Source organism: Lactuca sativa, chromosome 3 (assembly GCF_002870075.4).
Source record: "Lactuca sativa cultivar Salinas chromosome 3, Lsat_Salinas_v11, whole genome shotgun sequence".
NCBI classification, from domain to species: domain Eukaryota; kingdom Viridiplantae; phylum Streptophyta; class Magnoliopsida; order Asterales; family Asteraceae; genus Lactuca; species Lactuca sativa.
Window position 1 is genome coordinate 134,893,285 of NC_056625.2, and position 72,089 is coordinate 134,965,373.

At 35.6% G+C, this 72,089-nt stretch overlaps 1 protein-coding gene and 1 non-coding gene across 2 annotated transcripts in view; one reads left to right on the plus strand and one right to left on the minus strand.

The window, feature by feature from the left end:
• Window positions 1–87, plus strand: part of LOC111881046 (U6 spliceosomal RNA) — a 103-nt gene extending 16 nt beyond the window's left edge. Inside the window, exon 1 of the small nuclear RNA XR_002846665.1 lies at window positions 1–87. This exon is cut by the window's left edge and continues 16 nt beyond it. This is a non-coding gene — a small nuclear RNA (U6 spliceosomal RNA).
• A 20,652-nt stretch (window positions 88–20,739) lies between these two features.
• On the minus strand, window positions 20,740–45,998 carry LOC128132832 (uncharacterized). The gene is made up of 5 exons (XM_052769822.1): window positions 45,944–45,998; window positions 44,877–45,460; window positions 21,732–21,749; window positions 21,624–21,690; window positions 20,740–21,146 (listed from the first exon to the last, which is right to left on the minus strand). Exons 1-5 carry the CDS (start codon window positions 45,996–45,998, stop codon window positions 20,740–20,742), a joined length of 1,131 nt encoding a protein of 376 aa, XP_052625782.1.
• Window positions 45,999–72,089: the final 26,091 nt, after the last annotated feature.

Sequence of the window (72,089 nt, forward strand, 5' to 3'; positions counted from 1 at the left end):
CCAATAAAATTGGTACGATACATAAAAGATTAGCATGACCCATGCACAAGGATGACACGCACAAATCGAGAAATGGTCAAAAAAATTTGAAAACCCTTCGTCGTCTTCTCTGAAACCCTAATTCCCTTTTCAAATGCTAATAGAGTTCAATTGCAATTCTTACGATTTAGTAGACGAACTACTGAAGTCATGATCAGACAACATGTGGATTCCAAGGTCAGATTGATATTCTTGTTGATGTCTTCAACCATTTGTGACAAGTAAGGGTGATCTTTCTTTCTATAAAGTCTCCTTTAAGTTTTTTACTTTTCTTGTCATTAAGTTTCATGCTTTATTTCGTTTATGTGATGTATATAGTCTGTATGTGTCTGTTTAATGCTGATTTTTTATTCATTTTGCAACTTCAATTTCTTAGTTCATGTTGTGGTTTTGTTGTTTATAAAATAATTGATAATAGACATCATTTGCAAGTCTCTGTTGGTTTTACATTTCCATTCGTTATCAAATGTAGACATTGATGGGAGGTATCAAAGTGAGATTGTTTTTGTACATATGGATGTGTTCATGTAAACATTTAAATGACAAAAAAAGAAGTTATTGATAAAATGTTGCAGATTTATGTAATGAAGATCATCAATCATATGAGTTTTTGGACTTGGAAATTCTGAAAGGATTGTGTGATAAGTTTAAATAGAAGCAACTATTTTTAGTCAAACAAGTCAGTCACATTGATTAGTAAGCATGTTTTCTAAATAATTAGGGTTAATGGCTTAGGAGGATAATTAGGTTTCCAATTTATCCGTATTAGGTCATTACGGTTTTTTGTGCGTATTATACCAATATGGTTGTTATTACCGTTTAGAAATAGTTATTTTTACCGGTTAAATAAGAAAAAACCGGTAAAAATGAGTATTTCTAAACGGTAATAACAACCATATTGGTCTAATACGCACAAAAAAAAAAACATTAGTGACCTAATACGAACAAACTGGAAACCTAATTATCCTCCTAATTCGTTATCCCTTCTTCTTTTTATGTTTGAAGTTTTTATGTTTGAAGTTAGTCCATTATTTTCATAGGATTGTATGAAAAACAATAAAAAATAAATAAAAAAACTACATGTGTTATTTATTTGGTGGGTGCATAGTGGATGCAACAGGCGGCATGGATGCATATATCTTAAGTATTATTTATTGTTTTGTGTGGAACAATTTTTTATCCAACAGATGGCATATGATTCTTATATTTGTTTTATTATAATTTTATGGAAGTTTTTGTGATTTGTTACAAATGAGAAATTAAAATAAAAAGCAACTATTGTATTTAGTTTTCATGTATAAAGTTAGTATTCTTAATTTTTGGCGTTGAACATTTTTTACACTAGAACTTCTCAAATTTAAACTAATATAAACTTTTTTGTTGTTTTCATAAGTTTACTATAACAAAATTCTTAATTGAAACATGTTATATAAACAGTTTTTCATATGCTTGTTCTGAAGTTATATATATATATATATATATATATATATATATATATATATATATATATATATATATATATATATATAGCGCGCGCGTTTGAGGAATAGCTTTGACGTTGAGATGATTCGGAAAGCAAAAAACATATATATTCGTAATCGAACATGTGTATGTTTAGTACTTGATTTGTATAAACATGATCAATTGCTGGGTTTTTGTAATAGTGTTCATCCGCGAACATATGCATATTATAAAAGTTTTAATGATTATAATTACTTTCGGAATTAATGTTGGTTTATGAACATATGTAAATTGAATATTCTAATATTCATGTTTGATCATAACATTTGTACATGTTCCGCTGTGAACGGATGAGCTTGACTAATTCTAGGATTTTGTATAAATATATTAAGTTATGAACATTAATCTGAGTATGTTCCGAAATGAACACATACTACGTTCTGATCCAATGGTTAATATATATTTTTATTTAACTCTTAGTTAAATACTATTTCCATCACCGGCGTAGCGAAGATTTTGTTTTAGGGTAGGCCAAATAATATACACAATATGATAATGATAACAAAATAACTATATATACATTATTAACTAAATTGTTTATTTAAATTGCATACGATGTTGTTTTACAACAATGTAACCCCTTCTACTAATTTCAAGTTTTGAATTGAATTAGCCATATCACAACCCTAAATCTTTTTGTTTAATATATATATATATATATATATATATATATATATATATATATATATATATATATATATATATATATATATATATATATATATATATATATATATATATATATATATATAACCTTACTTTTGTCTGGGTGGGCCTTGCCCTAATTAGTTACACCCCTGATTTCCATTTACCATAACGTCTTAAATGAATTTAATATGATTCAATGGTTAATAAATTGGTTTTATGGTTTTATGGTTTCATGATTTATTTTGTTTCTATGACGATCTCACCCATATATATATATATATATATATATATATATATATATATATATATATATATATATATATATATATATATATAGAGAGAGAGAGAGAGAGAGAGAGAGAGAGAGTTAGGTTCAAATGTTTTCACTATCTATTATGTGCATGTATTATTGATTCTGGACCAATTGTTTTAGTTATTTTAAGGAAGTAATTAATGTATATTAAATACTAAAAATGTAATTAATATCCATTATATCTTCAACATTTAATATGCATTAATTACTTTCTTAAAATAACTAAAATGATTGGTCCATAATCAATCATACATGCACACAGTAGATAGTGAAAACAAAATAACCTAACCCTATATATATATATATATATATATATATATATATATATATATATATATATATATATATATATATATAGGGACGAGTTCAATAAAGAATCAATATGGGTGGAGGAACCAAGGAACCTATTAAGATGGTTGGATCAAAATATTAACAACCATTGGATTTGAGATGTAAAAGTATGAAAAACAATAGTGTGCAGTTGGTTATAACATTACACGTAACTTAAGGGGGCATTGTCATCAAACTAAAACTTTTTAACTCTCACTGTTAAGTAGCGTCGTTAGTTCATCAGTTTCAATTCAGTGAAATCGATTTTACCCTCTCATTGAAAGCGATCTTTTACTCCACCGACGACATCGATTTCAAACGAATCTCCGGCGACGATTCAGTCAATATCCACAGTGAATCTTCCCGAAAAGTTCGTCAAAATGAATCTAGAAGGTATATTTGACTGCTATTCACTTTCGATTATCTCATTTAATCCATTTTCAACATTATACTTTTTCGATTGATATATTTCAAAACGACATATGTAAACTATCTGTTAGATTATGTATTCGATGAATTTGTTAATACACTATTTTATTAACAAAATCGTTTTAGACTGATATGAAACCCTCGTCGGATGATGAACTTTTAATAATTTGTATACATAACGAAAACCTAATGAATATCTATATTACAAATTGAAATTTCCTAAAACTTTGCGAATCTAACTCGAATCTAAGTTTATTAAGTAAATCGAAACCCAAATTTCATGAACTTTTGAGAATTCGTATAATTACCAAAAACCTAATGATATAAATTTCTTGAAATCGATACAGAAATCATGAATATCTAAATTACAAATCGTAATTTCCTAAAAACTTTGTGAATCTAAGTGGTTTCTGAATTTATTCATTAAACTGAAAAACTAATTTCACATTTTGAATTCACAGTGTGCTTTATGATTTACATTTGATTATTTTGAAAGGATTCAATGCTTCTGAGTATTATATTATTTCACAATTCACAAAGTGAATCATGATTATATATCAATTTAACATATCATTTATTCAAATTGTGAATTTACAGGGTGATTTATCATATACATTTGATTTTTTTCATCTTGTGAAATTCACATTGTGTATCTATGTGTTTAATTCATATTGTATCTCTTATTGTGCTTCTCATTGTAAATTTATAAAGAGTTGCATTGGTAATGTTTTGATTCAAATTGAATTCACAATGTGAATAAATCTTAACTTCCATACCATGAAATTGATGTTTGAATTAATTTGTTAATCAAAAACAGGAAATGAAGAAAAGATCAATGAAAAAAAGGAAAATAAGAAACGAATGAAATTGACAAGAAGTCTAAAAGATGTTCTACCTTCAACTACAAGTGAAAAAATTGAACATATTCAAGATAAAAAAAAGGTTAGAACATTTGCATTCAGATTAAAATAACTAATTATCTAATCATATACTACACATTTATTAAAAAAAAACTAATTCACAATGTGAATATTGGATGTGTATGTCACATTCACACAGATTCACAATGTGAATCTCTTAAAAACATATTTTTTTTTGCAAGTTTATCAACACTTTTGTTTGTATTTGACTATGCACAATGTAATCGTAAAAATGCACCATGTGTATGTGTACATCATTTGGTGAAACTCAAACACTTTTGCTGTTAAATGCATTAATTCACAATGTGAATCTTGGATGTGTATGTCACATTCACACAGATTCACAATGTGAATCTCTTAAAAAAAATTGTTTCTTTTTGCAACTTGATCAACACTTTTGTTTGTATTTGACTATGCACAATGTAATTGTAAAAATTCACCATGTGTATGTGTACATCATTTAGTGAAACTCAAACACTTTTGCTGTTAAATGCATAAATTCACAATGTGAATCTTGGATGTGTATGTCACATTCACACAGATTCACAATGTGAATCTCTAAAAAAAATTGTTTTTGTTGCAAGTTGATCAACACTTTTGTTTGTATTTGACTACGCACAATGTAAATGTAAAAATTCACCATGTGTATGTGTACATCATTTGGTGAAATTCAAACACTTTTGTTGTTAAATGCATAAATTCACAATGTGAATCTTGGATGTGTATGTCACATTCACACAGATTCACAATGTGAATCTCTTAAAAAAAATGTTTGTTTTTTCTTTTGCAAGTTGATCAACACTTTTGTTTGTATTTGACTATGCACAGTGTAATTGTAAATATTCACCATGTGTATGTGTACATCATTTGGTGAAATTCAAACACTTTTTCTGTTAAATGCATAAATTCACAATGTGAATCTTGGATGTGTATGTCACATTCACATAGATTCACAATGTGAATCTCTTAAAAAAATGTTTGTTTTTTCTTTTGCAAGTTAATCAACACTTTTGTTTGTATTTGACTATGCACAATGTAATTGTAAAAATTCACCATGTGTATGTGTACATCATTTGATGAAACTCAAACACTTTTGCTGTTAAATGCATAAATTCACAATGTGAATCTTGGATGTGTATGTCACATTCACACAGATTCACCAAGTGAATCTGCTAAAAAAATGTTTGTTTTTTATTTTGCAAGTTGATCAACACTTTTGTTTGTATTTGACTATGCACAATGTAATTGTAAAAATTCACCATGTGTATGTGTACATCATTTGGTGAAACTCAAACACTTTTGCTGTTAAATGCATAAATTCACAATGTGAATCTTGGATGTGTATGTCACATTCAAACAGATTCACAATGTGAATCTCTTAAAAACATATTTTTTTTGCAAGTTGATCAACACTTTGTTTGTATTTCACTATGCTCAATGTAATTGTAAAAATTCACCATGTGTATGTGTACATCATTTGGTGAACCTCAAACTCTTTTGTTGTTAAATGCATAAATTCACAATGTGAATCTTGAATATAGCTCATAGCCTAATAGATTGACAATGTGAATTTCTAAAAAGTTTTTGCAATTTGATCATCACATGTTCAATTTTATATTGTTTGACATGTATTAATACTACTTATATTTTTGACATTCATATTAAAAATTTCACATTATGTAGTTGAAGGTTCAACAAAATATACCAAAAACACAGCAAGGAGAACCATGGTGGAAATAGTTAATAGGTTAAGAAAAAATGAAGATGAAAAGACTATTAAAGAAAATGTTGAAAAAGAAAAAAGTTTAGAAGCTGATGAGATTCAAAAAAAGCAAACAAAAAAAATGATGAAGCAAGATGAATCTGTTTTGAAGACACTTGAAAAGAAAACAACTCAAGTTTAGTATTTATAAAATTATAATTTACTTTGATATATAATACCAATTATCTTTAATTTTTTTTAAATGAACAGAAATCAGACAGAGTCCAAGATTACATAAAACAAAAACGAAAAAGTCGATGAAGCAAGAAAAATCTGTTTTCAAGACACCTGAAAAGAAAACAACTTAAGGTTAGTATTTATAAAATTATATTTGAATTTGGTATTATAAAATTAATTCTTTATAAATTTGTTAAAACATGAACAGAAATCAGACAGAGTCCAAGACTTAAAATGATTGAATACATAAAATCTGTGACTCCTATTAAAGTTGAAGATAGCCTTGTAAAGAAAGAATCTGATGAAAAAATAACAAGTTTGTTTATTACTATTCACATGTTTAATTTACAAAGTTATAAACAAATTCACATGTTTATTTTATGTATTATATTATATTTTGCAAAACAAATTCACATGTGAATTTCTTGTATTGTTAGTTATTATATATTATATATGTTATATTATTAGAAGCTTATGAATATTATTGACTAACAGGAAAAAGAAAAACAAAAACAAAAACTCTGGAAGTAGTCAAAGAAAAAAAGGCAAAAGTGCCAATAAATCCAAATGACAAAGTATCTTTGAGAACAAGAATGAGCCCAAAGAAGTTTTATGATATTGTTAAATCTATAAACAAAAACAGAGAAAAGCTATCAAAGAAATGGGATTGGGATCTTTGCTGAGAATTGCAACCAATGGAATTTCTGGGAAATTGGCACGTTTTGTTGTGAATTCATTCAATCCATCAGATATGAAAATCCATCTACCTAATGCAAAGATAGACATAACACCAGAACATGTTCATGATTTGCTTGGAATTCCTCTAGGTGGAAAAGATATATATATACCATTTGTGAACAGAATAAGCCTGGAACTTGTAAGACAACAGTATTGCCACATTTGTTAGGCAAAAGACCTATGAGAGAAATTGACTGGTGTGGTTTTATAACCAATTGCTTGAAAACGTCAAAGACGACATGGGATGAAACCGATAGAGGAAACTACTATTGTGGGCCACTTCTTGTATTATTGGTAAGGAAAATTCTTATAATTAACACTTTTATTTATATTATTATAAGAAAACTAATTAATTATAATTTTGTTTACATAAACAGCTAGCTTATATGGAGTTTATGAGAAATGATAAGAATGAAAAAAGACAAATACATGCATCACATTTTTGGGATTATGAAATGATGGTGAAAAGGGAAAAAGCTGAGTTAAAGAGTGGTGACTTTGGAACTTTGGAATGGAATGATGATGTTATAGAGAATGATGAAGAATCTGACACCGATGAAAATGAAGATATGAAACTCAATGTAAGTTAATAATCTATATAATTTAAAAAAATTGAAGTTAAATTACAGATATATGTTATAAAATTGTAGTTAAAATGAAATTCATAAAGTGATTCACATTGTGAATATAAAAGTGTATTTTATTACTTTCTCTATAATAAATTCACAAAGTGAATATGTAATTTATTAAAATGCAGTAAAAATGTGATACCTCATCAATGCATTCATATTCTGAAACTGTAATTTATTATAGAAAAAAGTTAAAAAAATCATTTTCTTTGACATTTTTATCTCATTTCACATGAATTGGTATTCAAAGCGAAAAAGGATTACAAAAAACTAGTGAATGATAAAATGAAGTTTGGAAAGTTAATTGAGTTTTCAACAACAAAATTCACAGAAAGCGATGAGTTGAAAGATATGAAGAAATTCTTTGAACAAGAATTCATTTATAAAACTCAAAATGAAGATGATGTAAAAGGTGACAGGGATGAAGATGAAAAAAAGCAAAGAGAATTTGAATGAACATGAAATAAAAAATCAAACAATCACGATAACACCAGAAAATATGTACAATGATCCAATAGTGCATGAGACTGCCAATTCTATTCAATGTATTTTAAATTTTGATAATTATGATGATTTTGAAAATGTAAAAAGTTTTAGAGAACAAAAAACAGATGATAAAAAAATAAAAAATACTATAAAATCATCAATGCCTAGTTTTTCACTTGGACTTGGTCTTGGTCTAACACAAGAGTTTCGGGAAGGAGATGAAAGCAGTGAAGATAAACACATGAAGAAAGAAATAAAAGATGAAAACTTGATGAAGGAGAAAGTTATGATTCAGAAAAAACAGAATATGACAACAATATCTTGGGAATTGAAGATGATGAAGACAAAAAAGAGAAGTAGGAAAAAGATTAAAAAAACCATCACTGAAGCTATCTTCTCCTTATAATAAAAAACAGGTATGTGCATCAAAATTTGTAGATCTAGATGAAGTAAAAGTATCAGATAGATTTTTTTCCAGAATTGGTAATAGCAGTTAATAATTCATGTTATCTTTTATTTAAATACAATAGTATATAAAATACAAATACAAATTAATTTTCTATTAACTGCTTTTTTGTTTTATTTGATTACAAATTAAGTGACAAGGTATTTCAGACTAAGAGAGGGTATGTGCTTGGAAGAGGAATGATTGAAACAATGCAGGCAAGATTATGGGTACATGCACATGTCATTGATGCTTGGACTAATATTTTGAGCTATGAAGAAAAGCTTAAATCAAATTCTACACTGAATTGATATTTCTTTGATACATCAATTGTGGTAAGTTAATTAAAAATATATATATCATGATAATGTTGATAATATAATAAATACAATTTTCAATAGTTCTGAATAAGTAATAAAATTCACACAGTGAATCCCATTATAATTCATAGTGTGAATAATTTAAAATTTAAAATTTAACTTATTGTGAATTTAACAATTTACTCTTTAAAGATATATATATATATATATATATATATATATATATATATATAATTTTTTGCAGAGACAGTTCATATATGACAAAAATATCCATTTCAATCAAAGAGTTGATAAATTTGATTCAAATATCAAAGATGCAATGAATAATGACAAAGAACTTATGACATTTGAAAAAGTTCGCTTGGTAATAAACTGCTCTTTTTGTGGAATATATTACATATTTTTAACAAAGTTTAACAATTTAAATTATTAAACAGGTGTTTTTACCAGTTCCTCAAAAAAATCACTTTTACATGATCTGCATAAACTTAGAGGAACCAACGGTTGATGTCATTGACAATAGGAATTCAGTTGCAAAGTTTTCTAGAGCTTATCGTGATGCACCTAATAAATTGGTAAGAATATTAAATTTAAATTATAAATATAAGTTTTAATAGACTGATAATCTAAATAAAATAATAACTATAAAAAATGATGATTTCTATTTTGCAGAAAATACTTTTTAGTAGGTACTTGATGAGGGTCAGTCACAAATCACCTTTAACTTTGGAGGGTGTTGAACCAGAAAGGGTGAACATGAATTGGTGCACGAGGGATAATCATGTTGACTGTGGAGGTTTTTGCATGCGTCATTTGGAGACATAAATGGGAGATAAAATAGTAAATTGGACATGTGGATTGCCAAAAGAATCAAAACAACAACAAAGTGTGTTAAACGATTTACGCATTAAGTATTTGACAAAGATACTATTGAGTGACGCAAACACACAAAGGTCAAAAATCATTGCACAAACAGATAAGTTTGCAAAAAAAGACTAATGAAGAAATAAAAGATTTGCTCGACAAGGGATGGGAAAAAAGGGGAGAAAGGATATAGTACTTTAAGGATTGGAAAAAGAAGTGTAAAACTTAAAACTTAGTTTTTATTCATTATTAGTATAAGTTTAGATGCACTTTAATTTCTTTAAGAACATATACATGCTTGTTATGTTACAATTTGATGGTAGTTTCTATATCAAATATAATGAACTTTACTAAATACTTAAAAGATGTTTATATTTTCATGTGAATGTCTACATGTATGTTATACAATTACATGTTTTATTAAAAATATGATATTGGTGTGTGGGTGGGGGGAAGTGATTATATTTTACTCTGAATAAAGAATTGAAAGTACATTGACATTTCATACATTTACTTCATTTCTTTTGGTCTAAATGATTAAATGTTAATGTAATAACAATTTACATTGTTTATATGTTAACCTTGTGAAAATTTTATATGTAAGATTAACTATGTGAATTACAGTACATATTATTGATGGGTTTTAGGTAAAACAAATAAACTAGAAAAACAATTCCTAAGTTCACATGCAACCTACTTTGGATCTATGTTTTATCTATTGAACATACAACTTTGAATTGCAAAACAAGAACCCTAGAGGAGAGAGGCTAATATCAAAATTAACAAACTAGGGTTTAGTAATTACATACCTTTCAATTGTTATAGTAAACAATTGATAATTCCCTTGATCTTGATCTTGATCTTCTTGGAAGCTTAGCACCACAAGTGTAATGCCTCTAATGGAATCACACCCAAACTAGCAAGAAGGAAAGTAGAAGGAGAGAGAGGCAGTATGCAATTTTCGGCCCTAAGGGTTTCTTCCAAAGAAAGAGTGTCCAAAATGTGAACCAGGAGGCTCCTTATATAGTTGAGGGATCTAGGGTTTAGGAAAAACCGTAATGCTCCTTGCTTAGGGCCTAAGCAAAGCCAAAGGCCTTATCCAAGCCCCCTTGGACGAAATCCTTAGGGTTTCCCCTATAGATTTCGTCCACCTCCTTCCAAGGAGGTTCTGGAGCCTTCCACTCAACTATTAGATAATTGCAAACTAGTCCCTGCACTTTATAATTAATTATTTTAACCCCAAAATTAATTCTAATTAATTTCTGGCTAACAATTAATTAAACAAAATGATTTCTTATTAATATATTAATCTTTTAACATATTAATAAATTCATTTATATTAATTTATTAATCTTACAATAAATTAATATCTCTCCTTTCATAATTTCCTTGTCCTGTTGCTAGGTTTGAGGGCAACCCAAAAGGACTGTGCTGCTATCAATTCAAGTATATACCAATTATAGTTATGGGCTTAGACACCTAATCCAACAGTCTCCAACTTGGATAAGTCTGTAACTATAATTGCTATTATGCCTTCTAAATTTGACCAGCAAATTGTAGCTTCCAAAAAGCTGTTGCCGAACTCTGACCCAGTCAGTTACGAGTCCTAAGATAAGAGATCACATGACCCTTCGTTCTACTAGATATCTCTAGACATAAGACATGGAATATAATCAATCTCTTTGTCCAGAATCTATGTTTCCCGATTTCTGATTTGTGATGATATAGGACTTCTAATCGAACACATCAATTAGTCCTGGCTGGGCCCAGCACATAAGTCAACACCAAATCATCGAGGGGCCCACAGATATCGCTTTTCCGGTTAGGGCAAAAGGAACGAATAAACATTGACTCATATGCTTGTATCTTTTACTCATCAAACCATACATGACAATACGTTTTATAACACCAAGTTACTGATGCGTTTTCGTATCACCAATGTATAGTCGACTTGCAAATTACAACTCATATATCTCTGTTTCAAGATCATAGATATTATCGTCTCAGTATAACTCGTGATGAATTCCATGAAGTAATACTCTGAGCGTGGGTTTATCCAATACTCAAATCTCAATTTCTGAGTACTCATGAACGTTGCAGCAAATCTATTGCCATGTCTATCCTTAGACAATTCTACAATCCAGTTCATGACAGTCTTGATTCACTACTTACTTCCAAAAGTACGAGCGACTGTGGAGTTTGAATAATCTTATTATTCGGGAAGTCAAAACATGCAAAGTGAAATGCAATAATAATATTAATCCTATATGGCCCCAAAGCTTTTGAGCGTAAATAAAAACACTTTTATTTAAACACCATATTGATTACTCATTATTCATTGCTTTCAGTTTCAGAAAATCAACTTATTACTTGAATTATAACCACAATTGTCCCATGCTCCAAGCATGCACACTTTGGTTTCCTATGGTCCATACTTTGCGAAATAGATCAATTGAAAAACCTTTCCAATGATGCTCATTTCACAATTCCCAATCCCTATTATTAGTATATGCTAGATTCTAACATTTTATGCAACGATCCTTTCGCAAAGTCACAGCACAAAAGTCACCAAGACTGGGCAAATGAAATTACAAAGTACTCTATCGGAAATTGTTACAAGATAATTCCATAGACGTGAAGTCTCACATTCAAAGTACATTCCTTTGAACATCCTTCTTGCATAAAAGTTTCTAATCTAGACACAGACTCTCAACATCCAACTCCCAATATGGAGACATTTCCATATTTGCCATATGACGACTTATTCTTAATAGAATCTTATCTATTCATAATAATGTCGACATGGCCCATTCATTACTATACTTCCAACTACTCACAAGCGACAAATCCTGAGTGAACCTCCGATTTTCCTTTGATAGTTGTTTAATTATTTTAGTCAGAACCGATTCTAGATCCTTTTTCCCTCTTAATACCCTAGGCATATGGAAAATTTTTAGAATGGTCAAATATTACAGCATATGCAATCAATCCTATACCCGAAGCGTATTGGACACAATGCATAATGTCTCACATAAAGACGTGATACTTTATCATCCTTCTGCCATAATATTTTATGTGTCCTGTTCCCACAATTCGATCTATGAAGAGGGATGCCGTGATCATAATCGAATTTGAGAATGCACTATATATCCTTGACTAAATTTATTAATGTTTCTCGATCTAAGCTTTAGAATTTTGAAACGAAGTATCATATTCTCTCCCTTAATTATAGCAAAACAACTTTTCAAACATTACAACTTGGCAAAGTGAATCTTTGTTTTCTATAATTAATATTGCTAACTCGCAATACTTTACCATAATAATCATGCTCCCACTAACATGATGATTATTTTCTTACCAGCATAACACTTATGCTCCCACTAGCTTTGACATGTATTCAGAAAACAATTAAACTTCCAGAGAACAATGCTTATTGAATTCCTTAAGTTCATATTTCTAATACCTAATGCTTTGATAAGCCTTTATCAAAGCTTCTTAAAATCATACACCTTTGCCTTAGAAAGCTCATATGTGTGTCTAGACAAATTCAGAACTTATGTCACTAAGTCCCAAATGTTCAGACTAATTGTCAAATCTCATAATTCGAATTATGGAAAGGGATGTCGTAACCATAATCGAACTTGAGAATACAATTTCTACAATCGCTATCTTCTTAAAATCTCTCTTAGTGAAAGCATTTCCTCACCGTCATTTTCATCAAGGAGGTAATCTTATGACACTTAGATTTTTGTGGTGTATAAGTTCCTATCCATGTGAATTTGTCAAAACCAAAGTTTGTGACAAATCCAAACTCATATGGACTGAACTTTCTCAATCTTGATTTCTTGCCTTATGGTAACACGAGTGCCCACCATGTCTTCCAAGCAGTTTGGCAACTCATCCTTGCTTATCAATGTACTTTCCATTGATCAAGGTGCTTTGTCTTTATGCATTCACATGAGAACTCATAGAACTCACATGCATAATTAACTCAATTGGAATGGCACAGAAAAGGAGTATGTCATCCACGATAGGCTGTAAACCTCAAGTCGTGTGCTAGTGATTATTTATAAGGTTTATTCTTGATTTGTTCTTGAAACCTTTTTCAAGATCATTAAAACTCCCACTGACCTCTTGACATATATGATTCTCTTGTCAGGAAACTTTCCTCGACAAAACAAATATTCAAGAGTTAGTGTAGTTCTTATCAAAACACTTCACAAAATTTGTCCTAGTTGGTCTTTGTCTTATCCAAGACATCACAACTTACCAATTTCAAATGTGCAAGAATGAAAAAAAAAAATTCAAAATTCCACATTTGATGAGTGGTATAAACCTTCTCGAGACTTGTCACTCAATTCACAATCTTGGAGTATAACTCTAAGACTTGATGTTGGAACGAAGTATGATTGACTTTTTGATTTTAACCATTTCCACAATTCTCTATTCCTCTTCTTAGACATGCAAATGCACTAAGACTTACTTAGAGGATCAATTGAGATATGGTTCCTAATCATTAAGACTTATCATAAAACACAATAAAAGGTACTCTCCCTTCTTCTTAGAATAGAGAAACTTTTATCTTTCTGCCTACTTGATTGTTCTTTATTCGTTCTGCTATTCATTGAAATTTTTTCAATCAACTCAGAGTTACACTTAATCTTATAAGTATAATCATATTTACCAAACTTTAGTGAATCATGACGAATATCTTATCTATTTTTGTGGTGGACTTGATCAACACACAACCTAGTGTACTCGATCTCCTAGTCCTTCACTTGACACTTTGTCAAAGAATTAGTCTAATTTCCAAATACGAAGTTTCTCATTCATCACGCAATCAAGTTGCATGACTCCAAGTTTCTGTCCAATTGAAGCTTGGGCGATGAGAATCTTTCCTCATTTGGCAAATTCTCGACATTTCCACAAATGACATAATTAAGAATCAAATCCATTATTGATAACAATACATCAATTTTTCATAACGACTTCATTGCAAGGATATAAAATTATTCAAACCAAAAAATTTTATTTTATTCATAAAAGCAGCGGAAAACTTGTCCTTACAATGCAAAATCAACTGAAAAACTATGTATTTATTCCTAACAAATCTATCATAACTTTCTAAGCTCAAAATCTGATCTTCAAATCCATGCGACGGTGATCCATTTCTTCGTGATCAGACTCATCTTGCTTTTCCATCAAGCTTCCTCTCTTTCTCTGATCCTGAAAAACATTCAAATGTAATCTTATCACATTATGTATTAAGAATCAATGAATAGGAACTTGATGGAGTTAGATAGTGGATTTTATACCCAAGGAGGAGTCATAACACTAGACTCTCCCATCTCTTAGATCTCTCAGGTAGATAGGGCGGCTTCGTCTTCAATGCCCCTTCTCTTGGCAATAAAAGCAAATGGAGTCTTTTGGAATGACACAAGGAACAATCTCAGAGTTTACCTTTTCTGGATCTCCACTGTCATCATTTTCAATGTCCCTTGAAGTTTGGGAGTTTGATTCACCAGACAGACACGCCAAATCATTGCTGATTCAACAGCTGTAAGCAAATAGGTGAGATCAATGAGGGTCACGTCGTGATCCATCATATAGTACTCTCTAACGAACTCACTATATGATTCAGGAAGTGACTGAAGAACCCAGTCAACAGCTAACTCACTTGAAATCTCGACACCAAACTTTCTTAACTTATCAAAGTGTGACTTCATCTCTAAGACGTGTGCACACACAGGTTTCCCATCTTCGTGTTTACTTGCCAAAAGGGCTTGAGTGATCTTGAACTTTTCAAGCCTTCGAACTTGTAGGTTTGATAGAACAACGGGAGGAGGTGGAGGAAGTGGAATCAAGTTAGTCCACATGGTAGGGATTGATCTTTCACCTTCATAGTGGAACAGACTTTGAGCAGGAATACTTTTTCCTTTAGATTCGGGAAGACCATGGTTAGATTTAGACATCTACAAAAACGGGAGAAAATTCAAGTTAGTTGATAAGAATCCTTGATGTAACACCCAAAAGAAACATCGAGGCTAGGATCCAACACAACATTCCACAAATTGGAAGAGGGATGCCGTAATCCAATTTGCAGAATATTTGAAGGTAGGTAAATGACGATTTACCAATTTCCACCATGAAACACAAAAAAGAAGGTTAAGTTTTAAATGTATTGGAAACTCCTAGATTCTTTGTGACTGGGATGCCGAGGATCACAAACAAGATGTGAATAACCATGCAGATGTGCTTGGTAACCTCATTGTCTTTATCATTAACTATTGATGTGCCGGTAAACCACACACGCTCCATCAAAATGACAATTATGAGATACCCATTACTACTCTTTATTAGTACCTTTTAGTGTGCCGGTTAACCACACACGCTCCACTAACGACCAATAAAGCATTATGTGCAATTTCATGGATTAGCATACTTTTCACATTTTTTTCTAAAGTAACTAGAGTTGGGATTTTATAAAATAATGTTCTAGTACTTTCTTTAATAACATTATACTTTTAATGAGATGTAGTTGTCCTATCAAATCCGTCCTGCTAACGACCCTCCACTAATCAAGGAAGCGGTGGGTGAGAGTGGACACCCATTCAACTACCATTTTATAGGCATTTTCCTTATACCCCCTTATAGATTAGCTTCGTGAATGAGGCATACTAGCGATTTGACTAACCATATTCTTATACATACATAATATTTAACTTTTAATTATAATATATATATAAGGTGTGTTTTTAAAACATTTTAAAACTCCAAGGGTTTATATAAATTTTTCGAAATTTAAACTATTAAATTTTAAATTTAAGTAAACCAATTAATTAGATTTAATATTTATCTATTAATTAACTTTTAATTAATTTATTAAATCTTTTAAGGATTATCTAATTAAATTAAACAATTAACTTAATCCTAATCCATATCCTTTCTAGATTTCGAAAATATGGGGATAGGATAATTTCCTTATTTATCTCAATAATCCAATAAGGCAACTATTATCCAAAACAAAGAAACCCTAAAAGAGGGAGCATATTTCGAAATTACAAGGGGAGGAGGCTAGGGTTTTGGAAACCCTAACCCTAATTTCGACTAGGGTTCATGGAGGCTAGGGTTTTCGAAAGCCCTTTGCACCAAAACCCTAAAATCAAAAATTTTGGCCTTTATGGTTTAATGGCTATAAACCCTAATTTGCAATTCAACTATTATAGCAATTCAATTTAAAAAAAACAACAATGTCTCTGATACCACTGATGGGTTTTAGGTAAAACAAATAAACTAGAAAAACAATTCCTAAGTTCACATGCAACCTACTTTGGATCTATGTTTTATCTATTGAACATACAACTTTGAATTGCAAAACAAGAACCCTAGAGGAGAGAGGCTAATATCAAAATTAACAAACTAGGGTTTAGTAATTACATACCTTCCAATTGTTATAGTAAACAATTGATAATTCCCTTGATCTTGATCTTGATCTTGATCTTCTTGGAAGCTTAGCACCACAAGTGTAATGCCTCTAATGGAATCACACCCAAACTAGCAAGAAGGAAAGTAGAAGGAGAGAGAGGGAGTACGCAATTTTCGGCCCTAAGGGTTTCTTCCAAAGAAAGAGTGTCCAAAATGTGAACCAGGAGGCTCCTTATATAGTTGAGGGATCTAGGGTTTAGGAAAAACCGTAATGCTCCTTGCTTAGGGCCTAAGCAAAGCCAAAGGCCTTATCCAAGCCCCCTTGGACGAAATCCTTAGGGTTTCCCCTATAGATTTCGTCCACCTCCTTCCAAGGAGGTTCTGGAGCCTTCCACTCAACTATTAGATAATTGCAAACTAGTCCCTGCACTTTATAATTAATTCTTTTAACCCCAAAATTAATTCTAATTAATTTCTGGCTAACAATTAATTAAACAAAATGATTTCTTATTAATATATTAATCTTTTAACATATTAATAAATTCATTTATATTAATTTATTAATCTTACAATAAATTAATATCTCTCCTTTCATAATTTCCTTGTCCGGTTGCTAGGTTTGAGGGCAACCCAAAAGGACTGTGCTGCTATCAATTCAAGTATATACCAATTATAGTTATGAGCTTAGACACCTAATCCAACAATTATAACATGTATATTTTATATGTGAGGTTCACAATGTGAATTATGGTACATATAGATCATTAAAACAATTAATAGTTGAGATTCACAATGTGAATTAAATTACATTAAGACGATCTTTAACATGAAAATTTTGTATATGAGATTATCAATGATAATTATTATACATAAATTAAAACATTAGCATAAAATTTTTATTAGAAAATATTCAAAAAACTAACAATAAAAAAATATCTTTAACCAAAAACAATAAACTTGAAAAAAATATATTCTATTATTAGAAATAAACTCTAAAACAATGAATATCAAAATTAACATAAATATTTCAACACTTCTATCCATTGAATGACCATTAAAAAAATCAAATCTTATTTTAGTCATCTTAAAAAGAAAAAAAATTAGAAACAATCAACCCTCTGTAATCTCAGATTCTATATCAGACTTCTTAAACCTCAAAATGCAACTGCTAGCATTGTGATTTGGTTTATGACATAAACTGCACAACCTAGTACCATTTTTAGATTTCTCAATCACTTTCTCTCTAGTGCTCTTGATTCTTTTACCATTGTCCCATCCCTTGTTTCTGATCCCCTCTGGATTATGAATGTTGATAACATCAGGTACTGCAGCTCCAATAATTTTTTCAATGTGAACTGATCTACTCGAAGATGCCCTTGATGAGGTACATAAAGGAATACCACTATCAACCTCCTGAAGTTGTTTTATACATTTAGCCAACTCATCCTCATTATTTGCTATCTTGTTAATGGACAAACAAAGAATAGCATATGCATCTTGAATCAAACATTCATTTTTATTGCCTTTATGAGGATATGAGTACTTTTTTTCTCAACAATCCATCATCTATGATATCTTTTCCCTATCTCCTCAAAATGAAATTTGATGGAATTTCATCATACTCTTTCATATTTAATATGAAAAACATATGACGACATAACAATCCTTCCTGGACAAAAAGCATGCAACTGCAACTGATGCTAATGTTATCACCCCTTCTACTAAATACAACCTACAAAATTATCATTAAAAAACAAATTAATATGAAAATAAGAAATTCTATCTCATACCATTCGATAAAAATTATACGAACTAACATCAATTTACATTATTAATCAACAGGTCATTAGAAATCATAATACCATAATATAAATATGTACTTCAAATTAAATTCACAAAAAAAACATATTCCATACTAATCTAATGAAAAGTACAAACCAATTTATAACTCTATAAAAATTCACACTATTAATTAGCAAAACATTCTACATTCACAGTGTGAATTTTGAAACTAAATTTTATATTTAATAAACTGTATTAGGACAAAGAGACATACCTTGTAACGAGTATTAGGGCAATGAGAAGGAAGACTATTTTGATAAAAGTCATCAGATTCTTCATCCTCATTCACATTTTTATCAATCAACTTTTTTTTTCTTCTTATCTCTCAAAACATAAACTTCACTTTCATCTTCAATAACTACAGATTCTTGAACACAATAAAACACGGATTTATATAACTATTTCTGAATGTCCAAGAAAATATTATGTGTATAAATTTCTGATGCATGCTTTTCAATAACCAAAGGAGTCCTTAGCTTGGGGGTAGTAGTTGTGGACTGCTAATCTAATAAAGATTGATGATGCCTTTGCTTCTCCATTGCACTATCAAACGACATCATGAACTTCACCAAATTTGATTTATGATGCAAAAAATGTGAGAAAGCATTATTCAGACTCTCTGATCTTGAAGTAGTTCACATCAAACCAGAAAATTCAAGATCTCTCAAAAAAGTTGGAATCCATAAATCCCTTATTTTAAAAACAAACCTTAACCACTCATTTTCTTTTAGATGAAACTTATCTAACATTGTTGACCACAAACTTTCAAAATCTTATGGAGAACATTTAAGATTCCATATAATATAAAAAAAATGTCTTCGGGAAGTTCGGATGGTTATAAATATCGATAGGAATCTAAAAAAAAGAAACACATAAGAATCATTACATATGTTGAATATTTGATGTAACTCATATTAACATAACATTTGGTTCACATTATGAATTCACAGTGTGATTTATGATTTAGATTTGTTCCTTTCATCATATGAAAATTTACATTCTGAATTCACTATATGCTTTATGATCTATATGGTTACAAAACTTATATAGGAATCAAGAAACAAAAAATATACCTTTTCCTCAAGTTTTTGATTGATGTGCCACATGCATAGTCTATGCTTCGATTCAGGAAAAACAAAATTAACAGCTTTCTTCATTGATGAATCCTGATCTGTTACAATCATCATGGGAGGCTTGACAAATGCTTTATGAAACACTTCAAGCAACCACACATATGCATCTGCTGTCTCACGAGCTAGTAAACCAGCAGCAAAAGTAACACAACGCTTGTGGTAGTCAACTCTAGTAAAAAGAGCAAATACCATAGAATACCTGAATTTTTTTTCGATAGGTATTATTAAAAAGAACAAATACCATAAAAAGAACAAATAAGGATTAGGAATTACTTGTTTGTTTGATAAGTAGCATCAAAAGATAGTACATCTCCAAATTCCTTATAGTTGACTTTCGAAGTATCATCAGCCCAAAAAAGTCCAGTAAGATGATCATCAACATCTTTAAGAAACTCAAATGAAAAATTAGAGATACACAATTTTCTGTTTGTTAATATATCCACATCCATTTGGGAATCTTTAACACCAATTTTACAATTCAAATCTCTATGAAAATTTTTAAAGTCGACTGTAGTCCCTCCCCTAGAATCAAAGCCACCCCACTCACCAAGTTATAAGCTTTTGAAGAACCAATGTTACAAGTACCAACCTTATGTATAAAGGATTCATCAAGAAAATCCATTGTCCTATTAATCCTTAATAAGTGCAACTGATCTTGAGCAACAAGTTCATGGTTGTGATCTTCAACAAACACATAAATGTAGAACATTAAAGAACATCAGAGATTTTTGAACTTTGAAACAGCAGTGCATCCGTTCTTCTTAGAAGAAGTTCTCCTTCTCTTAACATACGAAAATTTCACATTAACATTTTCATTCTTGAACGACTCCGTGAAACCAGATCTACTACATGTCGAATATCTAATACGAATTGTGCCATCATTGTATCTTTTTTGACTTGACATATTCACATCAAAACCACATTCTTGACCATAAGTCTTGTAAAAGTCAAGACCAATGTCCAATGAATCAAACAACAATCCTTTGAAAGGCTTCTTATGTATCAATTTATCATAAGGAACAAGCTTAAAACTTTCAATATTGTAGAGCTCAAAATCAAAACTATAATAAGAATTACTGCTATTTGAATGATCAATATTCATACTTGAAGATGATTGATCATGAACTGCAAAACCAAACAAAACATTTATTTTATTATATTATATAGAAAATGTGAAATTTATATTAAGAAAAAAAACTTATGTGATTGTTCATTAATAGTTGAATGCAAATCTGAAGAAGAATTCAAAGAACTCATAATGAATCGTCGATAACCTGGAGTTTATATACAGATTAGAAATTTAAAATTGATAATTATACAAAAAAGGAAACAAATAAACAAGATAATCACAAAACTTTAGAATATATGCACAAGATAAGATAAGATTCTCAAAATCACTAAAAGTTTGGAAGAAATTTAAATGTCAGAAGATACACATGATATAATTGATTATCTAAATGTCGAATATGCATTACAGAGGAATGATTACAAAAACGATCGAATGAAAAACAGTAACATCAAACGCAAATTCAACATACGACATAAAAATAGCAAATTAACAATAAAAACATAACAATTTGAAGATTAAAAGGTAAAATCAACAGAATTTGACAATAGACGATTGCAATAACAATAAAAATAAGTTGATAAACAATGCATCGGAATTGACCTAATAATCATAAACGAAAGATGAATAGATATTAAAAATACCTGATTATTAGCTGAAATCTGAAGAAACCATTAGTAAATTGGATGAAAAATGTTGATTTCGAAGAACAGCCGATATTTTGGATTGATCGATGAAGGACAGTGATAGAAGACGCTAACGGAGACAAACAACAACATTAGATTAGACGCTGAACTTACCAAAATGCCCCTCCGTGTTTTTTTTTGTTTAATTAAGGATTAATGGCCAAGATTAAAAGAAAATAGATGGTTAAGATGGGTTCCTTCGTTCTTTGATCCATATTGGTTCTCTATTGAACTTTTCCATATATATATATATATATATATATATATATATATATATATATATATATATATATATATATATATTAAATAGGTAATATGTGTTTTGTAAAGTATATTTTGGATATTAAGTAAATAACTAATATATATATATATATATATATATATATATATATATATATATATATATATATATATATATATATATATTAGTTATTTACTTAATATTATGACCAAAATATATCTTACAAAACACATATTACCTATTTACATAATATTTATATTCATATAAATTAAATAACTAGAGGGAATCACTTAAAATGAAACTTCAACACCTTATATGTATTTAGTTCTCAGTTAATAACAAACATCAGGTAAAAGATTAATATCTAACAAAAAACTTGGTATAAAATATGACATTTGGTCATCATTTTCGACCGTTGCACTATTTGTGGCGTGTTTTTTTCATGTGATTAGTTTCAATATAAGATTTAATCACTTAAAATGAAATTTCGACACCTTATATGTTTTTAGGTCTCACTTAATAACCGACACAAGGTAAAGGTACATATTAAATAAAAAACTAGTAATAAAAGATGAGATTTGAGGATGGGTATTTGACCCTGACATTACTTATCACTATTCTTATGTAAAATCGATGTTAATGTGTAAAGTTTGATTTGCAATGGTATCTCATTTTAATTAAATCATCATGGAAACAATTCTAGAAATTAGTTTATGATATTTAGCGTCAAGTAATATGAAAACCGACACCACCCTGTTTTCTGACACCGTCGTTAAAAGCTAGTTTTATACTAGTCTAATGAGCTTTTATTTTCTGCAAGGTTCAGGTTGGATCAAGTTAGACCGGCTCAGTCAATGTATTAACCATGCATTGAGTTTGTGGATAAGTAAAAGGAATCCTCTATAAAACTCTATAAAAAAATCAATAAAATCCAGGTTTAAAGTCGGATCAGCTTTCAGATAAAGACACTAGTGAGATTTTAGTATAAATAAGATCCCTCGAATCTCATTTATTCCACACCTAATTATCACAATATTTTCAGTTCTTCCCTTTCACCCTCCGCGATGTTGTTTTCTTAACATTTTTTTTAGTAATTACTTCGCATTCGGTTTGACCATTTACCGTTGGAACGAATGATAAATGCATTAAATATTAGGATTCTACGCTTCGGCTTATAGCTATTGGATTTGGAACGTAAAAACATATAAGGATATGAAACATTCTCTATAGTTACTAGTTAAGAATCTGCAAAAATTCAGGTTGGTAGGTTCGTTTTAATTTTTATGATTTGTTTTTTAATTTGATAATTAGTTTACAATATTAATCATTGGATTATTTTATTATCGTATATAAATATTAGACAAAATTTCATTATTGGTCATGGTGATTTGCAAAATATAACATTTTGCGGACTTCTATGAAACCGTCTTGTCGCAGGTCCATATGGTTTGCAAAATTTTATGAATGGTCCATGTACTCAAATATATTCATACATTTTATACTTTTTGTCTTTTTTTTCATATTTTTGTTCATTGTATTATTTTTGTTGTTTTGAGTTTTTTGGTTTTCATATTGAAAAAAATTATCTTGAATTTAAACTATTTATATATCATAAAGAAATTGAATTTAATATGCAAATTACATTTTAAAAAGTTTAACAAGTTTTCCTATTTTAACAATTATAAATCACCAATGTCACTTTTTGAAAAAGATCAAAATAAAATTATCAAATTGATGAAAATAAAACAAAAAAATTAAAATACTAAAAGTACGAAAAGTTTATAAAAACAAACCACAAAAACCAAAAGAAAAAGACAAAAAGTGTAAATTGTATGAATATGTTAGAGTATATTACAACTTTAGTGTTTTTACATTTTTTTTGGTTTTCTATTTTTCATTACTTAAATCAAAATAAATAAAAACAATAAATAACTAAAATTATAAAAAAAAAGGTGAAAAAATAAAAATGATAAATGGTAACTTAAAATTGTCAATGATAAGAGATATGGAGTATCCAAGTTAAAAACCTGAACCGTAATGTATAAAATTAAAAATATGTTAACCATTCAATTCACAAATAAGAAAAGTCAAGGGAAAAACAGTTTCAATATTGTTTATCAAATTTAAGTTTATTTATTTGAATCAAAATAAATAAATAAATAAATATAAAATCCATAAGCAATTAACATTATAAAATAAAATGTTGAAAAAGTAAAAAAAAAGTTATTAGATTTTTGAAATTATATATATATATATATATATATATATATATATATATATATATATAATTTCAAATTTTACAAAATTACACAAATGATCCTTGAGGTTTGTTGTATATTGTAGATTTGGTACAAGAGTAAAATTATCATTTTATAAAGATCTAAAAGCTTGAAAGGTTAGTTTAAAGTCAGAATGACAATTCATTAAATTTTACAAACCACGGGAACTAGTGGCGTGATGTTTTCTAAAGAAGTGCTCAAAATATGATATTTTACAAACCGTGGCCACTAATTATGAATTTTTTCTAAACATAAATATAACATTAAATGCGTAAGGACAACCCCCAAGTCGTATATAGATTAAATGGTAATTACACAGATGGTCACTATGGTTTGGGTAATCTGAATATTTAGTCCCTAATAATTTTTTTAACTCGAAGGGTCCCTTAAAATATAATTTATTGCTTATTTGGTCCCTACTAAACATAAAAAAGACAGTTTTACCTTTATGATATTAATTTTTAATTTATTTATTGTTTATATGTTATTGAAATAGAGTAATTTAATTAAAGAAACTTCATTTGGTCCCACCATACAAACCCATTCCTCTACTTCTCTCTCTCTCTCTCTCTCTCTCTCTCTCTCTCTCTCTCAAACACACATTTGAATTTGGTTTCACCTGTATCCTTACTATTTAGTGTTTCCCTCCTCCCTCCTCCCACATCCATTTTTACCATTGAGTAATATCCCTTTCTACCCCTCTCCACTACACACCTTCATCATCACCCTCGACCCTAAAATTACCCCCTTTGTGCCTTAAATATCGTTGCAAGATGTAACTTACGACGACGACCCGGTCAATGGGACTGTCGCTTTCCGTATCATCTCTACCGTCTCTCTCTCTCTCTCTCTCTCTCTCTTTCTCATAGTCATAGCACCTCATTTCCCGATGTATTGTTTCACAGGAAATCGATGCTTTATACTGTCACTGGTCTTCGTTATCAAGCATTCGCCTCCGGCCTCCATCGTCAAGTGACCCCCGTGATTCAACACATTCCCTCCTTTCCTTTATTTCCGAATAATAAATTGATTTCTGCTATACATCCAAAGTCGAACAAAATCGATTTCTCCATAACTGATTTACACGTGAGCACTGGGTATGAGTCGAGTTCACAGATCTACATAATTGATCAATGTAATTTTGGACTTATATAGGAGAAGAAGATGGTGGGTAAGAGGCTTCTTTTTGAATTAGAGTCATTTGGAGTCAAAATGAAATGGAGAAAGATGAAGTTAGGGGGTCGATGGTGACGGGGTGATAAAGGAAGGAATGGGGGAAAGGATGGACGGTGAACCTCGTTGGATCACCGTAAACCATTGAACCATCACCATCTTTTCCACCTCTGTATTTTATCAACAAAACAAAAATGAGGGTTGAGGAGGCCGAAAGTTTTAGGTCTGGTGCTGGTGTTGGTGGTGGAGGATACCAGTGCGATGTTCTTGCAGATAGAAAGGGAAAGAGATATCCGAGAGAAAGAGAAAGAGATTTGGTGGGTGGGACCCACACATATTAGTCAATTTCTTTTTAATAAGTTCATAAAAAAAATTAAAATAATAGGTAAGGGTATATTGGTCATTTTAAGTCAATCAGGGATCAACGACGTAACCAAATTAAAGTACAAAGAGGGTCCGTGTTAAAAAAATTGTTAAGGACCAAGCACGCAGATTACCCTAAACCACATGGACCATTCGTGTAATTTATCCTAGATCAAAAGTATATATTACAAATACATGTCTCTCATATTTGAATAATTTTCATTAGCCGTTGTATGCAGATGAGTTTAAGGGCTAGAAAATAGGAATAACTAGTAAGATTGCGACCTAAAAAATATGAATAACTATTAATTTATGTTGTGTTTAGATGCATCTATAGATAAACAACAAATTTATTTGGATTTTAAAAGCCATGTGTAAAGAATAAAAATAGATTTCTCAACATAATTTTATTTATATAAGCAAAAATTATTAATATTACTATAAATTTATAAATTTTATAATATTAATCAAAACAAAAAAAATTCACTGCTCCTCCATTAATATGTGACTAATCCATCACTAACTATCACTAAATCTTCAATAATATATCACTAACTAGTTTATAACTTATGACATCCTAATTTTCATGGTCAGAAAAAACCGATTTATTTATGCTTATTTAAAAATCAGAGTATATCCTTTTTGAAGAATATTATTGCAGAATTTGTTCTCATAAACATGATAAAGATGTCATCAAAGCATTTCCAAAGAAATGTATTTTTATTTAAAACATTGGGATGTCATCGTCAATATAGAAACATAAGCGTAACGAAATATTACAAGCCTTACAAAAATTAAACTAGTAGCCTAATACTCCATAAATCTATCAACAAAATGTATCTTTCATATAGTCCGCTGTGATACAATAAACTGAATGGATCAAGTTTTGAAATCGGTGAATACATAGGGTTTTCAACCCACAATAATATAATTATTATGTTTAATCATCAAACAATTAACACAATTTCTCATCCTCATTATCTTCTTTATTCGTAAGGATCTACCCTAAGAATCATATATTCATCATTTATTTATTCCTAAGGATTTTCCTAAGGAATACGCACGAAGTCCATTGATGTCAGGGTTTATCTAAAACACACTAAGTCCATTGTTGCATGTGTTATCTATTAGGCACATCTATAAATGTTATTTGTTAGGCACTAAGTCCATAGCTACCAATGCTCATTTATAAGGCACTAAATCCATAGCTGCCAGGGTTTTAAGAGTGCATCTGGTGAACACGTAGTTCAAAAATACCTACAAGTTGCGAGCGTGGTAGCGTTCCACTAGACAGTCTACAATAGTCTATGGTCGTCATCTATACTCTGCTAGATGACTGGATCAGCTTGAAAGTCGAGGCTTCTCATCATCTTTCTCATTTCATCATCTATATCATCTTTCATCTCTCATCATTCATCTACCCATATTTTACATAAATATATTTATAGGTATAAAAATACATACACAGTTTAAATAACATAAAACATGTATGAATCGTTCATCTAGCAAAGATATCAGGAACATAGATAATAAACACATATAGCATGTACTAATATTAAATACTGCATATCTACGTGTCAGATGAAAGTAACTATGTACTCACTTGTTAAACTGACGACTTGAAATTTGGGCAGCGCTTTGCATCTAGCAGCTATCTTTTCCTTTAACGATACCTAGTATTATTATCACTAAGCTTTAGTCATTTACCTAAAGACAAAGTTATTATTTCATATGGTATGAATTAATAAGTCATGCACAACATTTTGGACTAGTTAGATTCTTTTGTGTTTTACCTAAAGACAAAGTTTATACTTTATAAACTTGGAGTTTATAAAAAATAAAGAATCTCACTATTTAGAAGGGATAATGGTGGTGTGGGAGGTTGCTTTTTAAACCTTCTACTTTTTGTCTCCCATGCTTCTAAAGGCTACCATTACTTTTGGTTATTTTAATGGTTATGCCTAACTTTTCACGGTCTATATAAGAGATGCATGAGGCTTGCATTTTTGGCAAGTGTGAAGCTCTTCTTCTTCCTCTCTTTTCTCTTTAGAACTATGGGTTCTCCTTCTCTTCTTCCTCTCTCTTTCTCTTTTGAAGTTAGTTTGGTGTTTAGAAGACCTCTTGAGTTGTTCCCATTAGAGCTTAATTGAGTTAAGCACTTAAAGGCTTTAGACACTTAAGAATACAAGAAGGAACTAGTTTTCCAAGTGCCTTACTCTTGATGGTGGATACTTGTAGAGAATATCATACACTTTGATCTTTTGTTATCTTCATCCACACCCCAAAACCTAGTGGGTTCAAAGGCTTCAAAGGTTATCTCTAAAACATCATATGGTTGGTTTTATTTCATTCTAACCTCTATAAATAGATCTATTATGGCTCATTTTTGTTATGAACTAAAAAGAAACTTGTTAATTTTAAAGTCTTTTGTTGCTGGTTTTTGTGAAAAACAAACTTTTATTTCGTATCAAAACCCAACAGTCGTATCAGAGCCATTTTTTATATGTTAGAATGATTTTTTTATGTTTAATAATCTTTGGTTTATGGACAACAAGCATTGATTTTTTTTTTAAGAAAAATCCATATTTGTCTTCTTTGGCAACTTTTTGATTAAAATTGTTTATTTTTATTTATAATCATTTTCATGCATTTTGGTTATATAAAAGTTGTCTTAGAGAAAACAAAGATTGGTCTGTTATAATATTTGATATAATGTTGTGTATCAACAAGATTTGGACCTTTGTGTTTGGTTGATATTTATTTATTCATATGATATAATAGATAACTAGGTATTTTTCATTTGTTGATTTGATGTAATAAATTAGTTAGACTAGTTGTATTTACTTTAAACGTAACAAGATGAAGAAATTACCACCTTGAAGATCTTTTGAAGTGTCCTTTAAGTCCTTTAGGAAAGAATTAATAATTCTTGTGATGACTCACAAAAATTATTACTAGACATAGGTTGGTTTATACACATTATAATGCATGTTTGTGATGTTTATTTTTTGTTAAATCTATGTTATGTTTTATGTATGAAAATGGTTTTTACATGTCAAATAACATTTTTTCATAAGATAACATCACTTGGAGTTTGGGTAAAAAATATTTAAAAGATAACATAACATGTTTATAAATGGATATTTATAAAAACGTTTTATCGGTTACCGGTTATCGGTTTACCGGTTAAAACTCAATTTTTTGTTGAAAATAGGTTTATTGTAAAACTTATAAATACCCAACTTTAAAATATTTGAAATGGTTTAAAAGATGTTTAAACTTTATATAAACTCTATGTCTTTATAATAAATAAGGAGTTTTTATTAAAAATACTAAAATCGGTTTATAGCGTTATAACGACAAATAATAAAACTAGTGATTATTTTTTGCGTCAAAACTTAATATATGATATTGGTGTTTTAAACATAACGCAACATGTTGATATTATGCTTTATGCATGCTAAATGAGATTTAAAACATAAGTATCATGACCCAAGTTTTGGTTTATCAAAATATGATTTTTATCATAAGGTGCATAAAGCTGAGTTTGTAAAATAAAATGAGTTTATTCAATAAATTCATGGAGTCATAAGTTTTTGATTGTTAGAAGGAGATTTAAAATAGGATTTTATAACTCATCCAAAACTCCAAGTTTTAAGTTTAAAATATAGTTTTATTAAGACTATTATCGGTTTTTAAAACCGATCTACATCTAAACTTTAAAATACCGGATTTTAGTTTATAACTGATCGTGGTTAATGGCAAATAAAATGAAGTTTTATTTGGCACCTAAAGAACCTCATAACAAATGATATGAATTTTACAATGGGGTAGATGAATTGTTGGATGCATGCAATATTCATGAGACCATATTTTTTATAAACTATAATTGTAAAACATATATAAACCTTTATTTACAAAAGTTCAAATCTATGCAATCAATTTAAAATTCACTTGGAATTTTTGTACAGTTCATATGGATTTTAGGGTCACCTTATTCATTTGAGTTGTCAAAAATAGTCGATGTGTTTTTGTATTTGCTTATGTGATAAAGGTCACATAATCATTTGTGAAAATAGAACTCACATGTTTTTTAAATGGATGATTTGATCAATTTATTATGTGATAAAGGTAGCCTAAGCCTCAGAGTTTTGAGGCATAGATGGGATAAACATGCCAAACTAAACAATAGTTGTTTAAGATCCCATAGTCTAGCAGTTACATATCGTATGCAACTGGTAATTGCTACCTACCAAGTTTGATTAAGTTTGCGGGATAAAGGTCGCCTAACATTTACTTGTTACGTTACTTAGATCCTTGACTTAATAAATTAATGTTGTAAGAAACAATATAAGGTATTGCTTTTTAAAGAATAAATATTGAAAATACTAAATGAAGCTTTGTTAAATTCTATTGATAACTTATAGTAATTTTACGCCCTACAAAATCTCTATCTTGTTGAGTTTCAAGAGACAGTAACATTTGATGGTTATAATTTCTATAATTGGTATTATATCTTGAGGTTATACCTTTAAGATAAATAGAAATTATATATATACTGAAAGATCACATACCTGAATAACCTCAGCAACCAATTGGTCTAATCATGATACTTTGATGAAAGTATTATTATTATGATGATGATTTGTTTCACATCATACTGAAGATATTAACCATGACTTGCAGAAAATCATGGATAATTATGAAACATATCGGATGTCTCATCAAGTAAAGCAGATATTCAATCAGAACACTATAAATAGCTTCAAGTCTGTTCAAGCATTGAATAAAAGGAAGTGTAAAAGATTGTGCACTCATATAGACTTATAGTTCAGTTAAGGAAAATACATCATAAACCTAGAAATCAAGAAAAGACCAAATGATTAGTGTTATTTCTATTGTGGAAAAAACTAGACACTAAAAGAGGAATTGCTCCTCTAATCTCATCGAGTTGAAGAATTCTGACTTGGACAAGACTTCAGATATCTATATGATGGAACTATTTATTTTTCCATCATTTACTTGAGTATGTTATACTTAAAGTGAAACTAATAATTGATATTATGAGTTGATGATTGAAAGAAATAATCAACTGATTACAAACAAATGACATTTCATGTTGAAGATATAACAAGTGTTCTTATAGTCTTTTACTAGGTTACAACCCATGAAACCACGAGTAAAAACGAAAAATAATATTGATAAATAAAAACCGTAATGAAAAATCAAATATTTATAAAATTATATTAATTCAAGTATATCAAACTATGTGATATTAACATGGTGATGAGGTAGCCATACACATGCTACTATATTTTAATAAATATTGATTATCAATGATCACCTTTATCAAGAAGGAGGTATATACCGACTATGAAATCATTTGGGGAAAACATGAATTGAGATAATGAGCCCCTCATTTAATGGATTAAATATTTTTTTGCGAGGTAATAAATCTTGGGCGGAAATTGAATTACATAAGAGCAATATGGTCAAATCAGTTTGAAGGAGGTTTCATAGTTTGGCTTTTTGGCTACTGTTTAAGTTCATTGCTATTTTGGTGGTCCTTCAGAAGTATATTGTTGCATTTGTGATTCCTTATTTAGCTTAGAAGTTTTTTGTGCATTTGAATTTTGTTTACCCGTTGTTGTATTGCAGGCAACAACTCTTTTTTTTCTATGTGGTGTTTCTAGTTTATTGAGGGGTTTTAGTTTTGTTTCTTGTTGTTCTCTTTTCTTCTTGTACTCTTGTTTTTTTTGGTGCAACTTCTTGCTGTTTTTTATTTATATATATATTGCAGTAAAAAAGTATGTATTATTTAAGAAGGTATGCAAGAAATAGTAAGATAATTTGAGTAATGATACCATATAATATGTTTTAAAATAAAAGAAAAAGATATATGAGAAAGCTACAAATTTGATCTTTATGGTACTTTGCTTTTTACAATTTTAGTCTAAGGACAAAATGGTCATTTGTAAATAACAAATTTAAAAATAGAATGTATTAATAAGTTTAAAGTTATTTAAAATATACTGAGTTATATAACCTTTATTTGAAAAAAATATATATATACACAAACAAAAAGGAGTAAAAAAATTTGTGATAATTTTGAAAAGATGTAAGAATTAAGACTTATGAAACCATATATTCAAATAAGACATTATTGAAATTACAAATGAGTATCTTAACTAATAAAGCAACATACTTTATATGGTTTATCTATTAGTTCTTTAACTTTCTTTTTGACTAATTATGACCAAAAGAAAACATAGCTTATTGATATTGCCATCAATTTTATTAGTGGTTATATAAACGAAACCATATAATGTACAGGAGATTTTATATAATATTTTATTAAAATTTATGTTTTCCAAATGGAAATTAGAAACAAATATTGTAACTTACTGCTATGGATCCATATAGGACTATTTGCAAAGCAAGAACTATGATTTGAGTTCACAGAATGAAAAACATTTAAATGATGATCGCAAAATCTATTGTGCAAAAGAAAAGAATTTTCTCTGCCACTATGTTTTGTAGAAAATGAATATTCATTTAAAGAACATGAATATTGATTACCCCAAAAGAGAGATGTAATCTTCCTTGGTGAAATACAGGCCTAGATGTTATATGTGGTACTAAATTTAAATGAAACCTAAGAATTCAATAAAAAAGAAAGATGACTAAGAATTTACTTTAAAGGAATTGGTTTCAGATCCTTGTTTGCCCTCTCAATTGTCTATAAAAAACTTATCATGTTACTAGAGCCATAAGAAGTAAGAGACGTTTATTAACAAAAGGGAAATCATAATGTATTATCACTTTGAGCTTGGGTAGCTGATGAAAATACAGTTTATTGATTTCTTTATAGCCCAAAGAAAATCAAGAAACCAAATTAATCGTAACTACACTAACCAATTCCTTATAGCATTTCATCAAGCATGTCGTGCGCATCTTCAAGCATGTCAACTTAATCGTAACTACACTTACCAGGACTTAAAATGCATGTCTATTAGAAGGTTTTCCTATGATTGCCATGAAAAATAAAGGTATATTTGCTATTAATAAAAGTTATAATTACCTTGTTGTAACAACCCTCCTCGTTCTCCAATTTCGCTCACTGTTCCTTCACCCAGCAACCTTCATCCCTGTTGATGACCCTCATCTTCCGTCCCAATCTCCTTCTCCACAATCTAAATCACAGAAACTCAAAATTGAATCAATCAAGAGTGAAATCTCCTTGTCCACAATCTAAATCATAGAAACTCAAAATCGAATCAGTGAAGCTCACTCATGAAGGCAGCTTCTTGGAAATACCCTCCTTAAAATCGAAGCAGTAGTCGACTTTTGGAAATACCCTCTTTAAAATCCACCCAAACTTACAGTGATTTGTTACATAATATTTGTTGGTGATACATCAAACAATCTTAATCCAACGGGTGGATGGAGAGATGATGGAAAAGAAGAAGAGGAGAGAGAAAGACATTACCAGTGAGAGATTAATGTTTGAATCCAAAATTCGAGATTTGATCTAGTTTGAATGATGAAGAAAACATAACCATTCAACTTCTTTCCTTAAATCTTGGCATGTTCGTAATCAATTCACAAATTTTTCGTGATTACATAATTGATTTCTTGAAGAAAAAAATTGGAAGCTCTTCATAGTTTCAATCTTGTGCCATGGAGTAGGATTTCATTTTGAAATTTGAATTTATTCATCTAATCCTAATCTACATGACTTTTAAGCACCAGAAGGGTAAAATAGGAACATCACATTGGAAAATTGAGTAGGAAAAAAGTTAGATGAAGGCTAAGCAATTGACACATGGTATATTGGTACTGTTTTATTAGGATAGGGGATTTAAACCATAGAGTTTTTGTACCTATTCTTATAGGGACATGTAACAGTTGTAACTTTATGAACAAATCTAGATTTACTTATCATTTAATGGATGTTCACAATCATGTTCTAAAACGATGTATTCTGTGTTTAAGAATGTTTTCTCATAATGTTATTTATGAAGTAAATCTATAATCTTTCATTAAATTAATAGTTCTAATCATAACACATATATAATGAAATGATATTTTATTGGAACTTATCTGTGTCATAATCATCATGACAATATAAATAAGAAATACATATACCAACTTCAAAATGATGGAATTTTTGAAGGAAAACGATCTTGATTCATTTGATATATGTGAATCATATTTACATGGGAAGATGTTTCACAAGTGCTTTTGTCTATTAGTAGTTAAAGAAAAAAAGGCTTGACTACATAAGTGATGTATGTAATCTTTTTCAATCCATGAATAGATTTGGTCATAAATGTTTATTCAATCCATGAGATCATCATTAACCTTTCATTGTGATAAAGAAAATGAGTCAATGAAGACCAAGTTTTCTTGGAACATATTAGGATTTTTGGAATTGATTCACAACTCATTCTGACAAAGACACTCACTTGTCATTAGTATGTTTCTGGTGGCATAAGATTATCTGGTCACTTGAATCTATCTTTTAATATTCGAGGTAGCCTTCGTATTCTCTAGTGGGATAGGGTCACCTGCACACTAGCTGATTGTCGACAGTACATGTTTTTGAAAAGGATAAAAATTGACCCTGTTGTCTATTATATGATGTTTCAAAAGAACTATTTACTTTATAAAATTTTGGAATTATGCTCACTGCAACAAATATATATTGAACATATATATGTTCCAACCAAACAAGTGCATTTGTGACAACCCGAAATTTCTTCCGTTAAAACCGTTAAAAATATATCAATTCGGAAATTATTTCTACTCTTGTCAGCATTATCTCGAGTCTAATTAAATATTCTAAACTCAGTACAATCGAGGTTTGGGTCCAAAAACGACTTTTCCAAGTCAAAGCATAGCATCCGAGTCAAACACCCCTTCGAGAGGAGTGTACGACCGCAAACTCGAGTTTACGGTCGTACACCCCCACCCCACCCCCTTGACCGAAAACTCTACCGTATATATGGGGTATTTGGCCTCCATTTCACACTTTAAACACTCCAAAGACTTTCTCTCTCTCTACTCTCTCTCTCTATATATAATTTTCGATTTTGCTCAAGAAATCCTCAAGAATGTAAGTGATTCCTTCCTTTGGGTGTTAATCCTTCCTATACCTATGATTCACTCTTGATTCCTTAATGGATTTCACTTTTTATCTAGATCTTCACGATTCCTCAAGAACACCTTAGTGTTTTGGACCGAAAACACCTTTCTTTGCCTTCAAATCGTAAGTATGATCCTCTTATACGTATATCTAGTTAGGATTCTTGAGTTTTGCCTTGAAATCGTCACTTTTCCATGAACAAAAGGTGTTTACGGTCTAGTGTATCTCCTTAAACCGTACACCCTTCAATGACCATAAACTCATGGGTCGTAAACGCAAAGACCGTAAACCCTATGACCGTAAACCCATGGACCGTAAACCCATGACCATACACTTTTGATTACGGCTGCAAACTCCCCATCTTCAATCACGTGTGATTCTAACACTTAGTTTCAAGTGATTCCTAGTCCCTAAGGTGGTTTCCTTCCTTAACAATAGTGTTATGTCCTTATCTAACATGTGTATGTGTTACCATATGTTAATAGGATTCATTTGAGTACGAAACATCAGTTGACACTGAGCACTCATCCCAATCGTACACTCAAATCCTACGTTAAACGGTGATTTCATACCCCTATGCTTTTATAGTTTTTAAAACGTTTTAAGGTGGAATACAAGCTAAACATAAAGGTTTTCACAACTTAAAAACTGATGTAATTACAACGGTTTTACCAAACATCTAGATACCTTATCCCTTTTGTAATTTGCGGAGCATAAGGGACGTTTTCTAAACATAATTGCATAGTTTTTGCGGAACAATACATGCACATAACTTATCAGTCAAACTATAATAGGTATAGTTTGGGGAATTCATTATCGATTTTACAGATTTCAATCTACGTACCAAGTCAAACACATAAACTATGACAGATTTAGTTTATCCATACGAATAACAAGAGTATCTTACTAAATAATTATTTTGTGTATAATTATTTGTGACATCCCCATTTTCATGGCCAGAAAAGACCAATTTTGTTTATGCTTTGTTTAAAAATCAGAGTAATATTTTAAATAAAAGTGTTGCGGAATTTGTCCCAAAACAATATATGACAAATATTTATCAAAAGCATTTCCGTAGAAATGTATTTCATTAAAAAGACTCGGGATGTCATGTTCGATACAAATCATAAGCATAAACAATACAATATAGGCCTTACTACATTATTCCGTATTTACTGGCCTAAAATCCATTAATCTCTCATCCCAAGACATCACATCTATGCTCATGCGCCACTACCTGTAATACAAGAAACTGAGTGGGTCAGGCTTGGGAGCTTGGTGAGCACATAGGGTTTTCAACCCACAATAAATAAGTTATTAGCTTTATCAAACCAAACAAACCCGATTACCCGTTCCCGTTATCCTCACTTTACGTCCCTAAAACATCTAACACAAGGGACCTAGTCTAAGGACTATCATCAGGATGGAAACTACTTCTAAGGGGATTCCTCAGCAATAAATGTCCTTAAGGCAACCATGTGGGGGATGGAGTACATCTGGTGAGCACACAGTTCAAATAAACACACAGTTCAAATAAACACCTACAGGTTGCGAGCCTGCTAGTGTTCCACTGGACTGTCTAGAATAGTCCGTGGTCGTCATCTATACTCCGCTAGCTGATTGGATCATCAATAACATCTATAACGAGGCCTCTCATTATTTTATTTTGTCACACAACAACTATTACATCTACCCATGTTTTACCCAACACATTTTGTAGATATAAATACATATACAGTTTAAATAATTTAAAACGAGTATAAAATCGTTCATGCAACATAGATAGCAAGTATACAGATAATATGCACACGTAGCACGTAATTTATATAAAATACTTCATATCTATGTGTAAGATGAAAGTAACTATGCACTCACCTGAAAGGTGGTGACTCATCACTCGGACAACGCTTCGATACTCTCAAAACAATTTTCCTTCGATAAAACCTAGTACCAATACCACTAGGGTTTAGTCTAACGATAACCGCGACAAATTAATTAGTCTGACTATTATTATTATTATATAAGCGTTAATAACACCCAATATAACTCATAATAACAGCCCAAATAATTATTTTAAGGTCCTAATAATGTTACTATAGTAAAACATAAGCTATACTAAAGATAGGTTAGGTACAACTCACTTACAGCGGGTTTCCTTGGAAACCGGGCTCCGCCGAAGCAGAGTTTCTGAGCCGAAAGGCTCTTTTCTCGAGGCTTCGGGAGCCTTGGGGATTCCTTCGGGTGCTAGGGGGTTTACCTATACCTTAGGGGGGTTAGGATAGGCTAGAGAGAGAGTGTAGAGAGAGAAAGAAGTGGGGAAAGGTGTGAGAAATGAGAGAACCCGACACTTTTATTTATAGGGTGAAATCCTGACGGACTCGCCGAGTAGGAGGTCCTACTCGCCGAGTTGCGGCATGTGGCAGCCTTCTGGTGGTGCCACGTGTCCAATTCTGGTGGTGCCATGTCACCCCCTATCGCGTATCAGCCTTCAAACTTAGAAAAATCATAACTCTCGCATACGAGCTCCGTTTTCGACGTTCTTTTTTTCCACGCATAGGTAAAATCAAGATCTACATTTAAACTCCATCGGCTAATTCTCGACCGATCTCAAATTTAACAGTAGGACGCGTTTAGACTGTTAAATGACCACGAAGAATTCGTAACTCCTTCATACGGACTCCGTTTTCGTCTATCTTTTTACCGTTGAGTTCCTATTAATTAGATATTCAATTATCATTTAGGTTGCGTAAGCCAAAAACCGCTCGAAGTAAAATTCAAGTTTCGGGTCGTGCACTGCTAAGCCGAATCTTAGAAAAATCATAACTTCTTCATACAAAGTCAGATTTGGGCGTTCTTTTTATGGATTTTCTCGGTTTAACATATTCTACGACTTTCGTTTAGATCACTAAGGCTAAAAAGTCCTCCATTGTAAATTCACTATTTACGTCTCCTGGTGCCGTGCCGATTTTGCCGTAAAACTTCGGCGGGCCATAACTTCTTCGTTATAACTAGGATTTTCGTGTTCTTTATATCCCCGGAATCCTTGTTTCGACCACTAAAACTTTATGTAAAGATATCAGACTTATCTCACACTTTAATTTTGATGCTTATTTTTATTCTTTATTAATTATACATTTATAATTAAATAATAAGCACATAAATACACATAATTCACATAATACTCAAATATTTCACCTTTATTACTTCAAAAAGAGTTACAATAGTTGAACTAGACTATTACATCGTCTAAAAATGCTTAGCCCCGAAACCCGGACGTTACATTATTTATACTCTACACTGTTTACTAACGATTTCAATCTCGAGAACAACCGAACTACACGTAAACTAGTTAATACACGATCGTGAGACCTATCTTCGTTATGCCCTTCGGGGTACCAATAAATCCTCATCGTTAGTATAACCAGAGTTTCCTGGAGGGAGAGCGTGAAATTTGTGAATAGATCTATTCGGGACCGATAATTCCACAACTCAACTGTTAGCTACAGTTAGGCGGGCACACCTGGGGTGACAAATTTTGTAATCGTACGACGCCTGAAGAAACATCAAGGTGGTCACCTGTCATACTAGCATGGTTATATGACTCACAATAAGTATAAAACTAACCTTTGTTTACGGGATTTCTTTCTTCAATGGTTTTATTTTAATTAATGAAACTACCTATCTACTTACTGGAGGGTATTCCAGGGACACAACCTTTAGTTTTATTTTAAGTAATAAAACTACCTTACTTACTGGCGGTAGCCAGGGTCTTAAAACGAAACATACCTCACATATTAGCAGTAGCCAGGGTTTTCGAACTGAACAAACCTTACTTACTGGCGGTAGCCAGGGTCTTCAAACGAAACGTACCTCACTTACTGGCGGGAGCCAGGGTTTTCGAACTGAGCATACCTTAACTACCGGTGATAGCTAGGGTTTTCAAACAGAACATACTTTACTTACTGGTGATTGACCAGGATTTCGATACAAACGATATTTTACTTATAATGAAAAGAAATCATTTGTACAAATTCAGTGACTTTTTTCAATACAAAAACATGCTTATGAAATCCCCAGCTTTATGCTGATATGTTTTCAAAACCGCTTGTATTCTCAGGACAACAATAGACATATACCCTCGCCAACTTTTGGAGAAGACGGAGCATCTTGGAGTCTCGTCTCTACCTTTTGCTACTTTTGATATATATATATATATATATATATATATATATATATATATATATATATAAACTATGTGTTCAAACAGATGTAAATATTCATATTGTAATGTAACGGTTGTGTTTACTTTGATTGCTATGATACGGTTGTTGTGATACTACGCATGACGTCACCCACCTCCGGACGTTTCCGCCGTCCGTTCTGACGGTTCGGGGATTGTGACAGATTAATATCAAAGCCATTGTTTACAATGAACTAAGTATACCGAACCTTACATGGTATACAACTATAAAAACTAAGGGGCCGAAGTGCTCTAAACTAAAAGTATATTTTAAAATATAAGTATTTTTACAAAAGTATACAAGTATACCTACATAGCATAAACAGTATCATGAGTAGAACAAAACAAAAGTATTTGGGTGTTGGACACTGCGGTTAAACCTGGGCAGTTATGTAATCATGTCTAGGGTCAATATAGCCTGAACAACTATATTTATTCGAGACATGACCAATATGTGCTTGGGAGTAACTGTGGTGTTGCAGTAGGCCTAAAACTTACCAAGTATCCATACAACAAGACGTTGATACAACAAAACAAACAACTTAAAATACTATAGGAGTATTTTACTAGAGTCAAATTCATTGCAGAAATTCACTTCCAAGTTGTCACATCCCCGAACCAGACGGCGGAAACATCCAAGGTCTAGCGTGAATTTAATTGAATATCATCATAATGAATATACATGAATCATAACATAAACGTCACCATGCATCAATATATTACAACTGGAATTGTTCACATCAAGTACATTGTTTTCAAATATTACACTTCATAACACAAATTGTTTCAAAGTTTTCAACACAAAATAATCTAACATACTTGGTATTACCCTTCCGCTTATCTGTTACCTGAGAATACAAGTTATTTTACATTTCAAGTCCTTTGAAAATTTTATTATTCAGAAAAAGAATTATGGAAACTGTTTTGACTCTTTTAGCCCTTAAGAAACCGTGACTTGGCAATTTTTAACCCATGTTTTGTATATTTGACAATATAAGCCCTAAAATGGATTTTATGTTAGAATATGTTCATCATAATCTTATAAGCTATTATTCTTGAGTCATTTAGTGTAAAATAACTTAGATTATGTTTTTTTCCTTTCTCATGTCATAGATCTCGAGTTAACACTCCTTTTGGTTACATATTCATCAAAAAACACATAAAATCACACACATACATGCATAAAATCACACATAGCATACACATACACATAGATCTACACATTTTCTTGTATTCTCCCCCATAAAACATATGAAAACCGAAAAGAGAGGGGTATGAAGGTCACCTTTAGTTGTGGTTTCGGTTTTTGAAGGTAAAGAGGAAGAAAGTTCAATCCTAGCAAGTCTTCTTGGAGGATCTCGAACTTAGATGCTTCTAAGGTGCAAGATCACGAGTTTGATTAGGTTGCGAAGAGATTTTGATGAAATGAAGTAGCTAGATCATGGATTAGTCATCAACTTACCTTAGATGATGAATTACTTGATGAAAATCCTTAGACTTCAAGCCAAATTTTCGAGATCTTCAAAGGAGAAGAAGATAATCTTTAGAGTGGTTTAGAGAGAGTTTTTGGTGAGGTGTGTGTGTGTTGTGCTCAGACAAGAGAAGAAAAGAGGGAGGAGGAGAGAGTGGTGATGGGATTGTTGCATGGAGATATGAGGCCTTAGCATGGGAACCCAAGAGATAACGGTGAGGTGGCTACCAAAAGTCAACTCCTTTTTCTTTGTGGGTTTGGGCTGAGAATGGAGAGGGGAAGAGAGAAAATTTGGGCTTTTTGCCCTAAGCCCATATTATAGTTAATTTAGATGATGCTTGGCCCAAATAAACCAAAATATAATTTTTGTGTCCTCTTAGTGCTAAATTAAATTGGTTGCGTCCCATTAAAGTTAACCTAGTTTATTTTGGGTTCATAAGGCCCAAAAATGTTAAGTCTTATGTATATGGGTCCAATTAGGTCCCATTTGAGAGTTCTAGGTTCAAGATAGTTAAATTGGAAGCTCATTGGTCCATTAGGCCCAATAAGGAAATCGTAGTCCATAATGGACTTAAACCAGGATTTCAAGGGTTTCCAATTCTTTGTTGACTATTTGTAGTGCTTGAATGAAGTATTTGATGAGGTTTTGTTATTATTGAATAATCAGCATACATGCTTTCATATTGTTGATTCATAATTGATATAAGTGTTGTAGTTACAAGGCCTCAAAATTCCTAGTTGTGACATCATCCCCCCGTTAGAGGGAATTTTGTCCCAAAATTCTTTTGAAAGCTAGACTTGAGAATGCGAGAATAGATGAGGGTACTTCTGTTTCATTTGATCTTCGTGTTCCCATGTGAATTCTGGCCCGCGTCTTGCGTTCCATCAAACTTTCACGATCGGAATGCGGCTCTGCTTGGTACGCTTCACCTCCCTGTCCATGATTTCAACTGGTTCCTCGATGAACATGAGATTGTCATTGATTTAAATTTCTTCTAATGGGATGACGTGAGTCTCGTCGGATAAGCACTTCTTCAAGTTGGAGACGTGGAACACAGGATGTACACGGCTGAGCTCGGTGGGTGGTTGCAGTCTATAAGGTACTGGACAGATTCGGGCAAGAATCTCGAAGGGTACAATGTATCGAGGGTTCAGTTTGCACCGCTTCCCAAAACAAATCACCCCTTTCCAAGGAGAGACTTTTAGTAGCACCCTATCTCTGACTTGAAACTCCAAGGGCTTTCGTCGTTTATCGGCGTAGCTCTTTTGTCTGTCTCGGGACGATTCCAGTCGGTCCCTGATCTGGATTATCTTCTCAATTGTCTCGCGTATGATTTCCGGTCCCGTTAGGGCATTGTTTGGAGTTTTCCCTCCCGCTAGTTGGGTGTCTCCTACCTCATCCCAGCACAACGGTGATTTACATTTACGCCCGTATAATGCTTCGAAAGGAGAAACTTTGATACTCGAGTGATAATTGTTGTTGTATGAGAACTCGATCAAAGGCAAGTGGGTATCCCATGATTTTCCAAAGTCTATTACGCATGCGCGAAGCATATCTTCTAGCGTTTGGATGGTTCACTCGCTTTGGCCATCCGTTTGTGGGTGGTAGGCAGTGCTCATGTCGAGTTGTGTTCCCATAGCTTTCTGAAGCGATTGCCAAAAGCGGGATGTAAACCTTCTATCTCTATTTGAGATGATAGATACAGGTACTCCGTGGAGTCTCACGATTTCCTTGATGTAGATTCTTGTTAGGCGCTCCATCTTGTATGATTCTTTTATTGGTAGGAAATGGGCGGATTTCGTTAGTCTATCAACTATTACTCAGATCGTGTCCAAACCATCTGTCAACTTGGGTAGTTTGGTCACAAAATCCATGGTAATCCTTTCCTATTTCCACTATGGAATTACTGGTTGCTGTAGTAATCCGGAGGGCTTCTAATATTCCACCTTTACTTTAGCACAAGTAAGGCATTTGTTAACGTAAGTGGCAATCTCTGCCTTCATATTAGGCCACCAATAATGTTGCTTAACATCCAAGTACATTTTGTCTGAACCCGGATGGATGGAGTATCGCGTCTTGTGGGCTTCGTTCATGACTACCTCTCTGAATCCCCGAAGTTTAGGGACCCATATGCGGTTCATGAAATAATATGTCTTATCTTCCTTCACCTCCAAGTTCTTCTCCATTCCACGGAGCGCTTCACTTGTTTTGTTTTCCGCCTTCATGGCATCTGAATGGACTGTTCTGATTTGCGAGGTCAAGTGGGATTGGATGATTATCGAGAGATTTTTCACACGACGATTTGAGTATTCTTTTCGACTCAAGGCATCGGCTACCACGTTAGCCTTGCCTGGGTGGTACTTGATTTCGCACTCGTAGTCGTTTAGAAGTTCGACCCATCTTCGTTGCCTCATGTTTAGCTCTTTTTGATTCAAGATGTGTTGGAGACTGTTGTGGTCGGTGAAGATGGTGCACTTAGTACCGTAACGGTAGTGCCTCCAAATCTTCAAGGCGAAGACTACTGCTCCCAGCTCCAGATCATGGCTCATGTAATTTTCTTCGTGAGTCTTTAGTTGCCGGGACGCATAAGCTATCACCTTTCCACGCTGCATGAGTACACAGCCTAAACCCTAATTTGACGCATCGCAGTAGACTATAAAGTCTTCCGTTCCTTCGGGTAGCAATAGCACCGACGCACTGCAGAGTGCTTGCTTCAGAGATTGAAACGCGACTTCCTACTTTTCCGTCCATACGAAGGGTACGCCCTTTTGTGTAAGCATGGTAAGCGGTTTGGCCGTCTTAGAGAAGTTCTGGATGAATCTCCTGTAATAGCCTGTGAGACCCAGAAATTGGCGAATTTCTGTGGGTGTTGTTGGAATTGCACATCCTTCTATGGCTTGGATTTTAGAAGGATCCACATGAATTCCTTCCTGACTAACAACATGTCGCAAAAAGTTCACACTTTGGAGCCAAAACTCGCACTTGGAGAGTTTTGTATATAACTTTTCGGTTCGCGAGGTTTCCAGGATTTGTCGAAGGTGTTGGCCGTGTTCTTCTTCGTTTCGGGAATATAAGAGGATATCATCGACGAAAACGATAACGAAGTTATCAAGAAAAGGTCGGCAAATTCAATTCATTAGGTCCATGAATGCAGTAGGAGCATTCGTTAGACCGAAGAGCATTACGAAAAATTCATAATGTCCGTAACGAGTTCGGAAGGCGGTTTTGGAATATCCTCCTCCTAGACCTTGAGTTGGTGGTATCCAGATCGCAGATCTATCTTTGAGAAGTGACTAGCTCCTTGGAGCTGGTCAAATAGGTCGTCGATTCGTGGAAGTGGGTATCGGTTTTTTGATAGTGAGCTTGTTAAGTTCTCTGTACTCGATACACATCCTGAAGGTGACGTCTTTCTTCTTGACAAAGAGAACTGGAGCTCCCCAAGGTAAGAAACTGGGTCGCATGAATCCTTTATCCAAAAGCTCACTGAGTTGACTGGACAACTCTTGCACCTCCGCAGGAGCCAATCTGTAGGGCGATTTGGCGATGGGGGTAGCGCCTGGTACAAGGTCAATTCGATACTCGACTTGTCTTTCTGGGGGTATCCCTGGAAGATCATCAGGGAAGACATCTGGGAACTCACAAGCTACTGGAATGTCTTGAATGTTGACCTCTTTCTTGGATTTGTCTACTATGTGAGCCAGGAACGTCAAGTCCTTCCTTCGTAGGTACTCTTACGCTTTAATGCACGAGATAAGACGAAGGTTCGTGCTGGGTTTGTCCTCGTAAATAACTAGGGTTTCTTGATTTGGGAGATGAAGGCGAACGACCTTCTCGTGACACATAATTTCAGCATCGTGGGGGCTTAACCAATCCATGCCGATAATCACATCAAAACTCCTAATGGAATCTGCCATTAAGTTTATTTGAAAGACGTGGTGATTTAAGGCTAGGGTACATTTGATATAGATTTCCCCAGTGGATTTTGTCTTCCCATCAGCCATTTCCATCGTGAAGGTTTCATTAAGCTTCTGGGGTTGTTGATTTAACAAGTGTTCGAATTTATTGCTCACAAAACTTCGTTCTGCTCCGGTATCAAATAGGATGCATGCATCAGTGTGGTTTAGGAGAAACGTACTGGTAACAACAGCGGGATCCTGAACCACTTCTCCCTGCCCCATAGCTAGCACCCTTCCTGTTCCTGCGTTCCCAGGGTTGTTGGTGTTGGGGCAGTTCTGACGGATATGCCCTGTCCTTCCACATCTGTAGCAAGTGGGGCTTGATCCTGTGTTATTGTTGCTGTTGTTGGTGTTGTTGTTGTTGTTGTTGTCGCGGTTGCTGTTGCTGTTTTTGTTTCCTTGTGGTTGACTTTGGAGAGGGTAGGTCCTGCAATACTTTGCCGTGTGACCCTTCCGATTACAACTGGTGCAATGCATTTCTCTGCATTCTCCATTATGGTGGAGACCGCATTTGTTGCACTTCGGGAGAGTTCCCGAATACTGCGTAGGAGCACTTGGATTAGCTGAGGCTGGAGCATGTGGTGAGAAGGGTACTTGAGTGGTCCCAGCATTGACTGTCACTGTTTGTTGCTTCTTTGTTGATTCCGAGCCTTGTCGCCCTTTTCTCTTGTTATTCTTTCCTTTCTTGTTGTCATTCTCTTTCTTGCCTTCAATTTCCGCTGGCTTCTCGCCCTTTTTGTTGTTGTATTCGTACAGTTTTTTGGCCAATCTCTTGGCACTGTCGAACGTTTCAGGTTTTGCAGCGCTCACATTTCCTTGAATTGGGGAGGTCAGTCCCCAGATGAATCGTTCGATTTTCTTCCCTTTAGACGTAATCATGCCATGGCACAGTAATGACAGCTCGCTAAACTTTGATATGTATGCATCTATATCAGAGTTTCGGACGGTGAGATCCCACAGCTCTTGCTCCATCTTCTGGATTTCGCCACGAGGGCAGTACTCAGCCATTAGCATTTCCTTCAGCTCCGTCCACGACATAGAGTTGGCTTCAGGGAATATCATGGCCTCTATATGTCCATTCCACCAGGTGAGAGCCTGGTCGACAAAGGTTCACGCGTAAAACTTCACTTTCACTTCCTCGGGGCATTCACATATATCGAACACTGATTCCACCTTCTCAATCCACCTTTACAGGGCTATCAGACCACCCGTGCCATTAAAGGTTCGCGGCTTGGCATTGGTGAAATCTTTGTAGGAGCATGTTTTGGTCGGTCCTTGATTGATCCCGTTGTTAGAACTTCCTGCCCCTTGTCCGTTGACTCCTCCATTGCTCCCTTGGTAAATCTGTGCCATTGCTGCGGTGACCGCAGTAGACACAGCTGCTTGGAATGCAGCTGAGTCAACTTATGGAGGGGTTGGTCCAGGGTTACCGCGAGTTGGTCGTCGAGGCATCTTTCTTTCATGGAACGGAAAGATGTTGAGTGCCTATGGTTTTGTGAGATTGTGATCCTATAAACTAGGTGTGTGGCACGAACTTAAGCAATTTCACAATTTAGCATACAATCATGGATATATAACACATAGCAGATTACAACATCACAGTAGAACACATAAAACCTTTCATTAATATTATCCGCATTTTGATACATGAAAATTTTGCTCAAAAGAGAATATATAAGTGGTGCAAATTTGGCAGCATAACGGCTCTATGAGTAGTGTAATCACTTAAACATAGAGTTGGGGTACATAGCATAGATCCTAGTAACATAATATTAAAGACGGGTGCGACTAGTCATAGTCACGGTGGGATGTACCAGGGAGTGGTACTGAGGAAGTGGACGCTCCCTGAAGACGAGCCACCTGTCGTTCCGCATCTCGGAGTCGAGTCTCCCACCTCGCTTGTGTCATGTGGAACTCTCGGATAACTTCTCGCGTTTCCTGCTCTGCACGCTCGACCGTAGTCCGCATCTGGTGCATCTAATCGGCGGTGCTCTGAGCTAGGTCGCCATTGTTCCGCAATCGTCTCACCATGACCGGAAGATCACGATCGGCCGGTCCTCCATTCCTCAGATCATAGAACTCGCGTGAAATGTCGAACGGGGGTCGCTGTCCCAGCTGTCTGCTCCACCTCCAAAGGTTGATACTGCAGGGGGTGTAGGACCAGTGGCGCCTACCCGATAAGCGGGCACCCTAACCGGATAAAGGGGGGTTGATGTCTTTGGACTCTGCGTCCGAATCACCATCTTCGTCTTTGCTGGGTTCCTCCTCGAGACCTCCTTCGGCTTCCTCTTCCTCCTGGTCCACCACTGGCTCGGCAGGTCCGCCTTCGGCTTCCGCCTCAGGTTCCCCTTTGGATTCCTCCTCGGGGTCTTCCTCGGGTTCCTCTTCAGACTCCTCCTGGGGGCCTCTTCAGGTTCCTCCTCGGATTCTTCCAACCATCCGTTATTCCCCTGATTAGGGAAATAAGGATCTTTGGGGTGATGGAAACCAGCCATGCTGTCTGCGAGGGTGTATAAACATGCTAATATGATTCCGAAGACGTATAGATTGAGTTACTGTTCTCTTTTTGGTGATAAAGGGGTATGTTTTTAGGTTTTCCTACCATCGTGATTTCCTCAGGACACATGATAGTTGTCCCTTGGAGGAAATGTAGTTGATCAGGCCACATCCTCTCCTTGATACAACCATGAACAGTCCCGGCTTACCTGAGATGATAACATTATCTTGTTTGGTTTGGTATTATATTTTGTTTCCTAATTCACACAGGAAAAAATGTTCTGTAGATGTGTTTTTATTTTTTTTGTTTTGTTCAGAGTTGGGTTAGTCCCTCTTTGGTTTATAGTTGCATATCAATGTGTGGTTAGATATGCTAGTTCACTATAAACAATGCTCTGATAGCAACCTGTCACACCCTCGAACCAGACGGCGGAAATGTCTGAGGGCTAGCATGACTTTAATTGAATATCATCATAATGAATATACATGAATCATAACATAAACATCACCATGCATCAATATATTACAAATGGAATTGTTCACATCAAGTACATTGTTTTCAAATATTACACATCATAACATAAATTGTTTCAATGTTTTCAACACAAAATATTCTAACATACTTGGTATTACCCTTCCGCTTATCTATTACCTTAGAATACAAGTTATTTTGGAAAAACGTCAACATATGGAATGTTGGTGAGTTCATAAGCATAGTTGTAAATAAAATGATTTGTATAGTTTATAAAACCCAGAAAATTCGATATTTTCTGAAAAGACATTTGTTTATCAAAGAGTGAAGATCCATAGTTGATGCATGAAAGATTTCAAAACATATATATGAAGGGTATTTTGTATTATAGTTAAAGAAATTTCGAGCGAGTAGTATTGAATTCCCCGGAAAACCCGATGTTTTCCGATGTCAAAATGTATTTGTGATTATTGATTTTTGTATTGTCTTAACGAATGAATATTCATTACTCCACATTGTATATCGTCCTAATTTCGTCTACTTTGATTTCTCATAAGCCTTAGAGAACGAAGAGAAGAGGAGCATTATGTCCCACTACTATCATAAGTACCTTAGGCTGTCGTGGATGTGAAAGACACGAGGGTCTAACACGCATTTGATTACTGTGACCTTACTAGCTTTTCTAATGGGCCTCTAGGGCCCAATAGCACATAAAAGCTATTGAAAGTCCTTTTATAAAATATTGGGTCATAGAAGACCCAATAACATATAAGTGTTATCCCTTTGGGCCCAAACATCATGTCGATGAGCTTGCAAGGCCCAACGAGCATGATTTGAAACTCATAAGCCCAAAGTTTGAAGATTTACTCATTGTAGTTATCGCATATCTATTGAAGTGTTTTGACTTAACGATTGTTGTTTTGTATTGATTCGAGACCGAATTAATTCCTTAATAAAGACATTTGGTGTTGAATGTGTATTCGTTTTCCGTTTTGTCAGTAGTCGTGGATTTTGTATTTTGACATAATGAATTAATTTGTTTGAAAGTAGAAATTTGACATTTTCACTACCCTTCTTTTATAAAAATAACACTTTTGGTCCTTCATATAAAAGAATTTCAATTTCAGTCCTTAAAACAATTTCTTGTCACTTTTGCATCATAAACTTGTTGAAAAGACAGTTTAACCCAAAATTTATTTTTGTTAACAACTTCAGCCCTCCCAGAATGGTGTTTCTCGGTTAGAACCCCATTTTTCGCAATTTTTACAATTTTGGCCCAAAATCTAAAATCTTTACATTTTTGGTCCTTTTTTATAGTGAAAAGCATTTTTGACCCTTAAAATAGTTTTATTATGCTAAATTATCCCCTGTTTTACAGAAAGTTTCATTTCAGCCCCTTAAAAATTTGTCATTTTTCGCAATTTGAGGCCTATTGGTCCAAAAAGCCCAAAATTAGCCAATTAAGCTAAAATTTTACATTTCAAGTCATTTGAAAATTTTATTATTCAGAAAAACAATTATGGAAACTGTTTTGACTCTTTTGGACCTTAAGAAACCGTGACTTGTCAATTTTTAACCCAAGTTTTGTATATTTGACAATATAAGCCCTAAAATGGGTTTTATGTTAGAATATGTTCATCATAAACTTATAAGCTATTATTCTTGACTCATTTAGTGTAAAATAACTTAGATTATGTTTGTTTCCTTTCTCATGTTATAGATCTCAAGTTAACGCTCCTTTTGGTTACATATTCATCACAAAAACACATAAAATCACACACATACATGCATAAAATCACACGTAGCATACACATACACATAGATATACAAATTTTCTTGTATTCTCCCCCATAAAACATGTGAAAACCGAAAAGAGAGGGGTATGAAGCTCACCTTTAGTTGTGGTTTCGGTTTTTGAAGGAAAACAGGAAGAAATTTCGATCGTAGCAAGTCTTCTTGGAGGATCTCGAACATAGATGCTTCTAAGGTGCAAGATCACGAGTTTGATTAGGTTGAGAATAGATTTTGATGAAATGAAGTAGCTAGATCATGGATTAGTCATCAACTTACCTTAGATGATGAATTACTTGATGAAAATCCTTAGACTTCAAGCCAAATTTTCGAGATCTTCAAAGGAGAAGAAGATGATATTGAGAGTGGTTTAGAGAGAGTTTTTGGTGAGGTGTGTGTGTGTTGTGCTCGGTCGAGAGAAGAAAAGAGGGAGGAGGAGAGAGTGGTGATGGGATTGTTGCATGGAGATATGAGGCCTTAGCATGGGAATCCAAGAGAGAATGGTGAGGTGGCTACCAAAAGTCAACTCCTCTTTCTTTGTGGATTTGGGCCGAGAATGGGGTGGGGAAGAGAGAAAATTTGGGCTTTTTGCCCTAAGCCCATATTATAGTTAATTTAGATGATGCTTGGCCCAAATAAATCAAAGTATAATTTTTGTGTCCTCTTAGTGCTAAATTAAATTCGTTGTGACCCATTAAAGTTAACCTAGTTTATTTTGGGTTCATAAGGCCCAAAAATCTTAAGTCTCATGTATATGGGTCCAATTAGGGTGCATTTGAGAATTATAGGTTCAAGATAGTTAAATTGGAAGCTCATTGGTCCATTAGGCCCAATAAGGAAATCCTAGTCCAAAATGGACTTAAACCGGGATTTCAAGGGTTTCCAATTCGTTGTTGATTATTTGTAGTGCTTGGATGAAGTATTTGATGAGGTTTTGTTGTTATTGAATAATCATCATACATGCTTTCATATTGTTGATTCATAATTGATATAAGTGTTGTAGTTATAATGCCTCAAAATTCCTAGTTGTGACACAAGTGTTGCTACTCATTCCTTCTAGCGATAACTTATTTGCATTAGTAGCCTTTCCTTGTTTATTGCTTAGTAGAGATCTCTAGCTATCATACTAAGATATACCTTGCTTCATACCTCTTGATTCGATTCCAGAGGACTTACCATCCTCTCCTTCATGATTATTTTAGAACAAGATGCCTCCAAAGAAAAGACCCGGAAAAAGAGCAACAATCCCCCAACAGATCCGACACCGCTACCTCCTCAGTTCGATCCTACTATGTTCCAGGCAGCTGTTACTGCCGATGTGGCTGCCGCGATGTCACAGATTAATCCTGGCGGATCTGGTGGGCTAGGAGGTGGTACTCATCCCTAAAATCATGAAGGCAGTCGGGGACACCAGAAGGAGTGCTCCTATAAAGATTTCATGAACGCAAAACCTGCATCCTTCGAGGGAAATGGAGGTGTTATTTCCCTGACTCGATGGTTCGAGAAGATCGAGTCTATCTTCGAATTTTTCTCCTATTCCGAAGCGAACAAAGTGAAATTCGCCGCTTGCACTTTCACTAATAGGGCACTGACCTGGTGGAATGGTCGTGTCAAATCCCTAACCATGCCAGTAGCAAATGCTACGGGTTAGGATAGCTTTAAAGAGCTCATGCTTGCTGAATAATGCCCACGGGGCGAAATGCAGAAACTGGAGCACGAGCTATGGAACTTGAAGATGAAGGGTTCCAACATTGCTGCCTACACTTCTAGGTTTGAGGACCTGGCTCTTCTTTGTCCGGGAATGGTCACTTCGGAAAGCAAGAAGATAGAGAGATACATTTGGGGATTGACACACCCAACTCAAGGAAATATCTTGGTTGCCAGGCCAATCACATTTGACAGCGCCAAGTGACTGGCACAGACTCTCGTAGATCACGGAGTTGATCTTGATAAAGTAACAGCCGTCCTGAAACAGCAAAGGGAAGTGGTGAGAAAAGAAAGTTGTGGAAGCAGCGAAAGGGCCAGTTCAAGAAACAACATGTGGTGGCAGTTCACGCTGCTACTACTCCTGCCGCTGCTCCTGCAACTCAAGCACCTACCAGTGGAGATGCTCGTACCCTCCCTTGGTGCAACAAGTGTAGTTATCATCATCGCATCCCCGGCCCATGTCGTGAAATGCTCTGCAGCAACAGTGGCAAGAAGGGTCACATGGATCGAAGCTACATAAAACCAGTCCAACCAACCAATCAGGCCTCTGGAGCAGGTGTCGGTCAAGCCTGTTATGGTTGTGGGGAAGTCGGGCATTACAGGAGAAACTGCCCCAAGGTAGCAACGACCAGCAACACAGGGAGAGTACTATCTATGGGGCAAGAGGAGGCAGTTGCAGACCCTACTGTTGTTACAGGTACGTTCCTCCTTGACAACTCTTATGCATGCATTCTATTCAATTATGGTGCTGAGAGAAGTTCTGTTAGTCATGCATTCAAGTACTTACTCAAACATAAACCTCAACCCCTAACTGAAACATTTACTGTCAAGATGGCTAACGGTGAGAAAGAGAGCACTAACGATATAATCTGCGGTTGCACCCTTACCTTAAATGATCATTCTTTTCCCATCGACCTTATGCCAGTTTCCATAAAAAGCTTTGATGACATCATCAGCATGGATTGGTTGAGCCTCAATTGTGCTGATATCCTTTGCTACGAAAAAGCCATTCGTCTTAATCTTCCCTCTGGTGAAACCCTCATGGTCTATGGTGATAAACTCAGCTCAAACGTCCGTATCATTTCGTGCATCAAAGCCCAGAAATTTCTACGAAAGGAGTTTCATGCATTCCTAGCCCATGTCATTAACGAGAAACAGGAAGTTAAAGACCTCGAGAGCATCCCCGAATTCTGCAATTTTCCTGATGTTTTTCCTGAAGAGCATCCGGGAATTCCTCCTGAGCGCCAAGTGGAGTTCTGAATCGAATTAATCCCCGGAGCTACCCCCGTAGCTAAACCCCCATACCGCTTAGCGCCAGCTGTAATGCAGGAATTATCCAATCAGCTCAATGAGCTGCTCAGCAAGGCATTCATCAGACCGTGTTCCTCACCCTGCGGAGCCCTAGTTTTATTTGTGAAAAAGAAGGATGGATCTTTTCAGATGTGCATCGACTACCGCCAACTGAACAAACTCACCGTTAAGAACTGGTATCCTCTTCCTCGGATCGATGATCTCTTCGACCAACTTCAAGGATCTAGCCACTTCTCGAAAATAGACCTAAGATCAGGGTACCATCAGTTGCGAGTCCACGAGAGTGATGTTCCTAAGACAACATTTCAGACTCGATATGTTCACTAGGAGTTCGTAGTAACGCCCTTCGGTCTAGCCAACGCACCGGCTGTATTCATGGACCTAATGAATCGGGTGTGCCGTTCTTTCCTGGACAAGTTCGTAATCGTGTTCATTGATGATATACTTGTCTATTCCAAAAGTGAGGAAGAACACCGACATCACTTGAGATTGGTGCAGGAAACTCTTATGGCAGAGAAACTATATGCGAAATTCTCCAAGTGTGAATTCTGGATTGGAAAAGTAACCTTACTAGGCCACATGGTAAGCGAGGAAGGCATACACGTGGACCCCTCTAAAATCAAAGCGATAGAGAACTGGTCAGCACCGAAGACACCCACAGAAATCCTTCAATTCTTGGGGCTCGCTGGCTATATCGTAGATTTATCCAGAATTTTTCCAGAATTGCCAAAACCTTAACCACTCTGACTCAAAAAGGCGTACCCTTTTGTTGGAGTGAAAAGAAAGACACTGCGTTCCAAACGTTGAAGCAGGCCCTGTGCAGCACACCTATCTTTTCTTTTCCCGAAGGGACAGAGGACGTCGTTGTTTACTGCGATGCATCTAATCAGGGTTTAGGTTGTGTGCTTATGCAGCGGGGAAAGGTTATCGCCTATGCCTCAAGATAGCTGAAAGCACACGAAGTCAACTACACAACTCATGAATTAGAGTTGGGAGCAGTAGTCTTCGCAATGAAGATATGGAGACATTATCTCTACGGAACCAAGTGCACAATCTTCACTGACGATAAAAGCCTGCAACACATCTTCGACCAGAAGGAGTTGAACATGAGACAACGGCGATGGGTAGATCTACTCAGCGATTATGAGTGCGAAATACGCTACCATTCCGACAAGGCTAATGTGGTGGCAGATGCCCTTAGCCGGAAGGAATGCTCAGGTCATAGGGTGAAGGCACTGATAATGACCATCCATTCCCACTTATTCGCACAAATCAGAGAGACTCAGCTGCAAGCCTTAAAACCAGAGAACATGCCAGATGAATCCTTGAGAGGAATGGAGAAGAACTTAGAGATCAAGGGAGATGGAGTTTACTATTTCATGGACCGGATCTGGACACTAAAGTTCGGTGGTTATAGAGAGGTTGTCATGAACGAAGCTCACAAGACCAGATACTCCATTCATCCAGGTTCGGATAAGATGTACCTCGATCTCAAGAAGTTATATTGGTGGACAAACATGAAAGCAAAGATTGCTACCTTCGTGGGCAAGTGCCTGACTTGCGCCAAGGTGGAGGTCAAATATCAGAATCCCTCTGGTCTGCTCCAGCAGCCAGAGGTACCTGAGTAGAAGTGGGAGAGGATTACCATGGATTTTATCACCAAGTTACCCAAATCTCTGAGTGGGTATGACACCATCCAGGTAATAATTGTCCGATTGACAAAATCCACTCACTTCCTGCCAATCAAAGAAACATTCAAGATGGAAAGACTCACACGAATCTACATTCAAGAGATAGTTCGACTACACGGTGTGCCTGTGTCCATTATCTCTGATCGAGATAGCAGGTTCACCTCAAGGTTCTGGAAGTCACTACAGAAAGCTCTTGGAACTAATCTCGACATGAGTATAGCTTACCATCCTCAAACAGATGGGCAGAGTGAGAGAACCATACAGACCTTGGAAGACATGTTAAGAGCGTGTGTCATTGACTTCGGTAAATCATGGGACACCCATTTTCCCTTGGTCGAGTTTTCCTACAACAAAAGTTATCATACCAGAATCAAGGTTGCACCTTTCGAATCCCTCTATGGCCGCAAGTGCAGATCCCTTCTATGTTAGGCTGAGGTGAGCGACACGCAACTAGCCAAGGGGCAAGTCCCTGACAGCACTCTCACTGGCCCAGAGATCATCCGTGAAACCACCAAAAAGATCATAGAAATCCTTGAACGATTGAATGCCTCACAAGACCGAAAAAAGTGCTACGCCGATAAACGACGAAAACCTTTGGAGTTCCAGATTGGAGACCGTGTCCTGCTAAAGGTCTCACCCTGGAAAGGCATGATACGCTTTGGAAAGCGTGGAAAGCTGAACCCGAGATACATAGGACCCTTCAAGATCCTTGCTAAGATCAGTATCGTAGCCTACAAATTTCGTCTACCCCGAGAACTTAACAACATTCATCCTATCTTCCATGTTTCGAATCTTAAGAAATGCTTATCCGACGAAACCCTTGTGGTCCCTCTCGTTGAGATTGAAATCAACGAGAACTTAAACTTCGTAGAAGAACTAGTCGAAATCATGCATAGAGAGATCAAATGAACGAAACAAAGTCGCATCCCGATAGTGAAGGTTTGCTGGAATGCCAAGCGGGGACCTGAATTCACTTGGGAGCGTGAAGATCAGATGAAGCAGAAGTATACGCATCTCTTTCCAAATCTATGATTTGTATTCTATGTTAGAATTTTTGGACGAAATTCCCTCTAACGGGGGGATGATGTGACAACCCGAAATTTATTCCGTTCAAAATGTTAAAAATAAATCAATTCGGAATTTATTTCTGCTCTTGTCAGCATTATCTCGGGTCTAATTAAATATTCTAAACTCAGTACAATTGACGCTTGGGTCCAAAAATGAGTTTTCCTAGTCAAAGCATAGCATCTGAGTCAAACACTCCTTCGAGAGGAGTGTACGACCGCAAACTCGAGTTTACGGTCGTACACCCCCACCCCACCCCCTTGACTGAAAACTATACCCTATATATAGGGTATTTGGCCTTCATTTCACACTTTAAACACTCCAAAGACTTTCTCTCTCTACTCTCTCTCTCTACAATTTTCGAGTTTGCTCAAGAAATCCTCAAGAATGTAAGTGATTCTTTCCTTTGGGTGTTAATCCTTCCTATACCCATGATTCACTCTTGATTAATCCATGGATTTCACTTTTTATCTAGATCTTTAAGAATCCTCAAGAACACCTTAGTGTTTTGGACCAAAAACACCTTTATTTGCATTCAAATCGTAAGTATGATCCTCTTATATGTATATCTAGTTAGGATTCTTGAATTTTGCCTTGAAATCGTCACTTTTCCATGAACAAAAGGTGTTTACGGTCTAGTGTATCACCTTAGACCGTACACCCTTCAATGACCGTAAACTCATGGGCCATAAACCCAAATACCATAAACCCATGGACTGTACACCCTATTACCGTAAGGTCATAAGACCATAAACCCATGGACCGTAAACCCATGACCGTACACTCCTGATTACGGCCGCAAACTCCACATCTTCAATCACATGTGATTCTAACACATAGTTTCAAGTGATTCCTAGCCCCTAAGGTGGTTTCCATCAATAACAATAGTGTTATGTCCTCATCTAATACGTGTATGCGTTACCATATGTTAATAGGATCCACTTGAGTACGAAACATCAGTTGACACTCAGCACTCATCCCAATCATACACTCAAATCCTACGTTAAACGGTGAGTTCATACCCTTATGCTTTTATAGTTTTTAAAACGTTTTCAGGGGGAATACAAGCTAAACATAAAGGTTTTCACAACTTAAAAACTGATGCAATTACAACGATTTTACCAAACATCTAGATACCTTATCCTTTTGTAATTTGTGGAGCATAAGGGACGTTTTCAAAACATAATTGCATAGTTTTTGTGGAACAGTACATGCATATAACTTATCACTCAAACTATAATAGGTGTAGTTTGGGGAATTCATTATCGATTTTACATATTTCAATCTACGTACCAAGTTAAACACACAAACTATGACATATTTATTTTATCCATACGAATAACAAGAGTATCTTACTAAATAATTATTTTGTATATAATTATTTATACTCTACACTTTTTACTAACGATTTCGAACTCGAGAACAACCCAACTACACGTAAACTAGTTAATACAGGATTGTTAGACCTATCTTCGTTATGCCCTTCGGGGTACCAATAAATCCTCACCGTTAGTATAACTAGAGTCTCCTGGAGGGAGAGCATGAAATTTGTGAATAGATCTATTCGGGACCGATAATCCCACACCTGAACTGTTGGCTACAGTTAGGCGGGCACGCCTGGGGTGACAAATTTTGTAATCGTACGATGCTTGAAGAAACGTCAAGGAGGTCACCGGTCATATTAGCATGGTTATACGAATCACAACAAGTATAAACTAACCTTTGTTTAAGGGATTTCTTTCTTCAATATTTTTATTTTAATTAATGAAACTACCAATCTACTTACTGGAGGGGATTCCAGGGACACAACCTTTAGCTTTATTTTAAGTAATAAAACTACCTTACTTACTGGCGGTAACAAGGGTCTTCAAACGAAATGTACCTCACTTACTGGCGGTAGCTAGGGTTTTCGAACTGAACATACCTTACTTACTGGCGGTAGCCAGGGTCTTCAAACGAAATGTACCTCACTTACTGGCGGGAGCCAGGGTTTTTGAACTGAACATACCTTACCTATTGGTGATAGCTAGGGTTTTCAAACGAAACATACTTTACTTACTGGTGATTGACCAGGATTTCGATACAAACGATATTTTACTTATAATGAAAAGAAATCATTTGTACAAATTCAGTGATAAGTTTTCAATACAAAAACATGCTTATGAACTCACCAGCTTTATGCTTATATGTTTTCAAAACCGCTTGTATTCTCAGGACAACGATAGACAGGTACCTTCGCCAGCATTAGATGCCTATATTAGGCTAAGGATGAAATGGTTTATCCTTATCTAAAAGGAATAGAGTTATAGAGCTTATGTTCAAAAATAAGCTCAGCCACTCTAGTATCTACTAATTTCATTTATGTAGAATATCCTAAATCATTGTTTAGGATGGAGTTTCTTCTAATCCCACTAATTGTCATTACATAAGACAAGTGAGTAGAAAGTTCTTTTTCTAAGTGGGAGCTACAGGGAACTTTAAGAGCTTAAGAACCATAAACTAGATGCATCATAGTTTGGAACTTGCAAAACTCAATTGTTGTTATATCTGCTCAATAGTTAACCAGAAACTATTAAAACACATAGAGATGCATTCATGTATGATCATCAGGTATTGGCTTTATTAATCTTCCTCGATATTGTTTGACTATAAAGAGTAAGTGATTTTTCATGGGAGAAAACATACATGATTGAAAATCTTCTCATATTTAATATAACATCTCAAAGTAAGAATCTTGTTTCTTATAAGATAATTACATAGTGTGATTTGATGACTCTTGTGTTTTTCCACAAAGCTAGTGGGAGCACAGTAACATTCCTAATGTTATATATAATTGACATGTCAATTCATGTATAGTTCATTATGACTATGAGTAATCCCATTACGCAAGTATTTGTATCTAAGTCATATTCAGGCATCTAGTTCATTCTCAATAGTTTTTCTTTATATATATATATATATATATATATATATATATATATATATATATATATATGAAACTAAAAATGATTGTATTCACAAAGTTTACACATATCAAGTTTCTCAAATCTACTTAACAAAGCTGCTTTATTAGCTAAAGCATGAAAGTCAAGCTAGTGCTATAGAGTATTGTTGATACAAGTAGATGTATTTGATTGAAATTTAGTATTTGGATATTAGAAAAATAAAGCAACATATATTGTAATGAATGATATAATGGATATGAGTCTTTCATTAAATAATTGTTGTGTTCTATATTAGCATGTTTAAATCCTTGAATAACTGTAACATCCATAAATTTTACACCAAATTTAAACTTTTTCAATCATAAATAAAAACCGTAAAGCATCGTTTACAAAATGTTTTCAAATCATTTTTCATCAGAGTGTCCCAAAAATCATAACATAAGGATGAGGAGTGGTACGGTCACGCCTTTGCCTTTCCATGGACTCCTGAAGTACCTGAAACAATAAACTAAAAACTATAAAACCCGAGGGCTTAGTGAGCTACGCCCAAAATACCAATACCACACTGACAATACCATATCAGTAATAATCAATCAATCATCATGCATATTGGGCCATCGACTTGACTGCACCGCCCTACCGGGCCTACAGTCTGTCTGGATCTATCCTGATCCTTCGGCATTACTGGTCCACCACGTGGGCCTACAGTCTCCCCGGACCGCTCATTGGGTATGTTGGCCTTCAGCACAAAGCAGGACCGCCTCAACCCAACCAACAAGAAAATAACCATGTGCGCATAACTATCATATACTGGCATATACAAACATCAAGCATACCTATCTCACTGATCATAATCATAGAATTCTCCTGTAACTAAAGTACCGACCTATCAGGTCACTAACACACCAATCCCTACGGATCATAAAAGCATAACATACTGTCTACCTCGATCCCGAACTAACAAATCATAACCATATGCAACATACCACAACAATAACAACTAAAGGGTCGGCCTTGGTGCCGTAGACCCTATCGATATAGTGAGGATAACTCACCTCGCATATGTCGACACGAAAGGTAAACTCCAACTCTTGGATCACTTGACATAGGTTCCACCACCTATAATCATAGTACATCATACTCATAAGTCCTTAACTTTACAAGGTACTCCATAAACCACTAGTCAACCCCTGGTCAAAGTCAAAGTCCTCAATCAAGGTCAATAGTTCGTGTTGACCTTAACTCGCCGAGTACCCTTGGCTACTCGCCGAGTTACCCGAAGTACATTCCAACTCGCCGAGTCATCGGAGTGACTCGTCGAGTTCCTTTGATCCTTGAACAAAATTAAGGTCACAGGTCGAGTTCCCTCCTTGCAACTCGACAGATACACACGCATACATAATATAGGGAAAACTCATCCAACTTGCTGAGTTGTTCTTCAACTCGTCGAGTCCTATGGTGATCTTCGTCGGGCTCGCCAATTTGTTCATCCAACTCGTCGAGTTCACGGCCATCTTCATATGACTCACCGAGTCATCTTGCGACTCGCCGAGTCCATTCAGTTCTTTTTTTCCATACAGACTTGATTTGAGCCATGCAGCGGCCCCAGATCACAGATCCATGCTTCTAGGGCATATTTATCACGTAAAGTTGCAAACTTTACGTGCATGCATGGCTATAAAGGCTATAAATGTCTATTTTAAGTTCTTCATGAAGCTTCAAGTCTAAGAGGGACCTCAATCACAACCAATACAACAACTTTATGATTTTAAGGAGGATCCAGATCTGAAGTTACAACCTTAGATCTAGCCCCTAGCTCATCCTTTGAACTTAATACTTCACCAAAAACCCTAAAACTCCACAATGGAAGAGATTCACAAGAAGAAAGGCGATTTGGTTACCTCCAGAAGATGATGACTGAGATAAGAGCTGATTTCCACACTCCACTTGCTCTAATACTCTTCTTCTCTAAGCCTTCTCTCTCCAAAATCCTCTTTTCAAGCTTCAATCACACAATGGCACACACACATGTATTAGGGTTTTAAGCGCTCTCAAAGACTGGAAGGAGGCCAAAGGAGGCTGAGGCTCCTTTAAATAAGGGTGCAAATCCCGGGATTTAGGGTTTCATCTGCCAGCTCCTACTCGTTGAGTCCCAAAGTGGAATCGTCGAGTAGGTCACTTAACACGTGTGTAACGTCCCAAAAACCAGGGGTAAAAATTTCATTTTTTGTATAACTAAAACATTGATACCATTTAATTTAAACAATTAAATCATAGTCAATCAAATCGTTTATCAGAGTTTATCCCAAAATCATTCATTGCGGAAATCATAGGTGTGTGCACTGCGATCAACCCGAGCTCTTCCTTTCCAAAACGATGATACCTGAAACCATAGATAAACTTGTAAGCACGAAGCTTAGTGAGTTTCCCAGAGCATACCATTCACACAAACCACATATCACATATCTTGTTAGCTATAAAAGCTACACACATATCATATATATTGTTATCTATAAAAGCTACCATATATCACATAAGCCTTGCATACATAAAACCTGTAGTAGTGCCATGGGCTACCCCACATGGTCTTTACCTAGGACTGCCATGGGCTCCCCCACATGGTCTTCCATCCAATGCCATGGGCTACCCCACATGGTCTTTACCTAGGACTGCCATGGGCTACCCCACATGGTCTTACATCCAATGCCACGGGCTTCCCCCAGGGTCTTCCCTACAAATACCATATATAACCAAATAGCATATCATGAATCACATAAATATCTAAAGATAACACGTACATAAACCTGTAAGGATGTCGTGGCTACCCCCAGGGTCTTATACTATTGTGCCATGGGCTACCCCACATGGTCTTCCATGCAAGTATCACAAAGACAACTAGCATATCACATAATTACCAGCATACCACCTAGCATAAAGCTAACTATCATATCACACAACATAAGATGGGCCGACCTTGGTGCCTTAGACCCATTGGTATGGTGAGAAGACTCACCTGTAATTGTCGGCAGAAGAAATAACATCACGCTGCTCCAACCACCGACACGAACCCCTCCACTAGTCAACACCAAATAACTGAATTCAATAAATACCAATAATTACCAAAATACCCATATAAGTTAACTGGTCAACTCTTGGTCAAAGTCAAAGTCCTTAGTCAAAGTCAAACTTCCTGACTGACTCTACTCGCCGAGACAACCCGTTGACTCGTCGAGTCCAAGAATCTTCGAGTCCCATCCTGCTCAACTCAATGAGTCGTCCCTCAACTCACCGATTCACGACTTAACCAGAAAATGTTAGGGTTCCATGACCAGACTCGCCGAGTCCAAGGCAATCTTCAACAGACTCGCCCAGTTTTTCTTCCAACGCACCGATTTCATGCACATATTCATATAACTTGTCGAGTACACTCATGTGACTCGCCGAGTATCTCCAGTTTTCAATCCACTCAGAGGCTTTTCAAGCCATGCAGGGGCTCCAATCCATAGATCTACCCTTCTACAAGCTATCCCTCACGTAAAGTTGCAAACTTTACGTGATACCAAGGAGATATAAGCCCAAAACACACTAGGGCTTGGGTTTTAGACAAAGGGGCTTTACCAACAACCCAAGAACTAAAGCTTTATGACATTCTAAGCCATCATGAGTCTAGATCTGGAACAGCAACCCCAGATCCAACTCCCAAATCCGAGATAGGTCTCAAAACAAGCTAAGGGACTCCGAAAATAACTACCAAGGATAAACCAAAAAGGAAATAGCTTAAGATAAGTCTCCTTACCTCAGAGATGTGCCCAAAACTGATGTAGATCACAGATCTATACAAGTCCTTGATGCTAACTTCCAATTTCTCAAGCTCCTTCCACCAATTTTCTCTTCTGAGCCCCCAATCTCCTCTATAATGAAGCCTCATACGAATTTTGGGGTTTCTGGAACTCAAAGGGAAGTTAAAGAGGCTGAAGGAGGAACATAACATTCTTTATATAGGGAACAACCCCGGGATTAGGGTTTTTCTCTCTTCAGCACCAACTCGTCGAGTCCAACTACCGACTCGATGAGTTGCTCACTTAACTCGCGACCAAAATCCCGCTCCGACTCGGCGAGTCGGCATACCTACTCGTCGAGTCCCCTTCTTTATTTACACTTTACCCCTGAACTCTTGATTCTGAATTGGGATGATACATTTCCTTTCTTGGCCTTTTTGATTTGGGGTGTTACAACTCTCTCCCACTTAAACTAAACTTCGTCCTCGAAGTTCACTATGGCTAACTGACCTGCAATCCGCCTCCAACACCTTGCCTGGTTACTCTAACCCTATTGGCCATCTGCCCGATCATTCTGGATGGCGTAATCCTTACAGGTAAAATCCCCAAGTACAATCTAATCCTTAACCTTCCTGAGAACACCCCCTGCTCAACTGGCAATCCTTCCGGTACTCCCCGAGTACCTAGGCTAAATATTCTTGGGGTTTACTTCCTTTTCCTCCTGCGTTTCTAGCCTCCCCAAGGTTGTCCTCTATAGCTATCCATTTCCTTTGTCACTGTGAGGAACGTACCCTTCACGATGACCATCAGTCCAGCCACCCTCGACGTCGCTCACTATTGTCGGTAGTACCGAACTGCCTGTAACACTGAACTGACTGAAACACTGAACTGCTATATGGTTGCCTCCCAAAATATATCGAGACCTTCTTTGTCTCCAATCATCCGTCGGTTATCTGCAAAATCGAGTTCCAACTCAACTGTGGAGTCCAAGGACTCCTCACTCAGTCTCTCCCACGACTTCTGAACGAAATCTTTCTCTGGAACTAGTTTCCACTAGTTATCCTATCATTGTGGCTTTAACAACCTCCCGCTACTACGAAACTGCTTTTCTGAAGAACGATCGGGAACTTCCTGGTCCCGAATTAACTGTCAACTGTCCGAAGCACCGGACACCTTCCCGATTACTGAGCCAGAGACACATGCTCCACATTCCCACATGACCTCCGAAGGACACCTCGTCTGACAATAACTGCCCTGGCGATATCTTTTCTCTCGACTCCTTCACTCCCTTGATCCATCCGATCATGACAGGCTGACAACCCGTCGCCACTAATTTCGACGCAAAAATGAATGCCACAAGAACAACTGTGGTCTTACATCATACCCGACCTCCCTCGAGCTGTCTTTTCCTGGTTAAACATGTCATGGTCCCATTACTGATAGAACCAATTCGAGTCACACTGTGATGGCTTGAGCTACCATCAACTACACCCATTCATTACCCTGGTATCCTACATTTGATGCCCTTGGCATCTTATGCTCCCAAGCTTATCTTACTGAAACAAAATCCTGTACTGAACATGCACGAACCCTAATTCAGAATCTTTTCCGAAACCATTCGACACCCCGCTACTACCTCGAGGTTCATAATACACCATAACTTCTGACGTCCCCTTCGTGGCTGATAGACAATCACCCTTAGCCGATCCCTGATACTACCAGTCTCTCATCTGGTCCAACCACCAGGTTTCCAGGTGATCAAAAACAAAGAATACCTAGTCGCAGCCATACTGCATCACATGCCACTTATCCACAAGATCCTGCAACTCGAGATCCAACCCTTGACTCAACAGTCTCTACCATTTCTATTCTGAAGTCCCATACCCATCCGGGCTCACCCATGAATAATCCCTCCGATCCTGATTCTACCTAAGTTGTGGCTTTCCCACGACATTGCGAACTGATCTACCGTAAACCCAATCGCGCGAAGAACTCATGAATACTACGACTACCCCGTAGTCTTACAACACTTCCCATTACATCCAATTATTAGTGAATGCTACAGCCCCCTGTAGTCTGACAACACTCCCACCCTGACTGTCCATTAGTGAACGCTACAGCTCCCTGTAGTCTTACAACACTTTCACAGTGAATGCTACGGCTCCCCAGTAGTCTTACAACACTTTCATAGTGAATGTTATGGCTCCCCCATAGTCTTACAACACTTTCATACCACATGATCGTTGCCCATGGCCCTACTGCTCACCTATCAATCTGAACGCATCTCACTGTTTAGCACCCATGTAGTCTATCCTCCAAAACTAAACTCAATTTCCGACTAGAACACTACCTGGTTCCCTTCCCCAAAGCCTGCAATATGACGTCAGAAGGATGCGATCCAAATGTCGGGGAGTTTCCCGAACTCCCATCCCATGATATCCAATACTCAGTCGGCCCCTAAGTCCACCTTTCCTCCCCAAAAGGAAAATGTAAGACGCATCCACGTATCACACTTGCTTTTCTCCGGGATATCTGAATAATTCTCCCCCACTTAGATTCGACTAAGTCCGCTTGGCAAATGAAAATTGAAGGATTCCCACATCCTCTCTCTCGTTCTAATGGTTAATTTGCTGACGAGCGGCGCCTAACAAAGCTAGAACACCAAGAATAACCCTTCCCAAAACAACACAACTTCCGAAAACCCGCTAGCATCTCTGAATCCCAACCATATCAATGGATTTAGATGCTTTAAATATTGTTATACTCGGTTCTTGCTGATCGAAGGTCAGATGGTCTAACCAAATCTTCAACAACAATTCTCTCTTCCCTTGACAACCTCGGGAGCCTTTCCAAACATGATAGCTAAGGTTACTAGAACCTAGTCACAATTTCCCTCATATAAGCCCTTGAACCAATACAGGCCATACCAAAAATGACACGTGCTTACTGAAAATTCTTAGATAACTGGAGTCGGTTCCCTCACTGCTCCTCCCCCTAATCGTCAAGTGGTTGACTTCCTTGTCCTCCATCTGCCTTCAACGACAATATGATGGACTTGCCCCCTATGGTCTTTCCCTTCTGACGTGGCCAAACCTGCTACACCTGTAGCTACCCAGATCACCAGATAGCCTCCGACAATGACTCAGAGCGATCCCGGTATGTGCGGAATCCACTCCGCAAGATACGTCCATCTGAAAGCTCCTTAAAGATTCCTCGATGCGCTGGCTGGCACCTGATACTCTTGCTAACTCGAAAAATAGCAGAAATCCGACCCGAGGTCTAACTATCACACTCCCCAAGTAATATAAATTACCGGTACCACTGGAAATGACCGAAGATAGTATATCCGCAAACATTTGGAGGACTCCTGACCATCTCCTCCTGTGTTACCTCGACGATCCGGAAAACATGATGCAACACTTCATCCCGATCCCAATGGCAATCCAATCCCTTGTAACGAGCTCCATCGCATAGTTTTCGCAAGTGTTGCACCGAATCCGGCCCTGTTGGCCTCTCAAAAGCTGATCCAAACTCCTGGATCCCCCTCCCGAGATCCTCCACTATAGGCACCCGGGCTGGTCCCCTTTTCCAAAGGTGACCCTAATCAATCCCTGCTCTCGAACTCTAGAAATCATAACATTCGGGGTCTCGCACCCTGACACACTCACCTGCTCAATCGTCCACGACCAATCTACAATAGATGGAGCAACCTATGCTCCCAACCAGTTACAAACTATCCCCAAGACAAGGTCTTTAACTCCGAAAGTGCAATAGATCGCACCATCAATCATTGCCGCCTGATGCAAGAGATCCAATTCGAACTCCCAATCATGATAGTCCTTCTGCTAACTGGCTCTCTACCGGAGCCAGGACCAAACCCTGGTCCTTCCCCTTGCGTTCTCATCTGCACTCTGCACTGCAGCTGTCCCCACAGTCCACTCGTAACCACGAATTCCTTTCCTAGGTTTCTTGGATTCTTCGAGACTTTCCCCAATTCGAGTATGGATCATGTGCATTCAGTAGTACGGGCCCAATACTACCTTCCACACCTATCCATACTTTCCCCCGGAATCATCCCAAATCCTCTAAGTCACCTACTTCCCTGATGTACTAAATGCCTGCTAGACAGCAACGCACCTCCTAGGTCTCCCCTAGGCTCCCAATCACACCGAACCACCTAACTACTCACTGGAGCATATCCTAGGCTTTCCTAGGTTCCCGACCTCGCCCTGCCATCAGCTGCTGAGGAACTCCTCACGATGCCAGTCATCTACCTCCTGGATATCGTCACATCCACTTAGTAGCTGACTCCCATCACTAAAGAGTTCCACAAAGCACAAAGCAAGCAGCATTCGTGCAGATGCACTCCTAACACTAATATCATCCTAGGCTCATCCTAGGGTAATCTGCGACCCACAAATGATCATAGAATATCCGGCCCACGTACCACAACCCAAGTTGTCCATATCCACCCTCTTTGACGGCTGCCTTATTCATGCAAATTGTACACAGAATAGGAAACGAGCTGCACCAATTATTCTATGGCCATGAGATCCTAACCGTATACAATTTTAAAACATACACATAGCAGTTACCAATATCAATAATCATTCTCATTCTAGCATGGCATCCAGCATCCCAAGGCTACAAACATCACATATCAGGCCAATCTATCACTGTCTACTCAGCACTAGCATGCAAGTCTAAGAGCTCATATAGCATACAAAGGCATCCCTCCTAACCCTAACTAGCATGCGATACTCAGATTCATAACCAAATCATAACAGATAACAGATGTGAGTATTCTGGGGAAACTTACTTGAGCTCGGCCGATTGCATGCACCACACCCTTTCTTTTAATAGAAAAATTTTCCTTGAAAACATTTTCCTTTAAAAAAAACCCTTCCAGATCCTTAGTCTGAGTTCAGACACACCTTAAACTATGTCCGAATCCCTCAAACCAAGGATCTGATACCAACTTGTAACGTCCCAAAAATCAGGGGTAAAAATTTCATTTTTAATATAACTAAAACATTGATACCATCTAATTCAAACAATCAAATCATAGTCAATCAAATCCTTTATCAGAGTTTATCCCAAAATCATTCATTGCGGAAATCATAGGTGTGTGCACTACGATCAACCCGAGCTCTTCCTTTCCAAAATGATGATACCTGAAACCATAGATAAACTTGTAAGCACGAAGCTTAGTGAGTTTCCCAGAGCATACCATTCACACAAACCATATATCACATATCCTGTTAGCTATAAAAGCTACACACATATCATATATACTGTTAGCTATAAAAGATACCATATATCACATAAGCCCTGCATACATAAAACCTGTAGTAGTGCCATGGGCTACCCCACATGGTCTTTACCTAGGACTGCCATGAGCTCCCCCACATGGTCTTACATCCAATGCCATGGGCTACCCCACATGGTCTTTACCTAGGAGTGCCATAGGCTACCCCACATGGTCTTACATCCAATGCCACGGGCTTCCCCCGGGGTCTTCCCTCCAAATACCATATATAACCAAATAGCATATCATGCATCACATAAATATCTAAAGATAACACGTACATAAACCTGTAAGGATGTCGTGGCTACCCCCAGGGTCTTATACTATTGTGCCATGGGCTACCCCACATGGTCTCCCATGCAAGTATCACAAAGACAACTAGCATATCACATAATTACCAGCATACCACCTAGCATAAAGCTAACTATCATATCACACAACATAAGATGGGCCGGCCTTGGTGCCATAGACCCATTGGTATGGTGAGAAGACTCACCTGCAACCGTCGGCTGAAGAAATAAGATCACGCTGCTCCAACCACCGACACGAACCCCTCCACTGGTCAACACCAAATAACTGAATTCAATAAATACCAATAATTACCAAAATACCCCTATAAGTCAACTGGTCAACTCTTGGTCAAAGTCAAAGTCCTTAGTCAAAGTCAAACTTCCTGACTGACTCTACTCACCGAGTCAACTTGCTGACTCGTCGAGTCCAAGAATCTTCGAGTCCCATCCTGCTGAACTCACTGATTCGTCCCTCGACTCATCGATTCACGACTTAACCAGAAAAGGTTACAGTTCCATGACCAGACTCGCCGAGTCCATGAACAGACTCGCCGAGTCCAAGGCAATCTTCAATAGACTCACCGAGTTGTTCTTGCAACTCGCTGAGTTCATGCACATATTCATACAACTCGTCGAGTACACTCATGTGACTCGCCGAGTATCTCCAGTTCTCAATCCATTTAGAGGATTTTCAAGCCATGCAGGGGCTCCAATCCATAGATCTACCCTTCTACAAGCTATCCCTCATGTAAAGTTGCAAACTTTACGTGATACTAAGGAGATATAAGCGCAAAACACACTAGGGCTTGGGTTTTAGACAATGTGGCTTTACCAACAACCCAAGAACTAAAGCTTTATGACATTCTAAGCCATCATGAGTCTAGATCTGGAACAGCAACCCTAGATCTAACTTCCAAATCCGAGATAGGTCTCAAAACAAGCTAAGGGACTCCCAACATAACCACCAAGGATAAACCAAAAAGGAAATAGCTTAAGATAAGGCTACTTACCTCATAGATGTGCCCAAAACTGATGTAGATCACAGATCTATAGAAGTCCTTGATGCTAACTTCCAATTTCTCAAGCTCCTTCCACCAATTTCCTCTTCTAAGCCCCCAATCTCCTCTACATTGAAGCCTCACACGAATTTTGGGGTTTACGGAACTCAAAGGGAAGGTAAAGAGGCTGAAGGAGGAACATAACATTCTTTATATAGGGCACAACCCCGGGATTAGGGTTTTTCTCTCTTCAGCACCAACTCGTCGAGTCCAACTACCGAGTCAACTAGTTGGTAACTTAACTTGCGACCAAAATCCCGCTCCGACTCGGCGAGTCGGCATACCTACTCGTCGAGTCCCCTTCTTTATTTACACTTTACCCCCTGAACTCTTGATTCTGAATTGGGATGTTACATTTCCTTTCTTGGTCTTTCTGTTTTCGGGTGTTACAACGCGGTCCCACCCCGCTGCTACTCGACGAGTAGGTCGACCGACTTATCGAGTAGGGCTTCATCCAATAATTCTTATGTAATTTATACCTGACAATCGGGGCATTACAATAACTAGGTTATTCTAAATTTCAATAGTCGTTCATAGTTGTGGGAGCATCTATGAGGTAAGACTAATATGAGTTGATTGGTGGATTCTCAGAGAGATTAGAATGGGAAAGAGGTGCTACCAACTTCATATGTACTTGATTACGAGAATAAGTATTGGACTTGACCCGCAAAACCACTTTATGGATCGTAGTCAAGAATGATGCTTTGGTCAAGGTTGTATCTTTTTAATCTTAGACCTGAGATACATATCTGGGACTTGAAGTGTAGGGATTGTTGTGCTTAGACATGGTTTAACGTTGTTTTCGTAAAAAGTAGTCATAAGGGCCATCGTTTGGAATGACATGGACTGCATTGATGGGCGTATGTAGTCAAGATGATCTTCGTATTCTTAGACATGAGATACATATTTGGGACTTGGAGTGTAAGAATTGTTGTGCTTTGACATGGTTTAATGTTGTTTCGTAAAAGTCGGTCATAAGGACCATCATTGGGTATGACATGAACTACATTGATGGATGTATGTAGTCAAGATATGATTTATCCGTCTTATTCATTGAGAGCATGACATCTAAGGCCTTATTTAAAGTTGAACAATAAATGAGATTGATCGCGATCCAAATCTCATGTTCGACATGATGTCCGAGACAAAGAAATAATTGATACCACGCCTTTAGTAACAATTGTAGCTTAGAGCTCCTAGAATTGGTTGTTGATGAAATGACACTCTTCTTATGTTGTTAGGGGCAGTAGCTCGTTGCTAGACGTCAGTTACTGTCTATGTCATTCTATAATGAATCTTGTTCAAGTGGGAGATTGTTGGATCTATATGCCCAAGAATCATTATGGAGTGATGTTGCTAATAATATATGATCCTATAGGGTCACACCTTTATCAAGTTGGTACATTTTGTATATTTATTATTAATATGATTATTAATAAATAATATCAATTCTTGTATTTTAATTAGGGAATAATTAGTGTTTTATGAAAATAATAATTATAAGACAGTATTACTAGTTATTATTTCATATTGTATGAATTAACAAGTCATGCACAACATTTTAGAATAGTTGGATTCTTTTGTCTTTTACCTAAAGACAAAGTTTATATTTTATAAACTTGGAGTTTATAAAAAATAAAGAATCTCACTTTTTAAAAAGCATAATGATGGTGTGGGAGGTTGCTTTTTCAACCTTCCACCTTTTGTCTCCCATGCTTCTAAAAACTACCATTACTTAAATTATTGTAATGGTTACGCCTTATTTTTCAAGGGATATATAAGAGATGCATGAGGATTGCATTTTGGCAAGACTGAAGCTCTTCTTCTTCCTCTCTTTTCTCTCTAGAACTGTGGGTTCTCCTTCTCTTCTTCCTCTATCTCTCTTTTGAAATTAGTTTGGTGTTTAGAAGACCTCTTGAGTTGTTCCCTTTAGTGCTTAATTGAGTTAATTACTTAAAGGCTTTAGACACTCAAGAATACAAGAAGGAACTAGCATTTCAAGTGCATTACTATTGATGGTGGATACTTGTAGAGAAGATAATACACTTTGATCTTTTGATATCTTCATCAACACCCCAAAACCAAGTGGGTTCAAAGGCTTCAAATGTTATCTCTAGAACATCATATGGTTGGTTTTATTTTATTCTAGCCTGTTTAAATGGATCCATGATGGTTCGGTTTTGTTATGAACTAAAAATAAACTTGTTAATTTTAAAGTCTTCCGTTGCTATTTTTTTGAAAAACAAACTTTTATTTTGTATCAAAACCCAACACTAACACCTAAAAGGTGCTAGCGAAAGGCTTAGAGGGTTTGGGGTGTTTGAGAGAGAATGGATTGAAGAGGTGTGGAGAAATGGGTGTACGTGGTGCGTACGCAAGGGTACGTTGGGCATACTCATGTCATGTATCGCAATCTTGTGGAAAGCCGTGGGGAAGAAGTAGTGGCCCAGATCTTTCCACGTGTCACTCCCAAGGTTTTAATCCAAAACTAATTATCTTCTAAAATCCATAACTTTCGCATACAAGCTCCAATTTTGACATTCCTTATATCCATGCCTAAGTAGCGATGTGATCTATAACTTTCGTTTAGGCTCTTTCGGCTAATTTTGACAATATTTTTAGAGTTATATTTTAAGAGACATAGATAGTTAAAGTCCGTTAAAAATTCATAACTTTGTCATCTAACGTCCATTTTCAACTATCTTTATATTGTTAATCTCCTATTAACAAGATCTTCAATTCTTGTTTAGACTGTGTCGGCTAAAAGTCGATCGATCTAAAATTCGATTTCTGAGTTGTGTACTACTACGCAAAATATTAGAAAATTCATAACTTCCTCAAATGAAGTCAAATTTGGACGTTCTTGGTTTAACGTCTACTACGACTTTTGTTTAGGTTGTTAAGGCTAAAAGGTATTTCGTCAAAAATTCACTTTTTACGATATGCGGGTCGTGTCCGTTTAATCGCAAAACTTCGATGGGTCATAACTTTTTCATTATAAGTCATATTCCAGCGTTCTTTATATATACGGAATCCTTTTGACATATTCTATAGCTTTGGTTAAGATTATTTACTCTAAATAATCTTCAATCAAAAAGTTATTTTTAACGCTTACCGTCGCATCAAAGTCTGCTGGCCATCCGTTACCAAACCTATCTATCTTGGAGAGTTCAGGAGGCACTAAGTAGGAGAATAGATTCATCTTCTTGGTAAATGCGGTGGCATACTTATCAACACTCATCTTCCGTTTCTTCAGGTTCTGAAACTCGTTGTTTAGGTCTATCAGATCTTTCTCTGGGCAATATTGCATTTTCAATTGCTCTATGAATGCTTCCCAAGACATCCTCAGGGATTTTCCCCGTGGCATTGTATCTGCCAACAACTTCCACCAACTTAAAACTCCAGTCTTTAGTTGTCTAATTGTAAAGACAGTTTTTTACTTTTTGCTACAGTTGCAACTTCAGATACCATCTTCATCTCAAAGATCCAGTCCATAATCTCCACTGAATTTGGGCTTCCAGAAAGACTTGG

What these genes read in the sequence shown, in the direction of transcription:
- LOC128132832 (XM_052769822.1), bottom strand. Translation starts at nt 45,998, where the DNA reads ATGGCACAGATTTACCAAGGGAGCAATGGAGGAGTCAACGGACAAGGG. An exon ending in CAACGGACAAGGGGCAGGAA is followed by an intron (nt 45,461 to 45,943) that starts GTTCTAACAACG and finishes CCCCAATTCAAG; the next exon opens with GAAATGTGAGCGCTGCAAAA. An exon ending in ATCGTCTATTGTCAAATTCT is followed by an intron (nt 21,147 to 21,623) that starts GTTGATTTTACC and finishes TTGGTTTTGCAG; the next exon opens with TTCATGATCAATCATCTTCA.